The 72,089-nt window shown below is 37.7% G+C and overlaps 2 protein-coding genes and 1 pseudogene across 3 annotated transcripts in view; 1 reads left to right on the top strand and 2 right to left on the bottom strand.

Moving 5' to 3' along the window:
* LOC127452979 (DOMON domain-containing protein FRRS1L-like) overlaps positions 1–4,277 on the bottom strand; it is a 10,418-nt gene extending 6,141 nt beyond the window's left edge. The window contains exons 1-2 of the mRNA XM_051718922.1: positions 3,899–4,277; positions 1,777–1,861 (exon numbers count right to left, since the gene is read on the bottom strand). Of these exons, the coding sequence (XP_051574882.1) occupies positions 1,777–1,861; positions 3,899–4,103 (290 nt within the window). The 5' untranslated portion in view covers positions 4,104–4,277. The remainder of the gene's footprint in view (positions 1–1,776; positions 1,862–3,898) is intronic.
* A 15,286-nt stretch (positions 4,278–19,563) lies between these two features.
* Positions 19,564–23,270, bottom strand: LOC127453423 (alpha-1,3/1,6-mannosyltransferase ALG2-like; annotated as a pseudogene).
* A 366-nt stretch (positions 23,271–23,636) lies between these two features.
* LOC127453012 (protein transport protein Sec61 subunit beta-like) lies at positions 23,637–50,338 on the top strand. 2 transcript variants are annotated; one of them, XM_051718995.1, is made up of 4 exons: positions 23,637–23,777; positions 24,435–24,532; positions 25,701–25,805; positions 50,123–50,338. In XM_051718995.1, the coding sequence occupies exons 1-4, from the start codon at positions 23,775–23,777 to the stop codon at positions 50,181–50,183; spliced, it is 267 nt and encodes an 88-aa protein (XP_051574955.1). In that variant the 5' UTR covers positions 23,637–23,774; the 3' UTR covers positions 50,184–50,338. The 2 variants fall into 2 exon arrangements, with proteins under 2 accessions (XP_051574955.1, XP_051574954.1); XM_051718994.1 differs by lacking the exon at positions 50,123–50,338 and adding an exon at positions 39,605–40,494.
* The last annotated feature ends 21,751 nt before the right edge of the window (positions 50,339–72,089 follow it).

Raw genomic sequence — 72,089 nt, 5'->3', positions numbered from 1 at the left:
ATGATTTTCCCGTATAATTAACAGTAAAAATTTATATTATGTTTAACAAGAGAGTACATGTATTTTTTACGGTAAATTATTGTTAAAAGTACGGTAAAAAACAATAATCGGGCATTCCCAGAATTCCCTGCGTGACACATCACATTTCATTATATTTTATGGGAATAGTTATGTTTCTTCTTATTTTTAATATCAGTTATGCACATTGGGGTGTTCTGTGTTATATTTGATGTAATTTAGTTGTAGTTAAATGATTATTGCATTATTTTAATTTCACGTGTTACCCTGATGGTGTTTAGTGTTTGAGTGACATTGAGCACTGTCTACATGGTTATTGGTCATTGCCCCTGGAAGGGCCTCTATTGATGAATTTCATGTCATCATGTGCCCTTTTGTAAATACTGCGGTGATAAACAAAACATTATAAAGTGAAAAGCAGATGTTTAAAGTTTCAGAAGGTTAATATATCAAGTGTATTATTTAATAATATAAACGACGGTAATGCACCATAAAATATACAGGCATCAAAATTACATCCAGTAATGCCTGAAATGTGGTTACCGTATTTTTTTTATGGTGAATTTCTGGCAAACATAGCTGCCAGTTTTTTTTACCGTAAATTTAACAGGATTTTTTTTTACATTGAACACAAGAATAGCCATAGTCGTAGAATTGTACAAGCCATTAGAGCAGTTAATTCAGCATGAATTCAACCCAAAATATGAAGATCCTTCATGATGTGCATGTATATTTCAGGCTGCAGAATTTTCTGTTAGGTTGACTGGTCTGATTGACATTATAAACACAGAGTGTGCTGGACAGCATGGCAGGCTGCAGCTTGATACCACATTACGCAGAATGCAGAGCAACACTGTAACCACCACATAGTGTATACAGGATTGTGGTGGACCAAATTTAATAGTGTAAGAAAACTATCTTAACTAATCTTAAACGGTTACTGTGAATTCACGTCATGTCGAAATTACAGTAATTATGAGATTCGGACTTGCAAAAAGTGTTCACATCTTCGTAGAACTGGGAATTACAAGTTGTAAACTCTGAATTCTGTGAAAGCTCTGACTTGACAGTCGCGATGTAAAAAAGAACCAATATGGCAGCAGCCAGCAGTTGAAGGTAGTGAACACATATGCCTGTGCATTTTATTATGCCATTGATGCCTGGAGATTTTTTTGGTTGTTGTTGTTCTAAAACATTTTGTAAGAACATATAGAGGTGAATTAATGTAGTGACAAACATTTTGCTATTATCAACAACAAAGCTGTTTTGGCATTATAAGTGTTGCTATAGAAACAAATAACTTATGAGGTCTGAGGACTGAATAGCTCCAAGTAGAATCTACGAGTTGCCATCTCGTAATTACAGTAATTCCGACATGATTTGAACGCACCATTAGTGCAACGGACAAAAAGTTTAATTCTGCCATGTTGTTCAAAAACTGTATGTCTTTCTTATGTGGAGTACAAAAGGAGATGTTAGGCAGAATGACACCATTCACTTTCATTGTATGTAAAAAGATGCAGTAAAAGTGAATGGTGACTGAGATTAACATACTGCCTAACATCTGCTTTGGTGTTCCACAGAACAAAGCAAGTTCTATGGGTTTGGAACAATATGAGGGTGAGTAAATGATGACAGAATGTTCATTTTTGGATGAATTATCCCTTTAATAATGGGGGAACACATCCTCCTAAATGCCAATGGGGGACCCTGATACTGAGCTACACTACTTTTTTTTTTTTTCCTCCATGCGCTCACCTGATGCATCCTTTGGTTATTCCACAGTTGCTAACTTTGATCCGGGTGAATGGGTCCACAGGGGGTGCATTTGGGAAGGGGTAACCTATGAGACATCAGAGAACATTATATCTCACTGACTGATGCTTCTGATGTATTCTTATTTTATAAATCAGTGTCTCCAGAGAGGAAGAGAGAGGGAATATAGCATTTTCATTCACTAAATATATTGACCACACAGTATAGTGTACAACAAGGCTAAAGGCACACCTTAAGGAAAATAAACTTTTTTCTGGTCACAAAATGTATCAAGATTGGAAAAAAAAAAAAACAGACTTCTTTTTATTGAACATTGATAGAGCAACATAATATGTGTGAAAATAAATAATAACAGAAGATTGTTTTAATTAAAACTCAAAAAAAGGGGGCCTTTTACACCTCAATTGTGGTAAAAGGCCTCCAGGGGGTTTATAGTTATATTATGTTGATATAGGAGCAATAGTTATAGCGCAAATTTTGTCAACTAATACAAATAATTGAGACAGCAAGATGATTTTTTAGTAACAAATTAAGATAATTAAGATGTTTTTTCAAAATAACCACTTCACAAAAGGGTTAACCATTGCATTTCCTGTTCATTTCATAAAAGCTCAAGTATTCTATAATAAATGAATCTCCATTGTGATTAGATCAGTCAGTGTGAGCCCACTTTTAACATTTTTAAAAACTTATCTTGTGAAGTAATATGATAGGTGTGGGTGAGAAACAGTTCGATATTTATTAAGTCCTTTTATTTTTCTTGATTTGCATTCTTTGTGCATATCGCCCCCTGCTGGGCAGGGAGGATCATTTTAGGGAAAAATATACCTGGAATAAATATTGACCTGTTTTTGACCCACACCTCTCATATCACTTAAGAAGATATCGATTTAACCACTTGAGTCTGATGGATTACTTTTATGCTGACTTCACGCGCATTTTGGCATTTCAAAATATTGGCACCCATTCACTTGCATGGTATGGACCTGCAGAGCTGTGATATTCTTCTAAATATCTTTGTGTTCTGCAGAAGAAAGAAAGTTAAACACATCTGGGATGGCATGAGGGTGAGTTAATGATGAGAGAATTTTGGGTGAACTATCCCTTTAAGAAAAACGATGTGTTTTATGGGGGCCTTTATCCCCTGCAACAGGCAATACTTATTAGGAAATACTATCCTAATAAAGGTGATAATTTCTGGGACTCTCATTAGCTCAACATTCTCAAATTAGCAACATTTTAAAAATTATTAAATATTAGTTAAAATTACCTGAAAATTTACATTTAGACCCACAATGATCTCATGGATTAGGAAAGTTTTGCAGTGCACTGTGACAACAAAGGTGTTTAGGAAAGTGCTGTGGTAGTTTTTGTTGCTATTTAGTGTTTTTGGGTGAAAATCAAATCAAATGTACCTTTACCACGGGGGACCTTTAGCCCCGTTGTACCTAACTGAAGCATGAATGAGGTACAAACAACAAAATAGTTCTATGGGTTGGGAGGGTCTTGAGGTAACCGGATGCTATTTTCACAGGCTTTTGAGGCGCTGTCAAAAAAAAAAAAAAAAAAAAAAACGCATATCTGCAAAAAAATAAATGATATAACGAGAGAACTAAGACTCTTCCAAAAGTATTGCTGATAATTATTAACAGGGGACCATATACTTATCCTAATTAAGAGGCCTGTGTTCAAGAGGCATCAGACAGGCTAAACATTCCTTCGGTATATTTGCAGTAGTACTAGGGGCCGTTCAGACCGAGCGCTCTTTTCGTCCGTCTGTGCTGTTTTTCATTTGTTTTTCTACATAAACATGCATAATACGGATGTCTTTAACCGCTGCGCAGTATTTCGTTGTTTTTAAACGCCATGTTAAGTTAAAAAGGAACGTCAACTTTTAAAAACGCACCTCATGAAACCTGCGTTTTGTTTTATTCGTAGTGCTGCGTCTATTTCTTTTAGCCCAAAAACTCGTTCGGTCTGAACAGCCCCTAAACCAAGTCGAGCACCTCAGATTTACGTGATGTATGAATGAACATAACAAAACCAGAGCAGCGACGCATTCATTATGGCTTCAAATTAAAGGGCAATAATTTCCCCCTCGTACCTTCGTCTGAGAGGTATCTGGACTCGAGGAATTCAGAGGCGAACGTGCTGTAGGAATCCTTGTGGGGTTCCTCGTGCCCCGGCTCTCCGTGCTCTCCATGGCCGGCCCGCAGAACGTTATCATCAGCAGGGCTGGCTGAGGCTGCCAGCCACAGTGTCGGATCCAACAGCACACTTATCTGCAGCAGCGGATGCAGAAGAAACATGACTGGATGTGTTGGACCAACTGATTCGATTTCGCTTATTGCAACCGTGAAGAGACTGGGTTCTGTTTGACTAGTAGCATTACAATACAGATGCTTAGACTGAAAATCAAAAATAAAACAAAGCTAATTAAATCGCTGTCATGATAAAGCGTTTCTGTTAGTTCGCGGGGGAGGGGGTGCTGAGGCGAGAGGGTCTGATACCACTAATGAATAGGGCCAAACCAATCCGCTCATGGTGAGATTTGGAAATGATAGCGATGTTGTTTGGAACTGCTACTGTTCTCCCGTCAATATTAATCGCATTCATGATTTTGCAATATGTAGTTGTTTGTTTTTACATTTTTACACATTAACTTAATATAGCGGACCGTCATTTAGGGATTTCACACTTGACGTCTCCCCTCTCTGCCCTAGTTTTTCTCGCCTCCCACGTCAATCGATAGAGATTGCCAGTATTGCGTTCCAATAACATCGCACTAGGTGTGATCATGAATTCTGTTCACATCTACTCAATAAATAGCCTGTTTTATTAAGTAAAAATGCATTTAAATTCCAAGTGAATAGGCTATAAACGTCTAACAGCTGACATGCTGTTGGGTTTAAGGGTTTTACTTTTACACAACACCTACCGGGTATCAGAAATGACTATGCCTATTCAAGGAAAAAAAAAAAGAAAGAAAAAAGTTTTCTCAAGAATCAAAACCTTTATACCAGAAAAGGTCCCTCGTCTTCTATAAGCAGTTTAATGGGAAGTATACATTTGTAATAACACATATAAGCGCAAATTAGGCTTCTTTGTTTAATGCATTTAAACCATAGCTTTTGTTTATTTCACAACGAAACTGAATGCAAAAGCAAGTTTTATTCATTCTACAATCACCTGGAAGAGCATGTCAATCGTGCATTCGTCACTAGATGGCAGTGTTTACTTCCCAACAGAAAAAAGAACCTGTGCGTCCCATGTGGCTATACGTTACGAAGTTTTGAAGAGAAATAAATAACGAGAATTCACGATTTTTGGAAATGTATATAGAATGTCAAAAGTATTAATACACTATACTTTTATACAATACAATATCAAGAGTATTTCGTTTTTTAATCAAATTGAAACAGGTTTGCTTGTAGAATTTAGACCTGAATTTTGCCCCATTAATATTTTGTCTTCAATTTTAGCTGAGGAAAACAGTATGTATGGTGTTTTTTTTAGATGTGGACAGGTGAGTAGTTGAACTGTTTCTTCCCAATCTGAACCTTAAAAATGACACTGAAATCCCTAATTAATTGAGTTTACACAATTGATAGAGTAAATGTGTTCCATCAGCTGAATTGAGTAATGGCATCTCCAGACTTTGTGTAATAAAGTTCACTTAACTTGGTGATCATAGGGAATTGATTTAACTGTTTAATTTAAGTTAACTCTATGCAAGTTGACTTATCTCAGATTTGCTATTTAAATGTTGTTGTTTCAACTTAATAATTTTATATGAATGGACTCACATTTATGTCATACAATAACACATCTTAAAAGAAAAGATTATAATTTATTACTGATTCAAGGTCAAAGGTTAAATAAATGTAAATCTCCACAGAAATGCATAGACACCTGTATTTCAGTTGCACATGCACAAGGTGAACTGAAATTTAACGGGATCCAACTTGACCAAATGGCACACAGATCACCCTAATGGTGTCATCACACAAAACAGCTAGTTGCAACAAAACAACATAAATAATACTACAAAAGAGCTGAAACCTCTATGAATTCCTAATAACAACTATTTAAATGCCTCCATATGTTCCCTTTTACCAACCAAACATAAAGTTCAAGGCATTGTGGGTATACCCTATAGACTCAGTTTTGTACTCAATAGTTGAGTTATTAACACTTAAAATATTAAGTCTATTGATTTTTAAGAAAATAAGTACAAGAAACTTAGATATTTTCATTGAGTGGCATGCTTGACATTTCAAGTAATGTTTACTTAAGACAACTTGATTTTTCCAGTAATGCCAACATTAGGGTGTACATTGTACTTTAATCAGTATCATCTAATATATTCTGGTTAATTCAGTCATGTAAAAGAACAGTTTGAATTTAAAGCCTATCAATTATGTTACCAGATTTAGTAAATTTTTAAGTAATCTGACAAAAAGTTTACAATGTAGTTTTGTGCCATGCATATTTTGTTGAATTTGAGCTAAAAAGTTTTTTCTTAATCTGTTCCGGCCACTTAAAAACTAGGTTACTGTAATGGCTTTGTTGTGCCACCCTCACATATAGGCCAGTGTTCTCTAGTGCTCCTGATACGGTTGACTGGTGCACCTTCATTCTGAACTCTTAACTGAACTCTATAGCTTTCTCAAAGTGATCATTGGCCTCTCCGTGGCATCTCTTAAAAGAAGTGGTTTGATGGAACGTAATCCAAGACTATCAGTTGCCACTAATGCCACTAGAATCAGCAAATTACCACCAACATGTGTGTACAAGTACAACCACCACACTTATAGAAAACAATAAACAGATACAGTATATCTCTCAGCTTATCCTTCAGATGCCACAGAGTTCAAAATATAGAGCTATGTATGTGTGTGTGTGTGTGTGTGTGTGTGATATATATATATATTAGTATTATTATTTTCAGGTGTCCACAAACTCTGGCACATCACTTATTTTCTCTGGATACGTACAATTACCTGCTACTAAGAAGGACTATGAAAGTCTGTTTAAACCAACATCAGCCTTAATAGCACTATCCCATAAGCACACATATGCACTTCGACACAGAAATGTACACATACACATGCATTCATATAGTCCATCCTCCCCCATTTATTACACCATCCCCCTTCCTGCCATCATATACACACGCGTGATCACTCTGTGTCTAATAGCCTTACCCAATTACGGCCACAGTGCTAGAGGAGAAAGGATGATGAGATCCCCTAACATGTTAATGAAGAACCTACGGCATACCTGCCTTATCTTAATAACCTAAAACACACATACACACACACTCACAGCAATCTGCCAAATGTCAATTGTGTGTCTCCTGGGTATGAGTGTGTGTGATTGACACAAAGACAATGGCCGCAGGTTCCATTCATAAACGCAGAGGGGAGACAAAAAGAGAGAACGAGAGAGTGGACGAGTGAGACAAATGTATTCAAATACTACAATAGAGACCGTCTGACTATTGAGTTTTTAAAAACAAAACTGTATATTCCATAAACTATTTTAACAAGCAAAAGTGCACTTTTTTTTTTCCAGGCATGTTGTTTGGTTTAACACATTCTAATACATTTGAACATGTAGACCTAGAGCTAATATCAAATAATGGATTTAAGTTGTTCATCAAAAGTGGCCCAAAGTAGAACACATTCAACCACTAAGGTTTCATGTAAAGGGAAAAATTTATATTTCATAAGAACCAGATTCATATCATGTCAAGTTTGAACGGCTATTTATTGTAGTCAGCTCTGTTCAGACAAGCCACAGTTTGGCAAGCCATGTCCAAGGCTATATATGCTACAATGGGGTTCAAAATTCAGAACCCTATGGAAGCCTGTTTCCGCCACATCAAATAAATTTTTTTTTAAAAATCCATTCGTCATTATTTTGAGATCTCATTCTGAGATAATATCTCAATATTTTATGATATCTAATTATTTAGAGATAATATCTTATTATTTTGAAAAACTATCTCGTTATTTAGAGAGAACATTTCGGAATTTTTAAAGGTGCTATATGTAAGATTGACAACAAGCATTTGAAATGGGTACTGCAGTCCAAATTCAAAATATTGGAGAGTTGTCTGCTTGAGTCCCAGACACGAAGCTCCTGTGGGTTGCCAGAATTAGCCAACTCAGCATTTGTTTTAAAGGATTTCTGGGCTTTAAGCTGTCTCCATCTTCCAAAGGCATCTCCAATATTTATCCTTGTTTTACTACGCCTCTGGTCATGGTGGTTTTTAGACAGATGGCAAGGCTTTTTAGGTCGGGTGGAATCTGATATCTCTGATCCAGTTTGTTTGCTGGCTTCCATGACTGCAGCACGCAGTGCTGTTTGCCTGCAAACTTGTTCAAATCTGGCGACCCAGCAGTGTCGAAATACTATTGGTGAGTGGGCAGTGGGCGGGATCACACCGGCCAAAACATAAACAGAAATTCCTGCCCGGATTTGAAACTTCAAAGTAGAATATACTAGCTGTAGCATTGTTATCAGAGAAGCCAGTATTTCAACTTAGCCTGTTTCCTAATTCTCTAATGACATATTATGGTCATTTTATGATTTAGTGAACTAAAAATATTACATATAGCACCTTTAAGTAGTCTATCCAGAACAATCAGCACACAAAGGTAGTCATTGCTCTTGTCACAGCAGCAGTCCCACCATCAGAAGGGAAAAGGTATACTACCCCCTAACTGGAGTTAAAGGTGCAGTTTTGACTAATATAACCAATCTTATAGTATCACCTCTGGATAGACCTCAATTATTGCATCCATTGTCATATTCGTTCTCTATTGTTAGGGACATATACAATATATGTACATATATACAGCACTCAAGGTGTCCACTTCTAAAAAAGCAATACCCCTGAATACTAACTGAATACTTCGAGATATGTAATTATTTTGAAATGGTAATTTTGGAAAAATGCAATATTATCTCAAAATATTGAGATATTTTCTTCATAGTTCATGGTTTTTCAATTTAACAAAAATGTAAAAGATTCTGCAATATTTCTAGGTCACTAATTATTAAGCAAATTTGTAACATTTACCATATGAACTCCTTTGTGCAAAAGGTCAGATTTCCTTGCTTTCATTGAGGAACACAAGATGCTCTTTGGAACATTCTCAAATCATGGAGGGATAGCATGGATCATCAGGTTTCGCCAGTTTGAAAGCATGCTGTCATTAAAGCGAAAGGGGTCATACTACTAAATACCAGGAAGTTTTGAAATTCAGGTAAATGTTTCAATTCCACCCAGTTATGCTAATAATATAATTTATAATTATTACTATATTTTATAAAATGTATTATCATTTATAATAACAAAATATTTTTTATTATATTATAATACAATTATTATTGTACTATAATTTGTAAATGTATTGTATTAAAGGGATAGGTCACCAAAAAAATTATTTCTTCAACGGAACACAAAAGGAAATGTTAGACGGAATGACAGCTTTAGTCACCATTCACATTTATAGTATGAAAATGAGCAACCACACTTGAAAATTCCTCCTCTTGTGTTCCACGGAAGAAAGAAAGCATGGATGTGGAACAACATGAGGGTAAGTAAATGACAACAGAATTTTCATTTTTGGTTGAACTAACAATTTAAATTTGAAAAATAGAAGCATCGTCACTAGTGGTCTCAGACTTTCGGACCCCATTGTATTTTCTACATATATTACATGTAGTAGCATATATATTTATAGCAAGGTATGTTTGATTTGAGTGCACACATGCACTGTACACACACACACACACACACACACACACACACATATATACAATAAAACACTACATGCTTACTGACAGAAAGAAAAAAGGCCCTATTATTCCTGAGAGAGCATGTGTGTGAGGCTTCATCTTAACTTGTCAACAGTCCTTACATAATGACAGCAGAGCAAGCACTAGTGACATACCCATCACTCTCTCCCTCACTTTGAGTCTAGTACACAGAGCAGACACACATATACATACAGTGGGATCGATAGATGTCTGTGTTGCTCACTGAAGACAGGACTTGTTGGCGGGGCCTAATCTCTGCGAGTCTCCGCTGTCCCCTGGAGCACATTATGGGCACGTGTCTGGTGTTAGCCCATTAATCTGGTGATGGTCGAATTTGTTATGTTCCCTCTCCCTTTGTCTCCCATGGGAGAGTGTTGTGTGATAGATTGAGCCCTCTGTGTGTGTGTGTGCCCCAAAAAGAGTGATCTTAATTTCTTTGTTTGAGCAAATAGAGGTAGAGGATGAGCACTTGTGAGCTTTCTGTTTCTCTCTTTTCTCTGTGCCTCTCCATCTCCTGTGCCCATTTGGAGTCTGGTCGCAGATATGTCTCCTTTGTCTGACTGCCGCTTGATTGCTATTTGATCCTGGAGCATTCGCAGCATTCTCCTTCTCATGCAGTAGCTCTGTGAGCAATCTCTCTGTCAATCTGTTTGCTTTGCAGTATTTGTTTCTCTGGTTATACAGGTGTACTTAGCTAATCTGATTGGTTTGACAGAGGCTGTTAGAACACAAACACCAGCATGTTCCAATCAATAGCGTCATTAAACGTGAATTAGCACTAACTCAATCAAACTACCCAGTTTAGCACCAATCTCGGTCATTTACCATGGTAACACGGAGTGGCCATCGCTAACTGACGTGCAGATATTTGTGGACCGCAGCAGGGGCTGTCAATCACTCTGCCCTCAGGATGGATGAAAAGGGGTTGATGGGAGGGGTAAATAAGGAGTCTCCATGGTCTCCTCCAACATATCTAATAACTCTGGGTGAATTGCTAGAATGAAAAGGCAGAGATTTTGTAACACACACTAATGTTTCACGTTTTCATAGGTGAAGTGTGCAATTTTTCTCCATTAGTGTCACCAAACGGGAATTGCAAAAATAACTAGATAGGTAAAGTTTGTCAATACAATCTTTGATGCTGGCTTGACAAAGCCTTGTCAGAAGGTTTGAAATCAGTTTTCAATTAATTTTATGGTGATAGATAATAGATGGATGGATGTGTTTGTTTACATTTATAATTTTCTGACATTTGTTGTTTAAATAGTCTTGGCTCATCTGAACATTCCATCAATGTAAGTCAATAGATTTGTTCTGGGATTCGTCTGCTGTGCGAAAACCACAATTCAGATCAGGGATTCCTAATCCCTAAACCAAGTCTGAAGAATAACAGTATGTTGGCTTTTAACAGGTTTCCCAAAAAATCTCCCCAATCTGCCATTGGTCGGACAAAAAACAGATAGTCGTGCCCCAAACTAATGCAAGTGATTGAGCCATTGTTGTTGTGTTTAACTGTTCAGGATGCTCAAACAAACAAAGAAAGGTTTTGATAATGCCACAGAGCCACAGTTTACACTTTTCGGGGGAATAAACCTACACATTGCTTACTTTAAGTTGTTTTTGTATACTGGGTTTAGGGTGGAAGTGTTGTTTTGATCGACCAATGGTAGACAAGGGGAGTATTTGGGAAAGCTGTTTGAAAACAATTATTATTTTCTCAATTCTGTTTGATTGCGCTAGTGGTGTAGAAATGACACATTTCAGCTATTAGCTTGGATATGAGAAGTATTTTTCTTTCAGAAAGACTCAAGATTGTTGGAATAAATGCAAACGTAAAGATACTTGTATCATTTGGCGTAAGCCCCGTCCTACGGTTCAGCACTACGATGTTGTCGGAGGTGATGACGGCAAGGGAGCAGAGCTTACCCCCGCCCAGGACGGGACCTAAACTGGTGGAGATGGGGTGGGATGGGGGGTGAAAACACAGAAGTATGTGAACAATGAGAGACAGTTGGCAAGCTTATAAAGAGGAGGCTGCATTGTGATTGAATGAGATGGCTCACAGAATGAATCCCGAGATCTTCCTGCTAGAACTACGTTTACTTAAAACTGTGTAATATTTTTTTTTTTTTTTTTTTTTTTTTTTTTTTAAGTCCACTGTATGTTTGCTGAGTGATACATGGCTTATTGTTGTGTTTGCTGAAATGCATGCATTTGTCTGGGGTGATAAGTGTTAACAGGTACACAAAGACACTGATCAATCAACTCTCTCTGTTTATGGATGCCTTTTGTCAAAATTTACATGACAAACATGTCAAATACATTCCATACACATACAACCAGATAACTGGTTCCTCTAAGTTTCCTTCCTGGTGATGGAATCTGCAGGCCTCTTTCTAAACTTGTCAAGAGAAGAAAACAGTTGTTCAAAAACTGAAAGATGTTGACAGATGAATGAAAATCTGTCTAAAGAGGAAAAAGGATAATGACAGATGTCGATAATAGAAGATAATTAAGTGTTGTGCTGAAGTTTTAGGAAAGAGGGGGCATGTCTAAGGCCACATACACACTAAAAATCAATTTTCAGTTTCCTAACATTATCGTTTCCCAAAGTATGCAGTAATGAAGGGCGTTTTTCAAATTCACAATTTTCGGTGTTGGAAAATGTGGGGCGTAGTGAAAATGTATGCGTTTTAACCAAAATATTAGACACAATATGACAAGTTACTTTGTTATTGTTATAATGTTTTTATTTTTGCTCTGGCAATGCAAAAGTTCCAAAGAAGATTAATCAGGATTACCCATTGCGTGTAGCCAAGCAATGCACAGACTACAGTAAGTGTCCACAGCCTGTCTCAAATGCTGTGAACACAGACAAGCGGGATAATACAAACAGTGAAAAGTTCCAGTGCTGTAACTCAAAATATATCAGCACTTTTAGAACACTGCTTGCCCAATCATGTTAGAGGTCCTCATGTTGAAAGTTTGGATCACTAAGCAGCTACTGTACATAAAGCATGTCAATACCATAAGAACTTCATTTTCTGTTACTGTTTCTATTATTGTATACATAACAACTTTTTATTCTAAGGAAAGTTTGCACCTAGCATGTACACAGTAAACTGCATTTGTGTGGCTGTGTGTGGATTTGATGTATTAGGTTTGTAGATACAAGCCCCCCTGCTCTGCCCCATGGACAGATCATCCTAATGAGAGACCACTGAATTTCTGTACTAACATCATTACTGTAATTACAGACACTGATGAGGTTATCATTATCATTATGTTCCTGTACACACACACAAACTATCGTACATGCAGGGATAAATAATCTGCTGTCAGTGTATTTGTTAATGTAATTGATGTAGATATGAAAATAACCTGCAGATCCTGCTGTAATTGGTACATATAAAATGTGATGAATACATAACGTGCTACATAATAACTCTTAATTAATTCATGCACACTGTTCAAAGTTCCACTGCAGATATATGCGTCCTGCAATGCAAAATATCTCCTATACAGCTTTGCACAGATTTATACTGCGGAGTTTCCCATTAAAGTAATAGCTCACCCTAATGAAAATTCTGTCATTATTTACTCATCCTCATGTCAACCCAAGCCCTTTTTTATGGAACACAAAAGGTTAATTTTTGAAGAATATCCTGGCCACTCTTTTCTATATAATGTAAGTGAATGAGGACTAATCATTCAGTCTAAACCCATACAATTGCTTTGAACAATGAAATTTAAGTTGTTATTTACTTAAAATCTTAAAGTTTAGAGATAGTATACGTACATCTAAAAAGAATGCAGGTACACAGCTACAAGTTGAAGTTCATAGGAATGAGTAGAGACGCTGGCACACTGCTAAACGTTCCAGTTTATTGACAACGTTTCGACCCAAAATGGGTCTTTGTCAGGTCAAAACACAACAGTCATCTTTTAAAGAGATAGATAACTGAAGTCATAGATGTAGATGACAGATATCTTGCCCATATACGAAAGAAACCGATAAATTCAGTGAAGAGAATAGAAGAGAAAAATGGAACAATAGGATTATTGGAGGAAATGACACATTGAAGTATCTTTGTCCTGCCTAACCTCTCTCTATTGACCCCCAGTACCTCAGTAGCTCCTCTGTGGATCGTGGTACAAATGTCTGCGGTGCTGCAGAGTGGAGTGATTTCCCATGTGTTCTCCCCTCCCTCCACCTTTCTTTCTCTCCTTTTCTCTGTATGATATAGATTGCTGGCTGGGGTTCAGTTGCTAATTGAATATGTTATGCATCTATTCAGATGACAGGAAATGGGGGGATGATGATTAAGAGAGAGAATTAATTGAGCCCGACATCTGCTGCAGAAAAATATTGTGACCTGTTAGCATGTTAAATGGACAACTTCCATATTGTAATCCTGCCTAGTATAAAACCTCCATTTATTTTCCCCGATCTTTTTACTTCCTGAACCCAAAAGTAACAGAACAGACCAATATCTGTAGAACTGCATAAATAAAATGTTGAATCTCGCAAGATGGGGCTATGTGCTCACCTGAATCAATGTAAGCTGCTTCACACATCCACAGACAGGTTACCCTCCAACAGGCCCCAAAGCTGTGAGTATCTGCACAGGCAGCATATGGATCACTCATAAGCATCCTAACCCCTGCTTGCCAATAATTACCCCCTGTTAATTACAGTCCTACTGCAGGTTAAGCTAGTGAAAATCACCCAGGAGATACCCTCACACATTCAGGTGCACACGCATATGCACGCACACCTCCAGAGGCTGGTTTTATGAGCTCAGTGTCCTGAGCTGTGCCTGATCAACATCAGTATTGAAACTGACAGCTGACAGTATTCCCCACTCAGGTTTCTTGCTATCTCCCTTCTCTCTTTCTCTCACCCCTCCACATACATTTCAGTTCTCCTTCTTTACTTCCAACTGTACTGTGTAATAAATGTTTTTTATTTTGTGCTAGCCAAAATGGCAGTCGTCTTGTATTTATACTGACATCTATCAGAGTGGATGCTGAATCATACAAAAGCAGAGGTTTTCTGTTACCGATGTCTTTGTAGAAATGCACTATTCACAGTTAGCAATGATGATTAATATATTTCACAAATAAAAGGGTCTAATAATAGGGAAGTTATCGGGATAAAGCGAGTATTATTCAGCTTGTCATATTCTCTCATTTTGATTACTTAAAGGGTAAACTTGATGGTAGTAAAACTTAATGCAGAAAAAAAACCTGTACACTGTAAAAAAAATTCCTAAAAAAAGAATGTAAAAATGGTAAAGTAAAAAAAAAAATGTGTTAACTGGTAGTTAGCATATACAGGGAAAAATATATTACATGTAACAAGACAATACATGTAATTTTATTGTAAAATATTTTAAATAATATTTTAAGTGAAAAATTAGGATTTACCTTACAGTTAACAAAGATTTTTTTATATAGAAAATATATTATGTTTAACAAGACAATGCATAAAATGATGGTGAAAAACAATAATCGAGTGTTCCTTGCGAGTTGTGACCCAATACATTTGATTATATTTTATGTTTCTTCTTATTTTCTTATTTTTTATATTAGTTATGTACACCAGGGTCTTTTGTAAATTTCTGACAAGCACAGCTGCCAGATTTTTACTGAAAATGTAACATAATTTGTTTTGTTTTTTACCGTGCACTTTTAACATCTAAAATCCATTATTTATAGGATTGCATTTTAATGTTGAATGGCAAAGAACCAATGAAATGATTGGAAATTGGTGGGAGGGAATCACACACACATTAGCTGTAAACTCTGTTAACTCTGCCGAGTCATTATAATGTTATGACCTTCATCATTCTCATGGGTATCTGAGTGATAGCTGGCCATTCCCAACAACACAATTAACCATTAGAGATCAGTAATTAGCCAATTAGCAATTACAGACTGTTTAAGAGGCACCAGGGTGTGCTTAATTCACACCTCTGGAACTTGTTAAAGCTGTGTTTCATTCCTAGCCCATTATTCTCCTTTACCACTCCCAGTCATAGTGTTGTAAACAGCATTCTTTGGCATTATTTTGTATTTAACCATATATTTATATCCCTGTCAAATCTCCAAAAGCAAATAATATTTAACATCCAGCAAATATTCAATAATCTGACTTGTAGCTAGGAGATCACTCCAGTTCTTACCCCACAATATCAAGTGTTATTTCAATGGAGGCTTCTTCAATAGTCCCCAATGACCTTATTAGCCCGAATTGCACTTCTGTTCCAAAGGAGCACTCCAGTATGCACTATTAACACGCATACAAATACAAACTGCTTTTATCATCCTCAAAAGCTCTGGGGATGGCCAAGGTCAAGTTGCCCTTTACAAATAGTTAGGAAAACAAAGTTGCAAACCCACACGTATCAAAAACTACAAGTTTGGCATATTGTTGATTATGGAGTTTGCTTTATTCAGCTTCTAAAGCATGCTGAATTATTAATAAAAATCAATGGTCTACATTGTCATTATCTCAATATGTGAGTTTCTCCCTCGCAAGCCAGCAGCTCACCCTGTTGACTTAATTAAATCCTTGGTATGCACATTCTTTTACCTTTCCATCGTACATATATTTGCTCACAAACTCACACAATGAAGTGTTGTCTTAGAAGCGGATACCTTTTAAGGGTGGGTGCCATTACTGAGGGACCGTGCATTGAGTTTATCAGAGCGGTCTCTGAATAAATGGCTGGCCCCTTTGCCCTCTCTCTTGGCCGTCTCTGTAATTCCAGCGCTTCCATTAGCTGCTGTATTGATAACGGCCATTAGCATATTTATGGTGATGGCAGGAACGTTATTGTTTGTGTTGGTTATTAATCTTCCCTCTGAGCAACTGCTCTGACAGCTCAATCTATTCTGCCATCACGACACACACTCTCTCGCCCGCGTGACGCTTTCAAGTTGAATGCTGCTTTTGTTTGAGAGTAAATAGGCAGTGTCGGGGGGTGCGAGGGATGTGGCAGGGGAGGGGTGATTGACACGACCCCTCTTCAGGTAAGCGCTGTTCTCCAGCTGGGCCGAGGGCTCGCTGGCATCGCTGTCACTTTGCCAACTGCTGCCAGCCTCACATGATAGGGCTTTCTGATTACAGCAGCCCTCTATATACATAAATGTAAACTGTGCCTACAATTCAACTAAACACTTATTATTCCTTTTGGCTTAAAGCAGAGTGAAGTGGGACAGTTATGGAGTCAATGTGCAAAAATGTGTGTGTGTGATCTGTAATAGGCATTCTAGTTTGCTGGTGTGTGTGGTTGACACTGAGGGGAGCCGTTTTGTGCCAGAGGAGGGCAGATGGGGGGTGGCTAAGTGTCTAATCGGGGGTCCCAGGTGACTGGTGAATATGCGTGGTGTCACTCCCTCTGTTTGAGTGACAGTTAGCTGATTAAAGGCCAAATGAGGGCTGGAAACCAGCCAGGATCACTGAGGGCAATGAGCATCTCCACAACACATCCTCCAACTTAATCCACACACACATGCATATCTCAGTAGGCACATAACACTGGATCAGATCAGAAATCTAGAACAAAAACATCTGGACAGGGAGGTAAAAAGGAGTTGTTTAAAGGTCTGGTGTTCTGGTCTGGGTCAACATACCTGTTGTACAGCTTCCAGTCCAAATTACATCTAAAGCCATGGCATGCAAAGCCATCTAGGCATTATTCTCAATATAAATATACCTAACAGTATTTGATGTAACTGTAACTGTAACAATTATGGTCCATAACCGTAGATATGAAATAACAATAGTCTTTAACTGCATGCTTTTATAGATAGAAATCAAATTATGCAACCAAAAAGTATGCATGTTGCAAGGCAAACTGCGCTTCCTGCTCTCCATTTAAAATTTGACACATAATGTTTCTTTATATTTGGTGATAAATAACGATTTTATTGAAGCTTTCATTTTGCTCATAACTTGCCATGGAGAGATATTATTGATCGCCATCTTTTTTTTTTAAACGAGCAAGAGTTTTATTTGTTTTATACCACACATGTAAATCAAAGCTAACTCCACGCAGTGCACCAATAATCTTGGCCAGATATATGCTAATGTGGTGGAATATTTTATTGAAGCCATAAAATTTGAAATCTATAATTTGCAAGTGTTTAATATAAGAAAACACTAAACGACAGGCTATGAATACAAATTGTCGTGAACTAATATGTCATACAAAATAGTGAAGGGATATTCCTTTGTGTGGATATCAGCATGTATTCATCAGGGGATAAAATATTATTCATAGTTTATGTATGTATGTATGTATGTATTTATTTATTTTACAAAGATATGACCTATACTGTGCTGTTTCTTCAGGGAAAAACAACTTTTGCTGTGATAGATTTACTACTGGTTAGCTAATACTTAAATCGAAATTATATATGCCTTCCTCATTAGACACTTTATTTCCCTCTTAAAGCACACATTTATAACAAACTGGTGTAAATTCTTGAGATTTCCATTCTTTTTCCACTCATTCTTTTCAGTCACATTGTAGAGCTAGTTTGGAGAAAATGTATTCTCAGTGTTTAATTCATTACAGCAAGACTTATGTCCAATATGTCTCCCTCATTCTTCTCTCAAGTGCAAATCTAATATAACTTATGTCTCTTATGTGCATATATCTTATATATATCTATAATAACTTCCAATTGTACTGTCCTGGTGCCACACTGCATTGTTCTTGATGAAATTATTTCTCTTTGCACTTTTCTTGTGTTCACAATCAAAATTGATGCACGTCTGCAGTAGAAAATAAACTGATTCTGATGAAAATGTATTTCAAATTTTTTTAAATAAATAGAGACCATATCCATCAATTTTACGCTGCAAAATTAAAACTTTATTACATTCAACAATTGTATCCGTGGATCTTTAGCACTAAAAGGAGTGTTGGTGAAAAGACTTGCTCCCTTTCACTGTGAAGGTTATGCAGTCTGACCTTGTTATTGTGCCCGGTTGATTTACATGTTCTCTGGCCCCATAACCTCTCTTTTATGTATGATTAAAACCCAATCAGTGCACGGCTAAAATAAGCTCCTCATCTCTAACACATTCCGTGTTAATGAGGAAATGTAACAAAAACTGCTCCCAAACTGCCAACAAAACGGATGTGACACTAGAGAGGCAATACATCTGACCGTATGTGTTGCAAAATTAAAGCCTATTACCCCCCCCCCATTCATTTAGTTTGTGAGATGCAAGAGTACTCACCTTTGAGGTTATCACATATATTCAGAGTTTCAAGCTTGAATAGCTCTGTGCTAGGACAATAACTGATGTGAACTGCTTGAATTTGACCAGATAATGGTTTATATATGTGCTTTTGGAATTTATAGCTAAGGTGTGTAATATTTTCAATGTTAAAATACTTTCTCCAATGACATATTAATATGGGGACAACTATAATAAGCCATTTGTATGTTGATTTTCCAAGTGTAAACACTGTGACTATTTGTTTGAGCATTCCGAACATCCCAACACAGCAACAGTGAACCCGTTTACATGCACAACAATATGCTGAACTCGTTTATTTAAAAAAACCTGACAAAGCTAGAAAATCAAGTTAACATGATATTTGAAATAATCGTGTTATACTCTGCTATTGCCATCAAACTGTAAAGAGACATGTGCACAACACTTGCACACACTGGATATGCTGGTAAGAATGCTGGTAAAGGTGTTTACATGCAACGAGAAATCTGGGTAATGGGCAGTTCTTAAGCTGTTTACAACCTTACACCAATAAAGGAAAGCCATTAAAGCATTTGCACGACCACACACTTTGTCGGCTTAAGTATAATCGCTGTAAAAACATGCATGTAAACGCCCTCGTTGGCTCAACCAATGGTATGTGTTTGGGTCGGGATTGTTTGTTCAACCAGTGTCTGATGGAGGAGTATTCAGGAAAGCTATTTGAAAACGAGCATTAATTTTGCAATTCTGTTTAGTGATGCTAATGGGGCAGAAATTACACACGGCAACTTTATATAATAAGTATCATTTGATTAGTTGTATAAAATGCAAGTATTACTAAAACTTAAATTTTTTTTTAAATGTATTAATGTTAAAACAAAAGATCTGTTTTAATTGAATTCTGGGATGGTAAATTGTCCACTGTTCTGTTGGGTCAGTTTGCAAAACAGCAAAAGAAAGGAGTCCTTATATAATGCATCCAAAAATAAATGATTCAATAGACAATGACAAACAACACAAACACAATATAAAATCTCATTTAATCAGTGCTTTGGTCTTGTATCAATAGAAGTTCCTCTATGAGGACATATAGACAGTAACAACCTCAAACCCAATACAGCATCTGACCTTTAGTGTCCTAGGAAAACTTTCTCTTTAGACTACTCAGACTAACTTGTTATGAGCATCTTTAGTTGAGACTTAAATAACTCTTAACATTCTCCATTGTTAGTACTAAACAAAAGCAGCGAAGCTGCTGAATGGAGCAGGGCACAGAAAACTTCTCTATCGATTTCTGCCCGAGAAACTCTCTAATGGTCCTTTGGCATAACATACACACTCATACAGCTCTCAGGCCTTGCCATGACACACTTCGATCAATGTGGCCAGCACACAGCAAATCATTAACCTCTCAATCAGACTAGTGCTCCACATTCTCGTGCTGCCCTCACAGCTCTTTTCTTTCATTAGAGTGTACATACTTTCATTCGTCCCTCCATGGCAACCAGACTGGCAGAATGCATTTGTGTGCTGATCCACAGCAGATCTGGTCCTTTATGATGTTACAGTGTTATAGGGTAAGGTTGATGATGTGACTGTAGAGCTGCTCAGTAAAGGCCTTCAATGAGAAGTGCTGCTGGACTTGCTCTCGGCCAGCTTGCTCCATGTGCTGTTTAAGTTTAGGGTCTGTAACAAACTCCTGCATGGCCTCAGAGAACAGCTCAGGGGTCGGTTCACATAAGAAGCCTGTTTCTCCATGAGCCACAGACTCCAGTGGTCCACCTGAGTTAACTGCAATAACAGGGGAATGCAAGTACATGGCCTCTATTGGTACGATGCCAAAGTGTTCATTGCTGGGTGTGAATAGTGCACAAGTGCTGTTGTGCAGCAAGGACAATTTCTGTTTGTCTGAGAGAGCGCAGGAAGGTAACATGGTCCTCCAGGCCAAGAGAGGCCACTAGTGAGCGCAGCTCTTCGTAATGCTATACATTTTCAGCCACTCGCTCATCATATCCTCCCGCCATCATGAGGTGCACACGCTCCCATTGATTTTCTGACAGACGCTCTTTCAAAGCCGCTAATGCCTGCAGTGCTAACTCTTCTTGCGTTCCTAGCGGTTGATTGACAGAAAGAGGAAGCTCTGTCCCTCAGGGACCAGCCCACTGAGGCCCTCTACTTCACCATCAAAAGATGCAGAGTTCATAGAGGGATAAAGGACGTCGGTGTGGATCTCAGCTAATTTGGGGAAAGTCTGTTTGAATACTCTAGCAGTGAACTGGCTGTTGACCAAAATGCAGTCTGCCATGCCAGTGGTCAATTCCTCAAACCAGTAGATGGGCACACGATACAAACGCTTCAAAGCAGAGTATCGCTGAGCAGATGGATGCAAAGATTTGTTGTTGGGTGTGAACGCCCCCTTATCACCTTTTTTGGAAATTATGACATTTTGGCAGACATATTTAAGTCTCTGATGTATAGTCCAGGCTAAGACTCAAGTCATTTGTCACATGTCCAAGTCAAGTCTTAAATCCCTTTTGGAAATATTGTTCTATATGCAGCAGATTAGTTTAAATAATATAAATCAATTTCATATATTAAAAAGGTTTTATTTCTAAGGAATTCCAAGGAAAAAGTGTTACTGTGTAATTCAGAAGTGGATGACTGCACATTCTCAGAAGGAAAAAAATAAATAGGTAAAGAGCACACAAGAGACTTACTTTTATCTAAATAATGTTATACAATTCTGGGAAAATATATCTCCTTGTTGAGTTTTTAATTTGAAGACAAGTCTCAAGTCTAGTCTGTACTAGACAAGTCCATCTGTGCATTTTGGGTTAACATTTCTAGATTTCTATATAGAGATGACAACAGTAATGCTAATGCAAAAATAAAAAGGCTGATCACAGAAGACAACATCAAACTCCTCCCCACTGAAGAACACAAGATACAGAGTTACATAGATCATGCGCAGGTATGCACACAGGGCATGGAAATACCCAAACACGCTGGTGGGCAGCCAGTCACCCACACACACCACAGGTAGGTCAGGTGAGAGGGTCTAAGAGAAGCAATGCTGGGGGTCATAGTGTGCTGTCCAGATCTGCACACTGCAGCCACAAGAGCACAGAGCTACAGCTGCATCCACCACCAGACGCTCTGCTCCACCTATACCCAGATCAGGGTGCAGGAACACCATCCGAACCATCCTGATACAAAATCAAATGACAGTTACACCAAAATTCTTATACAAAACAACTAGACTTTTTTGGTTTTTGTTGCGCAAAAATAGTCAGTCAATCTCTCTCTCTCTCTCACACACACACACACACCTGATGAAGTTGCCAGTGTTTTATAAAATAATGATCATTTTGCGGATTGATAAAATCACGCATCATGTCTCTATGCTGTTACCACTGGCCTGACTGTGCTCATGCCTTTGCACGCGTTCAAGTGATCAAGGCTGTGCCTCTTTGGAAGGCTGCGTCCTCCGGAGGTTGCATTTGCCGGCCACATACGTCATCGAGGCTGTCTCCTTTCAGAAAAGCGAGTAGGACACTCCGAATGCAGCCATCGAATGCAACCTTCTTTCACTGGAATTCGGAGGATGCATGAGGTGTATCCTTCATTGGCACTCACAACCCACAATTCTTTGCTTCAATGGAAATGACGAAAAAAAATTTTTTCAAACTCAAGTAATGTTAATTCCCAAGTTGAAGTACCTCTGTAGATGGGTGCAGAGTATATAATAGGTATAATTATGTTAATATATATTAAAAATAAATTATTAGACTAAAAGTATACCTGTAAAATCTATTTTCTTTTCTCTTTACATCATTATAACTCTCCTAAAATGTATCTCATACATTCCCTTCCAGAGGGACTTTGTTCCCTTCTCACTCAAAGCGCTCGCGCTTGTTAAAGAGTGGCGTGCTGTCATAGCAACCATGTTACTTCCGTTTCCGTTTAATCTACGAAGGCCGTCTCGTTTAAACGAGGAGACTCGGTATACTGCAATCTTCAAAGGAAGCATCCTACCTAGCACGCAGCCTTCGAAACGAGCCACAGCCCATGTCACTACTAGCATGTACGGTCACAAGTTGTAATACCTTCCGTTGTACATTGTTACAACTCTACATCATTACGTCAGTTTGTAGATAGTTGGAAACAAGTAAGACACGTCCAATTTTAAGTTGAAAAACATCGAAATTCAGTCTAAATGTCATTTATTTAGTCAAATATGTCTAGAGTGAAATTCGGTCTTTATATTACTACATAGAAGTAACACTAAAACAGCACTGTTCAGAATGTCATGTTTTATATTTGTTTACATAAAACGGTACAGTAATGCCTTCAATACTACTAAACAAAAAGGCAAAGTGTTCAAAATGATCGTAACACTAGAACGAGGAACTGTTTACCTTTCACGGTTAATAACACTACCTCAGCTGCCTATTGTGGTTGGAAGTTCTAACAGAAGACTTAGTGAAACTGGCTTCTTGATTGAGCCAAAATACCCTCCCAAAACTGTCACGTCACCCATCCCACATGACACGTCACTGCTCTCCGTTATCATTCCTTTGAAATTACTTGCAATAAATCCTAAATTTAAAATGTTTAAACTATTTGTATTTTTTGTAATACATTCATTTAAGTTTCTGTATAAAATGCAAACCCCCAAATCATTCGAGAATATGGTAAAAGTAATGCGAAGAATCTCAGTTGAAGTCAGGCACTCTACCAGCTCCTAAGAGGGTCCTTTCTATGGACGTCGTGGCTTTCTCGGTGAAACGTCATCAAGTGGCTCTCTTCTTTAGTGTTCTGGATCAGCTGGAGCTCTGTTACAGACGCAGTCAACAAGATTCAGTCTTCTACCCACAAACTCCTGAAACTTACAATATTAAACAAAATGGTAAGTTTCTCAGTTGGAATTGTATTTGTTGAGGAGGTTCATTTTGTGCATATATGACCGTTACACCTGGGTTGCTAGCTGTCTAGCCAACCATGATCTTGTTATAACTTACCGTTTTTGAAACTTGATTTAGTATATTTAATCGCTTTACAAATACTCGCATTTTAATTCTTATTTACTCACAGAATTAGTTGTTGTATGTTATTCAGTATTGTACAATTAGTTTCTATAAACGCAGCTTTTTTGGATTGTGGGATTGCAATCTTCAGTCTGGGGATCTCTTTGGAAGACGTGGCTGTTTTGGACCACCGGTTTAGCTTATCAGACTTAATCTGATCAGGTTTCACGGCGTAAATCCTGAGTCTATAAACTATTCTCCTACTATTCATTAGGTGTGAACGTCAGTATATTAATCCTAATCTATTTTAAGGGGCTTTTTGCAGGGTTAAAGGGTCAGTGGTTGTATAAAGATAAGAAGATATGCTAGGCTGTATTGATTTATCTGCCTTCTGAGGTATGAACTAAAGCTTTCTTAACATCAGGGGTATTTTATTATGTGTTTTAAGTCTTGAAAATATAAACACACTAGGCTTATTATAGAGTATCACTATACACTTGATTTAACAAATCTTTTATTTGTTCCTCTCTTCTATTCAGCCTGGACCTGCAGCTAGTGTAACAAATGTTGGTGCCTCTAGCCGTTCCCCAAGTAAGACAGTGGCCCCTCGCGCCGCTGGCACCTCAGCCAGACAGAGGTAAGCAACTAGGACAAACAAACTCATACAGGCCTTAAAAACCCCATTCAACACACCTTGACTTATGACTGCTTAAAGAAATATTTCACCCAAAAATTGTAATTCTCTAATCATTTATTCACCCTCATGCCATCCCAGATGTGTATGACTTTCTTTCTTTTGCAGAATACGTTGGAGATTTTTAGTAGAATATCTCAGCACTGTAGCTCCACACAATGCAATTGAATGGTGGCCAGAACTTTGAAGCTTAAAAAAGTACATTTAAGGCAGCATAAAAGTAATCCATACGACTCCAGTGGTTAAACCCGTTTCTTCGGAAGCAATATGATGGGTGTAGGTGAGAAACAGAACAGTATTTGTCCTTTTATTTTTTTTTATTTTTTTTTTTTAACTATAAATCTCCACCTTTGACTAGTCCAGACCATTAGGTGGCAATATGCACAAATGCAAAGATTGCAAATTGCCAAAAAGCAAAAGAAGAATGTGAAAATTGAGATTTATTGTAAAAATAAATAAAAATATTGGTCTGTTTCTCATCCACACCTATTATATCACTTCTGCAGAGATGGATTAAACCACTGGAGCCTTATGGATTGCTTTTATGCTGCCTTTATGTGCCTTTTGGTGCTTCAAAGTACTGGTCACCTTTAACTGTATGGACCTACAAAGCTGAGATATTTTTCTAAAAATTCTGCAGAACAAAGTCACACATCTGAGATGGCATGAGGGTGAGTAAATGATGAAAGATTTTTCATTTTTGGGTGAACTATTCTTTTGACCTCAGCATTAAGTCAACTAATTTTCCACTGGACCTCTTCACTTTTCTCATCCTGTTGAAATCCTTGCTGAATCCAGAGGACTGAAAAGCTTTCCGTTCATGATAGCTGATTTCTTTGTGTGTTTCTCTCTGTTTAGTGTGATTTGATCAGCAAAGCTGAGTGGAATTGTTTATCTGGTCTTCACTACAAGTCACAGTTGACAGTGATTACTTGCAGTGTTTTTTTATGCAGATTTGTCATGATCCGGGTACAGTGTAATGTGATTGTTCACAGCACTGATAGTCTGGGCTTAATCAGTTGGCTGACATTTTATTCACTTCAAATGCTTGAAGATACCTGAGACATTTGTTTTGTGTCACTTCATTTTTGTTTATTTTGCTTTTCCACAGGAAAGCCCCCAGCAGTGGTGCACGCAGTGGAGGCAGATCCACAGCAACAGCTGGCACAGGAGGGATGTGGCGCTTTTACACTGAAGACTCACCAGGACTTAAAGTGTGAGTATACACACTGGATAGAGAGTGACCAGGAATGTACAGTCAGTAAAGTATTTATATGTAATATTCTTAGTCAAATAAGAATACATTTTAAAATGACATTTATTTAGCAGAAGAGTTCTTACCAACTACTGTTACAAATAATGCATGCTGTTGCAGGCAGCAGTTCGTAACAAAAGATAAAAAAATAAAACAAGTTTTTGTTTGTCATCTTTGTCTTAGTGACACCTAGTGGTGTGGATGAAGCATCATTCAAAATCATTAGTTTTCATTTAAAGATGCCATTGTAGAAACTCACTATTCACAATCATCCTTGATTAATTTAATCCAAAAGTGAAAGTGTCCAATAAAAAGATGGTTAATGAGATTGAGTAGTATTCAGCCGGTCATGTAATTCTAAAATGACAGAGTGAATACGAAGTTGTTTGACGCATGCGCACTACGACTGCTTTGCGACGCTCTTTTAGGACAGTCAATGGCAGGCGCATGTGCTGATGATGCGGGCAGACAAGGAATGTCTGCGTGTCGAAAATCTGGGCTGCACAGACAAGCCACGAGGAGTGTGCTGATGATGAAATTTGCATCACATATACTGTGTGCTGAGTGATCAGCAGCGCGGAAAACCAAAGTATACTTTGGCTATTGCGGATGTACAAATTCATCTCATTTAACTCACTGGCCATTACGCAAATATTTTGTCCCATCTCTTTGCATTTTATAATTGTTACATGCCAGATAGCCTTATATTGCATAATGCTATTTAATGAAATTGATGTGAAATTTTGGCATTTAGTACAAAGCCTATGGTGGCCACAGACTACATTCTGTGGAAAAATAATTTGAACCTATGTGATGAGTCTCACTGAATTCACAGAGAGAGGCGCTGACTGTGGATCAGTGAGAAATCAAGTTGGACATCTTTATTGCTTAAGTTCCAGGCGAAATAAGATGAGGTAACGATTAGAGATACTTCATTTGCAAAGAACCAACAGACACTCATTTTTAATTCATAATTTCAGCTCAACAGGAAGTGACACGAAAGGGGTGGGAAGGGGTGTATCTTCTGAGAGGTTTAGCATTTATAAGGATAAACATGAAATTTTAATGACAGGAAATTGGCCTCATGGGCTCAACCTCCTCCTTTATTTGATGTCTCCCCTGCTGTTTTCCCTCCTACAGCTGTGTGTATGTGTACATTTGTGTGCCTTTATTAAGAGGCATACTCTTACTGCAGCATTAACTTTTTTCTGTAAAACGAACAGTGTGTTCCACTGTAGTGATTTTTGTGCCAATCATTCCAAAGGCCTAATTTTGTTATTATACCTTTAGATCAGTGCACACTTCACAGCATTTTTTCTAGACTAGTATTTTAAAATGTTCCCAGTGAGCACATGAGAGAAATTTCATCAGTTATTAGCTGAGAGTGTTAGAATGGATTTGTCAGGGTCTTTACTGTGGGCATATTTACAGTTGAGAGTCTCTTACAGAATAAGAGAGTCTGTGTGGAGTTATGCGTGTGAAGTTTTTCTTAAACTGCTCTTTAGGTTGGTGTGTGTGTGTCTGTGTGTTTTGGAGCTTAATTAAAGTTCCGTTGGAAAAGGTCACATCAATTAAAGCCTGAGGGGTGGGCCTTCAATCAGCTTGGTTACACGGCTGCCTTGCGACCCAGGGGATGGTCAGTTCCTGCTTTAATAAAGCCCCACATTTTCCACCTAGCTCGTTAACAGTATCTTCCTCACCGGCATTTATAATCCTAATTAGCCGTCCTCTGTCACATGATCAAGACAAGCAGCCTGATTGGCCCACTGGGAAGAAGTTGGTACCGAAAGCGTGCTTGATACATCATTCTTTTATTTGTATTACATAATGTTTTGAGTCACCATTGCGCTTTTACCAAAACACTTGTTAAAGTCCTTTTGTGTGTGTGTGTGTGTGTGTCAAGATGCCCCATGGCTTTGGGCAGCAAACTTTTTCTAATTTAATATCAAGACATTAATAGTCATGTAAATTACATGTTTTATTATTATTATTATTTTCAGATAACTGGGTGATTTCTGTAATTACAGGCACTTGACCTGATCATTTAATATATACAGTTATGGCCAGAAATATTGGCATCTGAGCAAAGAAGGCTGTGGAAAAAAATAATTCTGCATTGTTTATCCTTTTGATCTTTCATTCAAAAAATTCACAAAAATCTAACCTTTAATTGAAGTTAAACAATTGAAAGTGGGGAAATATCTCATTATAAAAATAAATATTTTTCTTAAACACATTGGCCACAATTATTGGCACCCCTAGAAATTCTTATAAGTAAAATATATCTGAAGTATATTCCCATTCATATTTTAAATTTTGTAGTGTACCTGGGTGACTAGGAATGCCCATTTCCACCATCAGGGCAATAATTAACAAGTTCCAATCAACTGGAGACCTTAAGAATCGGCCTGGAAAAAGATGTGTGTCCAAATTGTCTCCACGCACAGTGAGGAGGATGGTCGAAGTGGCCAAAGAATCTCCAAGGATCACAGCTGGAGAATTGCAGAAATTAGTTGGGTCTTGGGGTCAGAAAGTCTAAAAAAAAAAGAAATCAGACAATCACCTACATCAAGTTGTTTGGGAGGGTTTCAAGAGAAAAAGCCACTGCTCTCATCCAGCAACAAACTCAAGCGTCCTCAGTTTGCCAGACACTACTGGAATTTCAAATGTGACCGGATTCTATGGACAGATGAAACAAACAAAAAAAAAAGAGCTTTTTGGCAGCAAACACCAGAGATGAATTACCCAATGCCCACGGTTAAATGTGGTGCTGGATCTTTAATGTTGTGGGGCTGTTTTTCTGCCAGAGGTCCTGGACATCTTGTTCAGATTCATGGCATCATGGACTCTATCAAACACCAACAGATAAAAAATAAAAACCTGGCTGCCTCTGCCAGAAGGCCCTGGTTGGAACTTCCAGCAAGACAGTGATCCAAAACAAACATCAAAATCAACACAAAGATGTTTCACTGACCACAAAAACAAGGTTCTGCCATGGCCGTCCCAGTCCCCTGACCTGAACCCCATTGAAAATTTGTGGGGTGAACTGAAGAGGAGAGTCCACCAATATAGACCTCTGAATTTGAAGGATCTGTAGAGATTCTGTATGGAGGAATGATCTCAGATCCTTCATTAGGCATTATAAGAGAAGACTCAGAGCTGTTATCTTGGCAAAGGGAGGTAATTATGGCCAATGCATTTTGGAGAAGGGGTGAATCGATCGGAATCGGCTGATATTCGTCTTAAATCCACGATCGGCCGATCGTACCTAGATTTAGGGCCGATCTTTTTTTTTTTTTTGCAGCATGCAGGAAATCACACACACACTGCTACTCTAATGAATGAGCTCTTGCTCAGCCCTTGATGCATGACTGAATGGCCTCTGCAGGGCATGGTTTTTACTGGTTGCCAGTATGTCACAATGACCTTTTGATATTGACAGCAGAACTATTAATAACTGATTTCAATACAAATAAATGTTAGCAATTCACAATGTAATTTTGGTAACACTTAATAAAAAGGTTTAATTTCTTTAACATTAGGCATCATGAAGCATGAACAATAGATTTTTACAGCATTTATTAATTAATGTTAATAAAAATACAGTTGTTCATTGTTAGTTAGTTAGTTAGTTCATAGTGCATTAATGTTACTAATACAACTTTTGATTTAAAAAAAAATGTGTTAGTATATGTTGTAACTAAATTTATTAGTTCATGTTAACTACAGTAATGTTAATATTAACAAATTGAACCTTTTTGTAAAGTGTTACTGTAATTTACTGTGTGAGCGGGGCTGGATGTAGGCGTGGGCAGGGGTGAGCTGAACCCACCCAAACGTGAGTCTTGCCCACCCAGTCAAACATTTGGGAAACACTGTTTTAAATAAAAAATATATATGTATATTTTTCCAATTTGTGCATTGGTTAAAAGCAATATGGGGGCAGGTTGTGTGTTGCAAACATTGAGGGTGGGCTGTAGACTGCCCAACCAAACACAAAACAGCACCAGAAATGTGTAGTGTTTTTCTATTTTTGTCATTGGCCGAAAGCAACTAGAAGCGGCTGCTGCATCCCAGAGAGTCCAAGATGTTACGTGAGCAAGAACAGTAATAAGAGATATTTTTGTGTAATGTATAGGTTTTTCATGCCCATAAAGAAGCCTGGTGCTGTCATAGGCTCCCTCTTATCAAATATCTCCCTCCACATCAGCTACCCAAAATCACGCTGCAGGTGTTCGTGAAATACTGGACATGAATTATAAAGTAGAGGTCTATGCGGGATGGATTATTCAGACCCACTCCCGAGAGATTCTGTCCCTCTCCCGCAATTAAATTTTTTTTATATATTTTGTCCCGCTCCCGCCTGCAACTTTCACGTTTTGTCCTGCTCCCTCCCACAAAAGCCTGCAGGTAGTGCACACATTTTTCAGTCCCACTCCCGTAAGGTTCTGTCCCGCTCTGGTATCATAGGCTATTTTTTTATTCCAATTCCCAATCTGAAAAAACAAAACAAAACAAAAAACAGGTAGAGTGAGAAAAAAACAGGTTTTGTTATCACTCTAACATTCCCAAATATCTGATTGACCTTTGACTGGTTTCAAAGTTTTGTTTGTACCTTTCTTTAATAAAGCGTTAACTTCCATAGCACTAAGGGACTTTACGCTGCATGGAGCACAAATAACACACTGTACCTTAAATACATGAAAAAATCTATTTTATTTTTTAAATAGATTTATTTTTTGCGGGAGTCACGCGGGTCATTTCTTTCTCCCGTTTCCGCACACACATCATCCCGCCCACACCTGCACTCAGCAATCAAATCATGTCCCACACCGATTTGTTGCGGGATGTGTGCTTCTGTTTTCCCTGTTGTTAATTTGGTGTCAATGAGAGATTCTGTCTCCACCCATCTTACATCTCTTATACATCTTTTTACAGTGCTGTAATAGTTTTTTGTTTATTGTTTGTCATGGCTTTTTAAACTACTCTATTTTTGCCATGAAAATAACCTTTGGTGCTTACATGGCATTACTTTCCATCCAAATTTCCCTAAATTTCACATAGATTCACTAGTAAAAAATATCAATACCCTTTGCTATCCTACAAAGGCCATACTCCTACCCATTGAAATGGAGAAAAATGGCTTGAATTATTTTGATGTGGATTTAGTTATTACTGCATTTTCACACAATGGTTACTCTGAATTTCAGCATATGAGACAAACTCGTCTGTCACGGACAAATCATAAGAGACCTGTTTCAGTCAGAACTCAATTTTGTGTTTTGCCTTTGTAGGGCAGTATCATTGCTTATAACATTTGTCAAACAGAAAGAATTGTCATCATTTAATATTATATATCAAAAGTTTGCATACCCTGGCAGAAATTGTGAAATTTTGGCATAGATTTTGAAAATGACTGATCATGCAAAAAAACTGGATAGTGATCATATGAAGCCATTTATTATCACATAGTTGTTTGGCTCCTTTTTAAATCATAATGATAACAGAACTCACCCAAATGGCCCTGATCAAAAGTTTACATACCCTTGAATGTTTGGCCTTGTTACAGACACACGGTGACACACACAGGTTTAAATGGTAATTAAAGGTTAATTTCCCACACCTGTGGCTTTTTAAATTGCAATTAGTGTCTGTGTATAAATAGTCAATGAGTTTGTTAGGTCTCACGTGGATGCACAGAGCAGGCTAGATACTGAGCCATGGGGAGCAGAAAATAAGTCGGTACTGTTCAATCACTTAAGAAGTGGACAATTCGGGGATCTCTTGATACCAAGTCAAGGTCCAGTAGACCAAGAAAGATTTCAGCCACAACTGCCAGAAGAATTGTTCGGGATACAAAGAAAAACCCACAGGTAACCTCAGGAGAAATACAGGCTGCTGTGGAAAAAGACGGTGTGGTTGTTTCAAGAAGCACAATACGACGATACTTGAACAAAAATGAGCTGCATGGTCGAGTTGCCAGAAAGAAGCCTTTACTGCGCCAATGCCACAAAAAAGCCCAGTTACAATATGCCCGACAACACCTTGACATGCCTCACAGCTTCTGGCACACAGTAATTTGGAGTGATGAGACCAAAATAGAGCTTTATGGTCACAACCATAAGCACTATGTTTGGAGAGGGGTCAACAAGGCCTATAGTGAAAAGAATACCATCCCCACTGTGAGCATGGTGCTGGCTCACTGATGTTTTGAGGGTGTGTGAGCTCTAAAGGCATGGGGAATCTTGTGCAAATTGATGGCAAGATGAATGCAGCATGTTATCAGAAAATACTGGCAGACAATTTGCATTCTTCTGCACGAAAGCTGCGCATGGGACACTCTTGGACTTTCCAGCATGTCAGTGACCCTAAGCACAAGGCCAAGTTGACCCTCCAGTGGTTACAGCAGAAAAAGGTGAAGGTTCTGGAGTGGCCATCACAGTCTCCTGACCTTAATATCATCGAGCCACTCTGGGGAGATCTCGAACGTGCGGTTCATGCAAGACGACCAAAGACTTTGCATGACCTGGAGGCATTTTGCCAAGACGAAAGGGCAGTTTTACCACCTGCAAGAATTTGAGGCCTCATAGACAACTATTACAAAAGACTGCACGCTGTCATTGATGCTAAAGGGGGCAATACACAGTATTAAGAACTAAGGGTATGCAGACTTTTGAACAGGGGTCATTTCATTTTTTTCTTTGTTGCCATGTTTTGTTTTATGATTGTGTCATTCTGTTATAACCTACAGTTGAATATGAATCCCATAAGAAATAAAAGAAATGTGTTTTGCCTGCTCACTCATGTTTTCTTTAAAAATGATACATATATTACCAATTCTCCAAGGGTATGCAAACTTTTGAGCACAACTGTAATTACTTTAAGCAGTTCCCATCTGTCAAATTTTAGGATCTTAATCTTATATGTTGTTGATCTCTCCATCTAATATATTTCCTTTCACTCCATCCTTATTTTCCTCTATTATTTCTCTCCACTCCGTCCTTGCATTTGTGGGGACTCTGTCTTTGTAATTTGCTTTAAGGTTGTAATTCTAATTGATCTAAAAGTGTATTGCTTTATTTTGTTTCTTAGTAATGGAGGTAGTATACTACCTCCATTACTTCAATCTTATGAGTCAAGTCAAATTTATTTGTATAGCGCTTTTCACAACTGCCATTGTTTCAAAGCAGCTGTAAATGAAATTATGCTAAAACAGAAAATGAATCAATATAATGCCAATATTAGTTATCTTTAGAACTATTAGTGGGTGAAATTAGTAAACTAAGTGTATAGGATTATATACAATGTTTATCAGTTTATTTTAATATGGGGAAAAAGTGTCAAATATAGTTATATTGGGTCTTATGATCTTGACAATTATGCCATGTTATGCCAATTAAAGACATTAAATTAGTAGTCTGTGTAACCCCTCGCCCACCCTAGCATAGCTGTCAGAAGCCGGGCCTGTGTGTGAGGCATAAACGTATAACTGCAGCAACATGCATAACATGCAAAAGTGTGGCAAAGGGCACTTTAAAAAAAAAAAAATAAAAAAAAAATCAGCATCAGCTGATCTTAGTGTTAAAAAAAAATTAGGAGATCGTATCGGCCTCAAATGTCATGATTGTTGCACCACTAGTGCTTAATATGCAGTTGTTACTTCTAATTTCACGTACCTACAGATATTTTTTTCATTTAAGGCCAGTTTGGCTTGTAAAAGAGCAAATAAACATCTTTTTGGTTAACTCTTTCATTCTTTCTTGTCTGTTGCTTAAAGGGAAAAAAACGGCAATCGGAAACGGCCATGAAAAATCATGATTTTTGTGAATGTTTTGAATGAAAGATCAAAAGGATAAACAATGCAGATTTTTTTCACATTTTAGAATAATAGTAAAGTCATCAAAACTGTGGAATAACAAATGGAACTATGGGAATTATGTTGTGACTAAACAAAATCCAAAATAAATCAAAACTGTGTTATATTTTAGCATCTTCAAAGTAGTCACCCTTTGCCTAGAATTTGCAGACATGTACTCTTGACATTTTCTCAACCAACTTCTTGAGGTATCACCCTGGGATGCTTTTTAAACAGTATTGAAGGAGTTCCCATCTATGTTGGGCACTTTCTTTATTATTTGGTCCAAGTCATCAATTTCAAAAACGTTTTTTTTATTTGATTAAATTTTAGTTTTATAATGAAATTAATATGGTGGCACAATTATATTTGTCTACAAAACTAATTTCAAACATTTAAGCATACGCCTTCAGATCAAAGGATTAAGATCATGAGAAACATTTCAGTCAAGTGTTTCAAAACTTTTGACTGGTAGTGTATATTTTATTTCTTTTCACTAAAAACAATACAAATTTCCATACATGCAGTCTCCCATATTATTGTTCAGGACAAATTGATATCACATATAACTAATTATTTTCTTTCAAGTACATTTATCAGATGTTTACTATTAATAAAAAAAAACACAAAGTTTTTCTATTGTCGCAACGGCAAAATGTCAGAAGTTATAGAATCACCCTAATGAGGGCTGAAACCATGGTTTTACTACAGTACTATTGTAGTAGTAACCATGGTTAATTGTGTGGTAACTGGTTTAACTAAATACCATGGTTAAACTATAGTTACTGTAGTTTAATTTTTGTAAGGGTAAACAAAACAGAAGTCTAATAATTTTCTGGCTCACAAATGTAAAAAAATAAATACAAAAATAATGGACTTGAATTATGACTAAAAATAATAATTTAAATTACCCATTTTATCCCAAGAAAAAGCGAAAAAATTATTTAAAATAAGTATCGTATTTGTATCGACGATATTGGACTTGAAATTATTGGTATCGGATCGAAAAGAAAATAAGTGGTATCACCCAACTCTACCCTGCATCTTCTGTGTAAGATAACCATCCAATCAGAAGGCGTCGTCAAGCTGGTGACCTATAGACTACTTTCGTCCAATCATTTGACGTCTAATTATATCAATAGCGGGAGTTGCCAGGTAGGGGAAAAAAAAAAATAATGCCCATTTGACAGTGTGCGCATATACAGGCAATTTGTGCATGTGCGCTAAGACTGAACGAGACACTGGACTATTTCTCTTAAGGAGTTTAGACCTATAAAGATGTCTTTATAGTCCTTCAGACTCGAGTTACAGGTATCTCCTGACCTCCTCACACACGTTCTTGATGTACTGTTGACGTTTTTACCTTCGTCTCCTGCTGTTTACCGGTGATTACATGTAGCGCAGTGGTTCTCAAACTGTGGTACGCGGACTGCCCTCAGGTGGTGTGCAACACGACTCAGGATATTTACATTAACAAAATATGAATTTTGTTTTATTTCTAATGTATGATTACAATTGTAATATATCTTTAAGATAGCCCTCCTTTTTTTCTTTTTCTTTTTTTTACATCATCAGTGCAGGATGTGAATGGGTAATATTCTCGTTGCGCAAGGCTACACTGATGTCTCTCTGTGCATATCACAATATTATTCCCATGCAGAAAACAGAACAACGGTGCGGCTATGACTAGAGGGAAGGAAAATACTTAGTTTGACATTTTTAAAGTTAACGACTGGTAAGGGCATGATTCAGAGTAAAATGAACCTCATATAGCTAACTGCAAGTGCTGTTTTCATAGATCACATGCACATTATCACATATTTTTAAGGGTGATGCTAGTTGCATAATTTTAGGGGGGCTGAGATGGAAAAACAGGGTTTAGCAATGCCTAAGCTCCAAATTTCTAAATATATATATATATATATATATAGTAGTTTGTTTGAACTGGATTGCAAAACTTCTAAATGTTAATATTGTATGTTTGATTTTAGAAACACTCTTGCTGATTGTGTAAACTACAGGAATATTGATATTAATTAAATATGGCATTGTGTATGTTGCTCACAATCCTTTAGACTACATAAAAAAAATGTATATCTGCCGAATGCTGAAAAAATATTTGAGGGAACATTGGTGGTGACTAGGTGGTACTTGAATGTTCTGATTTGATCGAAGGTGGTACTTGGCATAAAAAGTTTGAGAGAAATTTTACTAGCGCATGATTGTGAAAACAACGGCTCAAATGTGAGTGTTGCCAGATCCCTTCGAATTGGGGAGCCTACAAGCTTAGACTAAAATAGCATAACGTGGCGCTAACATAAACATTCTATGGACACACACAGTACTGTGCAAACCTCTTGGGCACATAAGATGTTTCACAAAAACATTTGTCTTAAGATGGTTATATATATCTTCAGCTTTAGTGTGTCAATAGGAAATATACATTTTAAACTCCCGAACATTCCTTTTGCGAATAGAATAGAAGAACAGGGAGCCCTGCAACCGATGGCATGCCCCCACTGAACATCGAGTCAGTCTGGGATTACATGAAGAGACAGAAGCAATTGAGACAGCCAAAATAGATAGATAGAACTGTGGCAATTTCTCCAAGAAGCTTGGAACATCCTATCTGCCAACAACCAAGAAAAACTGTGTCCAGGTGACCTAGGAGAATTGGTGCTGTTTTGATGGCAAAGATAGCCACACCAAATATTGATGTAGCTCTTTTTATGTTTACTGGACTTTGTATGATGTTAATTGATAAATGAAAACTATTTATGGCATTATTTTTGAAGACATCCTCACTATGCAACATTTTTCACAAGTACCTAAAACTTTTGCACCGTACTCTGTGTGTGTGTGTGTGTGTGTGTGTGTGTGTGTGTGTGTGTGTGTGTGTGTGTGTGTGTGTGTGTGTGTGTGTGTGTGTGTGTGTGTGTTGCCATCTACCTTTTTCCTGAACACGGAAGTATTCCATGTTTTGATTGTTTTCAATATCTGGTCTCCAGTATTTTCACTCGCATCGGCGTATTTTTTTTAATTTATTTTTTTAGCTGGTAATGTAATGTTTAAGGTATTACATTTGTAAAAATTGTAAAGAAAAAAACACGTGGCTGTATATTGCCGATACTTCACAGAGTCTAGATGAATGTTTTTTTTATTGACAGTGCCTCAAATGACATTATACGACTTGACATGAAGTGATGGTCCGAGGTTAGTTGTTATGTTATGTCAACTAACAACAGCACAAGTTGAGCATGAAATTCATTTTTACTCCAAAAAAGGTGAATGTTTTGTTAGTTTTTGCATTGCGTCTCGAGACCAGAAACCGAAAACAGGCAATTAGAATCATCATGGCGCCACCCAGTGGTTGCTCAGGAAAACTGTGGTGCAAATAAATCCTGGCGCATGGGCATTCTGCGCATTCAAAGATGTGCAGTTAGGAAAAATTGGGCTGCACGTGTTCGGTGCTCAAGCACTTTGCTGATGAAGAGAATTGCATCACAGGTCCTATACTCGAACGCCAAGCGTCATAGGATGTAGAATAGTGATGGGAAGTCCGATATTTATTTATTTATTTATTTATTTATTATTTTTTTTTTTTTTCCGTGAACGGTCCAGGATTTTATTTTGTCTTCATATTGATGTGCTTTCTACAGTTAGTACTATCATACATTCTGTGTATTTGATACTGTGCATCAGTTTTCACACGTATATGTCCTTTATGTGTGATTATTCTGGCTGAGAGTAGCAGTGCGCACTTTCAAAGTACTTTTTTCAGCTCTCGCGCCCGCGTGTCCCTGCTGTACGTGTGTGCGTGAAAGAGATTGGCAGACGTGCTCTGCCACACTTATCCAGAAATATCAATAATGTAAGTACACTTTAAAAAGTATGTTCCCCAACTCTATATATCGAGACAAAATCAAATTTACTATGTATCAGGGACTTTTAAACCAATATGACGGATGAAATAGACAATGATGGAAATTTAACAACTCAGTCCATTACATATTTGTAGTGCAACCTTTGTGTGTTACCTGTAAAGCTGGCACTTGCGTTTCAATGGCAAAAAAGTCAGAAAATGCAACGAAGAACACAAGTGAGAGGAGACATCTCTATTCATCTATTATCCATACTAAATATAATGTGAAAAGAACAAAACATCAGCCCAAGGAGAGTTTTAACTTTAGCGAAATATGCTACACCTGGACACAGCAGGAGGACTGAAGAGTGTGAAGTGTAGTACTGTAGTATATACATATTTTTTTTTTAATGGTATCTGATCTCTTCTGTTTTTATTATGTTGCATTGAATTTTATGGCATTATTAAATGTTTTAATTTCCATTTATTAAATATATTAAACGCATTAAATGTATTTACATTAAATGTATTACACCCATAATTTTAGATAAAAATAAACTAAATTGAATGGACAAATAGAAAATGAAGTAGAAATAAAACTAAATTAAAATTAGAAATAATAGTAACTCTGGTTGTAATGACTAACGCAGCTTTCACTTTCTTTATTCTATGTTTGAGTGGAGGGGAGAAATCAACAAATAATTGAAAAAGTCAACAGAACAGAAGTGTGTTGAAAGAGTTTTGTCTTACACCTAAAGTATATGCTTTCATTCTGAAACCACTTTGAAATTTGTTCAGCAGGATACTAATCATTTGTATTTTGCATTTATATTGACAAATTGTTTTTCTTAGTTTTGAAGGTTAAAATAAGCATAAAATATTGATGTTGAGTTTACGGTTAAAATTTGAATCCAAATTCTTGAACAGATTAATTCGGACTCGGCCCCTTTTGGACTCGATTGTTTAAAGACTCGGACTTGACTAAGGTGGACTTGAACCCAACACTAGTATCAGCAGTTCATCAGTTCTCAGTGTGTCAGACACCTCTGAAAGATGCGATTCTTATTTCAGTGTACTGTTGACTCGAGAATTGTTGCGGGCGGAGCTTTCAGTCTGATTTGTGAACTAGCTGGGAGCGGTTCGTTGCAAAGAAGAGTTAGGAAAAGCAGATATCACCAGTTGTAGGAGCATTTTACTCCTGGTTATCGGCTCATTTCGAGTCGGAGTGTCGGGCACGTCCAAGAGACAATTTAAGAGAGTAAATTGTGGATCAGTGTTGACTCATGACGCAAACTGTTTCAAACGATTCCGTCCGATTTGGTGAACTGGTTCAACTCGTTCGCTAAAAAGAACCGGTTCAAAAGAACGATTCACTCATGAACTGGACATCTCTAATGTAGGATGTAGCCCAACAACACAACGAAAATAATTCAACATTTCTTGGAGTACACTGTAAACTATACCCATTTATACTCTCCAATGTAAAATATTGACTGTCCCTAAAGTTTGCATATATGTGTTCATACATTGGGGGAATCCTGGAGTTTTAAGTATGAGAAACCGCATTATTGCAGCGCAATTCTCCTGCAGGTTGCATTGGAAAGTTAAGGAAACAAACATGCGGCAACAACTCAAGAATATCTCCGAATAAAATAGCGACGTCTTTTCAATTAATGAACTCTGATGCCATGTTTGTTATTTACACAAGTGTCAAGGGGAAATCAGTTACTTTGGAGAAAGCCACTTACTGACCGAGCTGCGTGTGTACGGGAGTAAAGAGTACGCCGCTTATACAGTGCATGTAAACATGGACGCCACTTTCTCACAGTCTGCTTTCTCGCAAAAAGCCACCTTCTGGTGTCCTTGTAAACTTAGTCATTGACTATTTACAGTTTTGGGGGAAAATATTCCTTGATGAGAATTATATAACTCTTCTGAACTTTCTGAATTTGAAAGAATCCTTCATTAGGAGACCCTCTATCTTACTGTTTGTTAATGACTGTAATGAGAGCTGATGCCAATTTCTTTTATCTTACCTTGCAGTGGCCCAGTACCAGTTTTGGTGATGAGTCTTCTCTTTATCGCATCTGTATTCATGTTGCACATCTGGGGAAAGTACACCCGCTCCTAAGCCTGAATGACCTCTGAACTACAACCCCTAAAACCTGACACAGAATCTTAAGCCATTGGACTTGGACCAAATTCTGACCATCTACACCCCCATCCCCTTCCTTTATGACCTCCATTTCAAGGGGTTTCACCCCCCAAAAGAGTTTACCCTGCCTCTACAACCATTTAACTTCTTTTTTTTTTTTTTTTCACCAGTTCAGGACATCCATTTTTTCTTTTTCTTTTTGTTCAAACTAATATTTAAAATTGTACAATACATTTCTAAAACATGTTATTTGTCTGTTTTTTTTTTTCTTCAGTGTACTTGGAAAAACAAAGAAAATCACAGGGTATGAATTGCATAAGGTGTCAATATCTTTAGTCTATGGCATAACAAGGGGTTCTATGCAAATGTACATTCCAGGCATGCCATTAACATGTAAGCTGGTTAGGCTCCACCCATGTCTGAACATGATAATGTGCTATTGCCCAAATTCCAATGAGCCTGCAGCTACATCCCATCAATGTTAAGTCAAACCTCACCTTACTCAAGCATGCTAGTACAAATAAAAAATAAAATAAAAAAAGCTCAGAGTAGCACTCATAGAAGTTGTGAAGAAGAATGCATAAAAGTTCAAAGAATGTAGCACAAAAAAAAAGGGAATTTTAACTTCCATGTGATGGTAGAAAAACAAGGGGGATTTCTTTCAATGATAAATGTTAATTTTATGTTTTAGAACTGAATAATAGTACTACAAACTAATGTGGGCTTTGCTTTGAGTAGTTCAACCAAATATTAAAATTCTGTCATTTACTCACCCGAATGTTGTCCAAACCTGTACAGCTTTCTTCTGCACACCACAAAAGAATAAAATATCCTGGCCACTATTTTCCATCTAATGGAAATCGAATTGTCAAGCTCCAAAACATACTAAAATGGTCAAAACTAGTCCAATATTTAAGTCGTCTTAAGTAAAACCATTGCATTGTGTGTGAGAAAAATTTAAAAAGACAAATTTCAGTTGTTATTCACTGATAATTTTGCCCTCAAAGGAGCTGTTAACCACTGTGAACGGAGCACTCTGAGTCAGTATTGAGTATTGAATATGTTGAACTCGAGAAACGGATCAGAATGATTCTTGAACGAATCATTTAGATAGATTTTGTTAACTGGATCAGCCAATGAATTAAAAAAAAAAATCCCACTCAAATAATTTGTAAAACGGACGTTGCAACTTTTCTAATTAACTCCCAAAAGAAAACTAGGGCCTATGTCAAAGTTTTCAGCGAATAACAAAATGTTTAGTCTGTTCCTCTCACAAAGCTATCTTATGTCTTCAGAAGACTTGAGATGTAATGAGCAAATCACAAGGACCACTTGTGTATAGCCCTACTTATGTAGCTTTTTTTTTTTTTTTTTGGAGCTTGATTGCCCTAGTTCTCATTCACTTTCATATTTAAAATAGTAGCAAGGATATTGTTCAAAATTCACCTTCAAGCTGTTTAAAAATGAGACCCAACAATTATTAACAGAAAACATTTTTATTTGAAGGATAAAGATTCTTCACATTTATGCACCACTGATATATTTGGTCAAAAATGTATTATATAAACTCAGCAAAAAAAAAAAAAAAGAAACATCCTCCACTTTCAACTGCTTTTATTTTCAGCAAACTTAAGTGTAAATATTTGTATGAACATAAGATTCAACAACTGAGACATAAACTGAACAAGTTTCACAGACATGTGACAAACAGAAATGGAATAATGTGTCCCTGAACAAAGGGGGGTCAAAATCAAAAGTAACAGTCAGTATCTGGTGTGGCCACCAGCTGCATAAAGTACTGCAGTGCATCTCCTCCTCATGGACTGCACCAGATTTGCCAGTTCTTGCTGTGAGATGTTACCCCACTCTTCCACCAAGGCACTTGCAAGTTCCTGGACATTTCTGGGGGGAATGGACCTAACCCTCACCCTCTGATCCAACAGGTCCCAGATGTGCTCAATGGGATTGAGATCCGGGCTCTTCACTGGCCATAGCAGAACACTGACAGTCCTGTCTTGCAGGAAATCATGCACAGAACGAGCAGTATGGCTGGTGGCATTGTCATGGTGGAGGGTCGTGTCAGGATGAGCCTGCAGGAAGGGTAGCACCTGAGGGAGGAGGATGTCTTCCCTGTAACTCACAGCTTTGAGATTGCCTGCAATGACAACAAGCTCAGTCTGATGATGCTGTGACACTCTGCCACAGACCATGACGGACCCTCCACCTCCAAATCGATCCCGCTCCAGAGTACAGGTCTTGGTGTAATGCTCATTCTTTTGACCCTACAAGCCCTCAGTCCAGCCTCTCTCAGCCTATTGCGGACAGTCTGAGGACTGATGGAGGGATTGTGCATTGCTGGTGTAACTCAGGCAGTTGTTGTTGCCATCCTGTACCTGTCCTGCAGGTGTGATATTCGGATGTACCGATCCTGTACAGGTGTTGTTACATGTGGTATACCACTGCGAAGACGATCAGCTGTCCTTCCTGTCTCCCTGTAACGCTGTCTTAGGCGTCTCACAGAACGGACATTACAATTTATTGCCCTGGCCACATCTGCAGTCCTCATACCTCCATGCAGCATGCCTAAGCACATTCACGCAGATGAGCAGGGAACCCGGGTCATCTTTCTTTTAATGTTCTTCAGAGTCAGTAGAAAGTTCTCTTTAGTGTCCTAAGTTTTTATAACTGTGACCTTAATTGTCTACCGTCTGTAAGCTGTTAGTGTCTTAACGACCGTTCCACAGGTGCATGTTCATTAATTGATTATGGTTCATTGATCAAGCATGGAAAACATTGTTTAAACCCTTTACAATAAAGATCTGTAAAGTTATTTGGATTTTTACAAAATTATCTTTAAAACAGTGTCCTGAAAAAGGGACGTTTCTTTTTTGCTGAGTTTATATATACACTGGCGGCCAGAAGTTTGGAATAATGTACAGATTTTGCTCTTATGGAAAGAAATTGGTACTTTTATTCACCAAAGTGGCATTCAACTGATCACAATGTATAGTCAGGACATTAATAACGTGAAAAATTACTATTACAGTTTGAAAAACTGTTCGGAACTTCTTAAACTGCTTCAAAGAGTTCTCTTCAGAAAATCCTCCATGTGCAGCAATGACAGCTGTGCAGATCCTTGGTATTCCTGCTGTCAGTTTGTGCATAAACTCAGGTGACATTTCACCCCACGCTTCCTGTAGCACAGGAAGTAGTCTTGTCGGGCATTTCTCACGCACCTTTCAGTCTAGCTGATCCCACAAAAACTCAATGGGGTTAAGATCCATAATACTCTTTTCCAATTATCTGTTGTCCAGTGTCTGTGTTTCTTTGACCACTCTAACCTTTTTTTTTTCTCTCAAAAGTGGCTTTTTCTTATGCACCCCTGAGTCTTCTCTTTACTGTTGTACATGAAACTGGTGTTGAGTGGGTAGAATTCAATGAAGCTGTCAGCTGAGGACATGAGAGGTGTCTATTTCTCAAACTAGAGGCTCTGATGTATTTCTCTTGTTCAGTTGTACATCTGGCCTTCCACATCTCTTTCTGTCCTTGTTAGAGCCAGTTGTCCTTTGTCTTTGAAGACTGTAGTGTACACCTTTGTATGAAATCTTCAGTTTTTTGGCAATTTCAAGCATTGTATAGCCTTCATTCTTCAAAACAATGATTGACTAATGAGTTTCTAGAGAAAGCTGTTTCTTTTTTGCCATTTTTGACCTAATATTGACCTTACGACATGCCAGTCTATTGCATACTGTGGCAACTCAAAAACAAACACAAAGACAATGTTAAACTTTATTTAATGAACCAAACAGCTTTCAGCTGTGTTTGATATAAGTGACTTTCTAGTACCAAATGAGCAATTTAGCATGATTACTCAAGGATAAGGTGTTGGAGTGATGGCTGCTGGATTTTTTATTATATATATATATATATATATATATATATATATATATATATATATATATATATATATATACACACACATATATATATACATATACATACATATACACACACACACATATATATATATATATATATATATATATATATATATATATATATATATATATATATATATATATATATATATATATATATATATGTATGCATGACTCATTTTGGGTATGTTTAGAATCAAAATAAGACCTCATTTACCTCAGTGAAAATGAACCTCATGATCTTTGTTACATTCTTCTTTATTAATCACTCAAATTTAATGTTCTGGATTGTTCTCAATTGTTTTCGTCAATAACAGCCACAAACATATTTCAAATTGAAGGTGCGTTTTTTTATTAACACATCCATAAAACGTCAATCATAGTTTCCCTTAGCCTGTAGGAGGCGCTATGGCCCACTCTTAAGTTCAACAACATCTCAGCCCGGGCACTGTCAAATGTGTGTGTTTGACTCGGTGACTCACTTTGTGTTTGTGTCTGTGTTCTTTATTATTTATGTTCTAACTGAGTGTAAGGTTTCCCTCGTGCTCACTCTAATCCCAACAGCTAAAAACACAGTCAGAATTAATCAGTATCATCTTAAATATGGATCCATATGGACAAGGAGTGATGCATTTGTGTGTGACAAAGATTGCAAGGACTGTTGAATTTGTTGTCTTCTGGGGTCTTTGTGCTACTTTAGGATTTAGGATCCATATTAATTATTATTTATTATTTTATAAACCTCATACAATAAATATTATAAAGCACTTACTACATATTTCTGTTGGAACTGTTATTCTTTCAATGTAACAAATTATTTATTTATTTATTTTACATTGATTTGTGCACATAGTAGCAAATGCAGGAAGACACATTAAAAGTTTTTAAAATTTCTTGGAAATTTAAAAAATGTGTTTGGATGAGCCTTCAAGATTCACAGTTTTTTTCTGTTCATATATATATATATATATATATATATATATTTTTTTTTTAACTATTTCCTGAGCTCTAACCACTGTGTATAGGGACAGCCCCAGAGAACACACACTCTCAGATATCACCACTAAGCTGCATGCACAACTTACCTAGTACTTTCATATACACAGTTACAAATAGCAGCATGGCTCATTTTCAATGCAAATACCTCTCTCTCTCTCTCTCTCTCTCTCTCTCACACACACACACACACACACACACACACACACACGTACACGTATTAACAGTCTCCCTCAGAGGGTCACACACGGATAAAATCTTAAATAGGTCAAGTCTTCAACACTGTCCTCCAGCGATGTCACTTTTGACGCATTATTTACCTGGATACACTTAAAATGACTATTAAAACACACATTCTCTTACTTTTCCTAAAAAGACTGATAGTGAGCAAGAGTGGGGTTTGATGTGGTGGAAACCAAAAGTGAAGCGGGTCTGTGTGGAAAACCCAGGTTGGCAGGTCGAGGTGGAAATGCAGGTTTTGCTAATATTGAAAGGATGTGGTCCAGGAAAGAGTGCAGCTTGTCCCCACCCTCAAAAGCTGGTGAGGTGGACCCTTCCACGTGGGGAAATTCTGTATAATTTTGGAACAAGTAAGAGGGCCAGGGGCTGCTCTAAAGTACACACTATTGTGTCGGCTTGCCACAAGGTCTGGTTGTACTTTGTTGTGTCTAATCAGTGGTCACAAAAGATTCTTCTTCATTCTACGTGTTTCCTTCACTATACCACCATACTCACTCACTTAGTGCCATGATAAGACATGACCAAAGAGGAACATTTTTTTTTGGAAAGCCCAATTCCCAATGCCCTCTGAGTCCTTGTGGTGGCATAGTGACTCGCCTCAATCCGGGTGGCAGAGGATGAATCTCAGTTGCCTCCACGTCTGAGACCGTCAAACCGTCCAATCTTATCATGTGGCTTGTTGAACGCGTTACCACGGAGACCTAGCGCGTGTGGAGGCTTCACGCTATTCTCCGCGGCATCCATGCACAACTCACCACGCGCCCCACCGAGAGTGAGAACCACATTATAGCGACCACGAGGAGGTTACCCCATGTGACTCTACCCTCCCTAGCAACCAGGCCAATTGGTTGCTTAGGAAGTCTGAGCTTCCATAAAAAACCTTTTAAATAACTTTGTAGTTTATAAGATGATGTAGTCTAGCAATACAGTTTTTGTTTAGTGCACAAGGATATCCTGGTTCAAACCCCATTCCCAAGCATGAGTGAAAACTATCAACATGCATTTTTGTAGTATGGAAAAGAGCAGCTATGACATTTTGTGTTCCATGGGAACAAATTGTGTGACATGAGGGTGGGTACATGATGAGAGAATTTTCAGTTTGTTCCACAAATGATTTGTGGAAGGTTCAGCTAAATTGGACTGACCAGATTTAGACGTAAATAGGTGATTTCTGCCACAGAGATTGTGGCATTTTGTTTTTTTTTTCAAAGTGCAGTAGACCTTATTTAGTGTAGCACCATATTTAATATTGACAGGATAGACTTACAGTCTGTACAATGTTTTATTTAAAGCTGTATAAATGTCTAAAACCACATTTAATTTTCACATCACATGTTTTCTGGAGGTTTATTTTTTGATATTTTTTGTCTACTGAATTTTTTTTGGAAGATATTTTCAGGGTTTTGTCAGCTGAACGATCAACAAAAAATTAAACAGCATTACAACCCATTGATGAGACTGTGAGCCTCATTATTATTCCCATCAAAAATCGAACATGGCACCACTCTGAATAAGGTTCATACTTTTTTTCTTCTGCAGAACACAAACGAAGAATATCACAGCTCTGTAGGTTCATACAATACAAGAGAATGGTGGCCAAAAATTTGAAGCTCTAAAAAGCACATAAAGGCAGCATAAAAGTAATCCATTCGACTCCAGTGGTTAAATCCATGTCTTTTAATGCGATCCAATCAGTTTTGGGTAATAACAAACCAAAATATAACTCCTTTTTCACTGTACATCTTGCCATTATAGGCATGATCATGATTTCAAGCTCGATTACACTTCCTAGTGCTTGTCGCATGCACAGAGATCTAGATGGTGCTATAGGAAGTGTAATCAAACTTGAAATCATGATCGCCAAGGAGACTGCTGAAGTCAAGATTTATAGTGGAATAGGAGTTATATTTTGGTCTGTTCTCACCAAAAACCGATTGGATCACTTCAGAAGAAATGGATTAAACTACTGGAGTCATGGATTACGTTTGTTGCCTTTATATGCTTTTTGAAGCTTCAACGTTTTGGTCACCATTCACTTGCATTGTTTGGACATACAAAGCTGAGATATTCTTCTAAAAATCTGTATTTGTGCTGAGCAGACCAAGAAAGTCATACACTCAGGGATGGCATGAGGGTGAGTAAATGATGAGAGGATTTCCATTTTGGGGTGAAATATCCCTTTAATTATCAAAGATGCAAAAAAAAAAAAAAAAAAAAAAAACTTTTTTTTGAAAGTTGCATTTAAAATCCTTTTGTTTTCTGTCATTCTGGCATCATTTATTTCAGTAGTTTTATACCCATAAATGTACAACAATCCAGATGTGTCATCTGCTAATATGTACAGCAGGGAAACTGGTGACAACAGTCAAACTATAACATGAAGCAAAATAAACCCTGACAAGTATGGTTTGCCTTTTTGACAGAGAAAAAAATTGTAAAGGTGTGAGACGATATTGTAATAGCCTGAAGGTGATGATACAATGACATTTGCATAAGCAGAGCAAGAGATAAAGCAGTGGCAAGCCACTCCTTGTCTGTGGGAAGTTGGCCTCCTGCATTCTTTCATCTTATAGACTTACACAACATAAACTGCATGAAGCTCCGTGCCAAAAAAGATTCACTCTTCTTAGGCAATGCATCACTAAAACCATACTGTGCCAAGAATTACCCCAACTCTAAATGTGTATGCTCACATAAAACTTGTATTTGAATTATTACTTGTCTGCTCTTGACTGAACACATACATATATATACACAAATGTACAGCTTGTGGTTATGACACCTTCACCAATTTATGGTTCAGGCTATGATAAAGTCAAAATGAAAGCTCATTTCTGTCCTCCATTTTAATCTGTGTCTTTGATCTATACGTTTCTGATGTTTGGGTGTATTTCTGTTTCGGTCTCTGTCTCTATCCATTTGTGCCTTGTGTACTCGCTGTGTGTTTGTCTGGTAGTGTAGCTGGAGTGTATGGCTCAGTGAGTTCGTATTGGAATCGCCTACTCTCCTCAGGGAATATGAGCGGGCAACTGGTGTGGAACAGCGGGGAAAGAGCAAAATCATGATGGCAGTTTGTGTGTGTGTAGGGAAGCGTGCTGGTAGAGAGTGCCTGGTTTTAATGGATCATATGGTTGATAAAGCGTAGAATGGAGAGACAGCTGCTATTGATCCTACTCTATGGCCAGTGCTACAGGGGTCCTTTGGGAAACACATTCATACACAGAAGCCACCCTCAGTGCAGTTCTACAATATTACAGTTAAAACATAAGATGACACACTTAGACATACAGTGGCCCCAAAAAGTATTTGGACACTTAAAGGAATGTACAGTTTGTACAGAATAAATACAGTTAAGCTCAAGCAACAGCATTTATGGCATATTGTTGATTACAGCAAAAATTAATTTCAACTCATCCTTCCTTAACTTAATATTTTTATAAAAGCTTCTATTAAAATGTGTGTATTATTTGAGATTTTTGTTTAAATTGTTGTTTTTACAGTCATTTTAGTGTTCATGGCATTGCATCACCATGGCAACAAAGTAAAAAATTATAACTACACAGAAAAGATTATTAAGCAATTTTATTTCTTCACATTAAAATAATGTTAACACACATTTTGTTTATATCTTGTGACTATACTTTTGAAACAGTGAGTATTTTAATGTTAATGGCTCCCATTCACTTCCAATGTAAGTGCCTGACTGGAAACCAGATTTATTTTATTTTATTTTTTTCTAAGAAAAAAAGGGATGAGTCAAAATATATTTTTGTAGTAAACATAATTATGCCACAAATGCTGTCGATTGAGCTTGAATTGTATTGAACCCGGAATATTAGTATTAAAGCACTTACAATGGAAGTGGATGGGGACAGTCCATAAACATTAAAATACTCACTGTTTCAAAAGTATAGCCACATGGTGTAAACATTATATATGTTAACAGGATTATAGTGTAACAAAATCACTTACTAACCTTACCTGGGTAAAGTTATATCCAATATTACAATTTTGTTGTCATGACGATGTATCGCCAGTAAACCCTGTAATCTGGTAAATGTTGGAACACTAAAATCATTTTAACACATATAATGTTTACATCTTGTGGCTATAATTTTGAAACCATGTGTATTTTAACTTTTATGGACTGCCCCCATTCACATACATTGTAAGTGTCTCAATATTTTTTAAACAATGGACAGATCAATTATTCTTTGAGAAAATCAACATCACACCACAAACGTTGTTAACTGAGCTTAGCCATACTTTTGAAATGTTTATGAATGTCTTTGCATGACATAAAAATCAAACAAAGTGACGTATTCTAAAGAAACATAACACAGACACACTTGTCAAGCTGTTGTTGTTTATTTTAGATTATAAAACAATAGACATAGGCTACTATTCAAAATAAAGGTAAAACATATTTGAACACTTTCTGTTTGTCACATTGTGGAATATGTCCATAGTTAATGTAATGACCTACAGTACACCTTTGGTTACTCTGCTTGGACACCTGTGTGAACTTGAGAGGATCTGATTTCATGCACACACAAAATCACCTGAGACCAGTTGGTTAAAAGTAAAAGCAAAAATGGCTAAGAAAAGTTAAGTTAGTTTAGAGAAATGATCTATCTAGCATCATTTGCTTGGAGATGAAACTTCAGATTTTTTGTATCTTATGCAATGACAGTTATACATTTTTAAGTCTGATTTAAATGTCCAAAAGTGTCCAATTATCTTTTGGGTCAAATATGTTCGAAGACATAAATATGCAGTCACATTCTCTAAAAGCAGACATAACGGAACAAAAAGAGAAGGTGACAGTTTAACTGTGCCAGGCTGAGTTAAACCTGGTTAACATCCAGAACTCAGTTTAATGAAAGCCACTTTTGATCAGTCAAAATCATTAATAAGACCTCCAAACATGTGGACACTAGAGGCCAAGCATACAAACTGTCAGAAGACAAGCAAATGATCGCAAGCCAAAGAGCTCAATATCATCATCTGATGTGAAGTGATAATGGTGTCATCACTTCTTCATTCGAACGAAGGGGCCAAACATCAGCTGGCATGATGCTGGTTTAAACCAAACCCAACCGATCATCTGAAACTATTGTAACACTGGATCCCTGACAGACAGTGTGTTGGCCTAATGTGATCCTGTTAGGCAGAGAGGACCGAATACCCCCCACCTTCATAACATCTTTCTCTCCTGTCCCCTTTTTCCAGGTCCAGACAGACAGAAATAGCCATGAACAGAGCGCTGAGGAGGCAGCACAGCCAGCAGTGATGATTCAGCGCATGTGACTGCTGCTGGAATGTGGGAAAGTGTGTGTGTATATATATGTATGTGTGTGTGACCTGCCGTGGAATGCGCTACATTTGTGTGACGTGGAGGGGCACGAGGAGATCCCAAGTCACAGATTAAAATGGGCTGGCAAAGCGGTTGGCCTCCTTACTCCTCTTACTGTATGTGCTTTCTAGTATTACCCCCCACCCATAGACATGTTCTGTCCCATCTGCGAGGTGGGTGAGTGCATGAGAGTTATTTTTAGGGCCTGCTTTTTCCACTACTGCATCAGTACACTCAAGGAGCTTGGTCAGGTGGTGAGATGTGAGAGGGGCTTGCCTAATGAGAGAGGGCCAATGCCGAGGCTATGCAACATACACTCTGTACCACTATTACACACACCCACACCCACTGACACTCTATAAATCACCAAAGACCTCTGGAATTGTTACACATGGTTTTATGTAGGGCCATGATTACCTCTCACAAGACAACGCACAATCTCAGTTTCAGCTGATAGAGCGAGACAGAGCATGTGTGAGGTATATAATTTGCTTTTTGAAGTTGCAACATAGTCTAGGTGCAATAGAACTTTTTCACACTCCAGGTTTTGGAATGCGGAAGTAAATGTTTGCAGGGTAAACTTCAACAGCGGTGAATGGGAGTGAATGGGAGATCACAGCAAATATTATTTTCACTTACCCATTTGCTCCAACAGCGAAAGAAAAAAATCCACTATTACATTTGAATGACTTTCCAGAAGAGGAAAAAATAGAGAGCAGTGGATTAAGACATTCACATCGGAGAGGATGCCAAATGTACTGTCACTCTTTCAGCAGCTGTAATAGAAACCACCTCGCAGCTGTGGTAATTCATTTTTTAAAACTAATTCCAGGACAATATAACACAAAGCATAATGTTATACATTTACACTCAATATTTAAAAAAATTTATAATATAAACAAATGGCAAGATTTACGGTTATAAATAAGGCGGAAACGCATCATCACAGTCTGTGAAAAAGGTCTATAGCTGTCACTATCCATGAATATATTTTAATCAGCTGTATTTTATTGATCTAATTTTCTTAAAAGCTACTTTATTATTTACTGACACTTATGTTTTTTCAAAACCGTACAATCTTATTGGTTCACACAAAAGGAGATATTTAACAGATTGCCCTTTTGCATACAATGAAGGCAGACAGTGACCACTGACTATCAAGTTCCAAAAAAAAAAAAAGCCCAATAAAAGTAGTCCATATGACTCATGTGCTATATTTCAAGTCTTCTGAAGCCATATGATAACTTTGTGCATTGAACAGACTGAAATTTCACAGTTGCTATTCACTGATATACTTAACCTCTGCTGTAGCACTCAAATCTCATTCATGCTACTGAATATTTAGACTGATCTCACAGTGAATTCAGAAACAGTAGGCTGACTTTTCTTGAACTAAACTCTGTCTGTGCTTACCTAAATTCAAAGCACTGCCCCCAGTGGCCAAAGCAGGAAGTATAAGAACATAAGGACATGCCTGGCGTAGAGGGATTCCAAAAGCTTGTAAAGTGAGTTGTCTTTAGTTGTAAAGGATGTAATACAGTCAACAGGAATGCATATTTTATTAACTCTACCCCCAAACCCCAACCCTAAACTTTACCGTCAGTGGAGGAAATTTTTCGCTGTCCCCTTCAGCATATCGTGGGCCCTCTTTATCATATTGCGGCCCCATTTCGCGGCTGGCCCTGCTTTCCCGTTTCTCAAGATGGTCAGTCTGCCTCTGCTTTCGGGCCTCCATCTCTTCCCGGGCCCCAGTACGGCTGCACGCCCAGTACTGCCTGTAGTTGCGCCACTGCATTGGAATATTCAAATATGCCGCTTCAAGACACATCACATCAGATCTGACGGCATGTTTGAATGTGCATATGTGAAAATGAGATTTAAGAGCTATGGCACTTAAATTTTTTTCTTTTCTCACACAAAACTTACTGTATGGCTTCAGAATACTTATAGAGTGCATATAAGGGCTGCTCGATTATAACAAAAATGATAATTGTCAATTATTTCCCTTGATATTGTAATTGCAATTAATTTCGATTAATAGAATTTACATTACAATTTGTGTGGGGCATGTTCATTCCATATTCTTTATAAAAGTACAAATCCAAAACAATACAAATGACAAATTCTACAAAGAAAACAAGCAAATTGTTGGATACAATGTTCAATTACAGCAAAACAATAAAAAATAAATAAACTTTTCAAATTTAGGGAGTAGACCTCAATGGAATGCTGCAGTTGATACTTAGCCTAGTTGATATTTTTTATTTAGAATAATCGTTCAATAAATTGTGCAGCCCTAGGGCAAAAGTTATATGGACCATTTTTCTGGTGTTTTATTTTTTATTTTTTTATTTTTTTTGTGGTCCTTTTGGAGCTTGAGAGGCTTTTGGTCATTGTCTGCTTTAATCGTATGATAAATCATGAGGAGTAAATGATGACAGAATTGTTATTTTTGGGTGAACAATTCCTTCAACAATGATTTGAACTGCCTAAAAAGTATGAGGTTTAAAGAAGTAGGTGCTAACTCTGTGGAAACGGCTCAGCTGAATGAAGTGTTCTCTCTCTCACTGTCTCAATTTTCATGTGTCCAGGCAGACGTGACCATGGTAATGCTTTGGGGACTGCCAGGAGATTATGTTGTTATGGGGTCATGAGTGTGTGTGTGCATGTGTTTCATTGTAATGCCAGCCATCATTTCCCTGTGAAGTAACAGTGCAGGGGGTGGACGTATGACCAGGATGTCCCTGTCACGTCTCACACACACATCACCAACACACTGTGCCCTGCTGTCTGTCCTTCCTCTCTCCTTGTCCACTACAGCAGAGCACATCTCTCTCCCTTATTACTTAACCCCCATTTGTTTGCTTTTTACATTCTGTTAAGCTTACCCAGTAAGTAAGAGAACTTTTTAAACTCCCTGCCAAGAAACAGACTGAGGTAATTTACACATTTTACAACATGAGTGAGGTGTGTGACAGGAACAAGCTTGTGACAGGAACCAAGTCTTGTGTGTGAATGTGTTGTGAGTGTTTAGGTTGTCAGTTGCTCACAAGAGCAGATGAAAGAACACTTTTAGTTTAGCATGCAATGGAAAATCGGTTTGATTTAACTACAGTCAGCAGAGTCAAAGCGTAGCTCAGGTTATTAGATATGGTCTCGGGAGAATTCTTACAGAATTAACAATATTTCAATTAATATTGCTCTCATCAACTTAGAACATTGATTTAATCAGCATAGATTGATTTGATCAGTACATAAAATTCTGACTTTTAAATGTTGTACAAAAAATGTATAGGAATTTACACATCTAACTAAGATCAAGAAAGTTACTCATTAACAACTGTCTTGAACACTTCCAATCTTCTCCTTACATGTTGGTTAAAACCCATATTAAAATATTGGAGGATTCAATTTACATCAAGTGCAAATAGTCTTAGATGATATTAGCACCCCGGTGCAAATATTGTCAGATACTATTTACACTCCTAATTAAATACTAACACACTGTATCACTTTATTTTTGTGTGAGTCCCACAGACACCCTACCCCCAAATCAACAAAATATTAACCATGGTTTTACTACAGTAACCATAGTATCACCATGGTATTTTGTAGTAAAATCATACCCACAAAATTAAACATGCGCTGTAAACATTTTTGCTGTGAGTTTACAGTAAATTCCTGGCTACTAATTGCATGACTTTCACAGTATATTTTACAGTAGTATTTCTACAATTTATTAAAATTAAAACAACCTTATACTGTGACTTCACAGTGAATAGGACCAGTAAATTACTATAATTTAGCAGTGCTGTGTTATAGAATCACAATAATCATCTGTATTTTTTTTTTATCAACATTGTTCGTTAATTGTCACCATCGTTGAGTTTTGTATGCTGAGTGTTGATATCTATGTGCGCTTGGTTGGCATTTTTCTAAAAGTTCATGAGAAATAAAACCAATCATATCATAGACTAGCACTGTAAACATATCTCCCTCATTGTTAATTTACAATGATGCATCTCAACTGCACATCATGGTCCAACATAAAGTCAACCACTTATTTGACAAATTTTCTCCATATATCACAGTACAATAACTTTTGCACAATTGCATCAGCTGGGAAAAAATTAATGAAAGATAAATAAGATAAGATCCATCAAAAGGGAACACTAAACACCGTAATGGTGACTTCAAATGAAACATCATTTTCCCATAATGCAGTGCTGTTTTGTGATTTCTTTTCTCACAGTAATTTGTTGGTTGTGACAGAAAATGACCTAGGCTGCCTTGATTTTACAGTAAAATTCTGAAAGCAGGATTTTATTGCAAGAAATTACTGTTAAATCTTGTAAAATCCCGGCAATTTTTTTACAGTGTGGTTACTAAATTAACACCATAATACTGTATTAACTGCATTAAAACTACAGCTTCTGCCAAAAAAACATACTGTAGTAACTACAATATTACTATAGTAAAACCATGGTTAATTTTACCCGGATCAAACCTTTCTATCAACTCCCCAACTTTCATGTGACACAATCACTGTGAGCATTTTTAAAAATGTTTTATTATAAGTAGTATTAAAGGAAATATTAAGAGAGGAGACAGGAAACAGGATGGGAAAAAGTGGAATAAAAGGCAGGTTGAACCCGTGTCGTCCGCACAAAAAAAGCAGATCCACACCAACATTACACCCCACACTGCTACAACAACACTAGGGGCACGGTTTGTCTTCAATTTCTGTTTCTACGAGACTTTTGGAGTGCAAATAGCTATGCTGTGTGACAGGTGCTATTTACACCAAGTGCAAATAGTCACTCTGTAATTTACCCAATGTTACAGAAGGACTGACCGAACTAAATGGATCTACCGCCTGCAGTTGCAATCCTCCTCCTCAAACAAGGAGACCGTCCAGTTGAGGATCACGTGCATGAGTTTCTCCATCTTGTGAATTTGGTGCACTATGATGACCATGCCCTGGTGAGTTTCTTCAGGGCTGGCCTGAATAGTGCATTGAAGGAGCTGATGCCTCCGTCGGGTCCTCACTGGACGATCACCGACTACGTGGAAGTGGCTCTGCAGCTCTGCGGCTCACCTTTCACTGTGGGTAAGGAGGATGAGGACTTAGAATCTCCTCCCACAGTGGACACCCTCGAAGCCTGCCACAGCTCCTCCCTCGAAGCCTGCCACGGTCAACGAGCCAGCGCCCACGCCTGCCACGGTCAACGAGCCAGTGCCCACGCCTGCCATGGTCAACAAGCCAGTGCCCACGCCAGCCTCAACCATCCCAGAGCCAAAGCCTGTGGCCCCATCTGTCCCAGAGCTTGCTTTCACGGAGATTATTGTCCTAGATTCCATTCCCACCCGTATGCCCACCCAGTGTACTCCTCCTCTGTTGACTATACCCAACATCATGGACACACTTGTTCCGTCCAGTACCCTGGTCCTTCCTGCTCCGCTGGCTCCACTCAGGACACTTCCTCTTCCTCCTCCTGGTCAGCCGGCTCCTCCCACGTCACCGGCTCGACATTCACTCTCTGCGAAACCATGGCCAAGGGGAACCTAAAACCCTCTGACACCACCTAGACCCTCCGAGCCCTGGACTCCGCTTTGGCGCTTCGTTCCCTCTGTCACAGTCTGTCTCCCTCATGTCTTCCTAGGACTCTTATTTTGAAATCTTCCCCCAGACTACATCTCCCATAGTTCACTGCCCTCATCACTTCCATCTGTTCTTTATCATCCTCACCTGTCTTCCATTCCCTCATTATCTCCTTTTGTATAAATATCCTCTAGTTTTGCCCATTCCTTTGTCAGTCCTTTAAGTGTTACATTGTGTTAGTTTGTGATGTATAGCTTTATTGTTTGTTCCACTCCAGTGACTGTTATTAAAGGATTTAAAGTATTTACTCCTGTGTCTCCTCTCCACTCCAAGAACCCAGCGTTACACACAGCTAATCCAGGTACAAGGAAAACATTGTTAAAGGTAAAAATGACATTTTTCAGTTGTTTCCAAGTCTTCATTGAATTGTTAGATATGATGCATTAATACAGATTTGATGCTGCCAGGTTTTGACTCAGAAGCAGATCTGTAAATAAAATTATACTTCACTGTTAATTAACTGCTTTTTATGATTTCTTTGCCGATAAATCCACCACACAGAAAATTTTTGCTTATTTTCACTTATTTTGGTGAGGCAAGTGGCTTATTTTGGGCTTGTTATTCCAGACCATGTTGCTTGTTTCTCTTGCAAGATCTGGCAACACTGCAATTGGTATTTTACCCACCCTTTGGCGCAGAGTACTGTCATTTTCAAAAGAATGTTATTAACTGTTCTTTTCTTTTGTTCTAACTGGTAAACTTTTGGAAAGGATGCTGCTGATCTTCTGAACCAGAATGAAAAAATAAAGTTTCTGCTCCTTTTCCGAAAGGAAACAATTTAGTTTTTAGACCCTGCTTTCTACCATGGTACACATCAGTGATTTTTCTAATAAAATCATAGTTGGGTATAAGATTTGGGTAAAGGGTTAAACTCAGGAAAAATCACAATAACATAGTTGTTGGTTCTTTATTTTTCTCTTTGAGAGTAAAAGGTTAATGTATTTGATCAAACTTTTATCATCATTTGTACGATTTCACCATCTTGTACTATTATTACGACTCGTCATGAGACTGGCTTGAGATGTCTAGTCCCTGCCTAAGTAATAAAGCCCAAAGAATTATGCTACTGCAACCATAATCCACTATAGCAACTGGTGATTTTTCACATGTCAACACTGTTAGATTTGCGTCACACATACTGCTTTGAATTTTGAATAAAATGCCCTTGATCTTGTCTGACCACAAAATCCTTTCCCACATTGTAACTGGGCCGCTATTATGCCTTTTGGCAAACTCCAGACTTGCTTTCACATGGTTCTTTTTGAGTATTTGTTTGTTTCATGCAACCCTCCTATACAAGTCAATGTTCTGCAGAGCTCTTGACATGGTTCACTGTTGCACCTTAACTTTGTTCTCAGCTACTGAACTCTACAACACTGTCAAAGTAATTGTTGGTCTCACTGTGGCTTGTCCCAAAAATCTTCTCATTCGTTCAGAGAGATTTGAGGGATGACCTTTTCAAGGCAGTTTCTGGCTAGTTTGAAGTAGCTTCTACTTTCTGGTAACTGAACCAACAGAACCCTCTGGGCCACCCAAACATCAAACTTAAGGTTTAAGTGGTTTACAAGGACTTTATTTTAGGTTACAAACTGGTAATTACAAGGGTATTATGCTATAAATGTGGTTTATGAGGACATTTCTAGTGTCCCCATAATTTAAATCGCTTAAAAAACATACTAAACAATGTTTAATGTTTACATTGTAATGAAAATGTAAAAATGCAGAAAGTTTTCTGTGAGGGTTAGGTTTAGGGGTATGGTTAGGGGATAGAATCTATAGTTCATACAGTATAAAAATCATTATGTCTATGGCAAGTCCTCATAATGATAGCTGCACCAACGTGTGTGTGTGTGTGTGTGTGTGTGTGTGTGTGTGTGTGTGTGTGTGTTTTTTCTCCCCAATTTGGAATGCCCAATTCCCAAAGCACTCTATATCCTCGTGGTGGCATAGTGACTCGCCTCAATCCAGGTGGTTACCGCGGAAACATAGCACATGTGGAGGCTTCACGCTATTCTCCACGGGATCCATGCACAACTCACCATGTGCCCCACCGAGAGCGAGAACCACATTATAGCGACCACGAGAAGGTTACCCCATGTGACTCTACCCTCCCTAGCAACCGGGCCAATTTGGTTGCTTAGGAGACCTGGCTGGAGTCACTCAGCACGCCTTGGATTTGAACTCGTGACTCCAGGGGTGGTAGTCAGCATCTTTACTCGCTGAGCTACCCAGGCCCCAAGTTATGCATGCAGTTTTACATTAAAGCTACACTATGTAACTTTTGGTCTTCTAGCTGTTGAAGCATAAAACTGCAAGTTACTTGAGGAGGAACATTTTTTTTGTAATGCAGTCAGTCAGACTTTGGCTCTGCACCTCTGCGCGGATGAATCTGATGGTTTGAGGAGTACTGGTGTAACCATGTTTACAGGTGATAGTTTTATCAGCGCAACTGACACTAATGACAAAACTTCCCCTCAATAAATAAATAAATACTAATCGAAAGGAAGAAAAATACGGATATCTGAAAAATATGTCTTGGTAAGCACATCTTCCTCTGTTGTTTTGACTTATTGAAAACAATTGTTTTACAAAAGTTAGGCAATGATGACATAGAAATAACGATTGCTAGTCATATCAGACAAAGTCAAATGGTGGAAACTATTATAACTTGGCTAGCAGGCAAATAGACCAAGGTTGTAACTGGTTTAGAGATTGGCATTGCAACCAGCATAAAGTTAATATTTTTTCCCCATCGTCCTTCCTCAAATGAAATCAAGCACTGCAGTATCACAATCCATAATATAATGCCCCATTAGTGTGGCTAACGCTATCTAACGAACTACCACGCTAAGCGAGCTACCTGGCTAACCATCAGTCCAATAAAATATCTTCCCTGTCGAGTGAGAAAAACTCCATCTCTGGATCGGTTTTAAATCCTTTAAGATCTCGGAGTTGTCGTCACCTCTGAAAAAGCCAAGGCGATGTTGTTTCGTGTTTTATTATTACGGGTTCTGTCACTTTCCCTTTATGTTTGCAAAGTCTTTTCGGTTCAAGGTTTCTTTATTTTGAAAACGGGAAATTCCCCAGATGGTTGCCTTTTTGAATGATCCATGGTCAATGTCACTCATTTGTTGTGGCTACAAGATTTCAGCTTCAAACAACCACCACACCTTTCACTGCACATATACACGTGCTATAGCTCCGGACCTTCTTTTCTTTATTTACGGACATGACGTATACAAGTATGGACGAATGACGAAAGTAATGACGAAATTTCCCACCAAATCCGTCCTGACAGCTCTAAAATATAAATAATTATTATAGGCTTACCATAGTGAAACAGGGTAAGGCAAAAACATGATTTGGAAGATAGATTGTTGGTGTACTTGCTCATTAATTAAATGTTGTTCAATTCTAACAAAAATATCTTACAGAGTGTAGCTTTAATAGAGAGCCTACATGTAATAGAATCAGAATCAGAATTGACTTTATTGCAAGTAAGTTTTCACATACAAGGAATTTGCTTTGGCGTTGATGCATACAATAACAATAAACATAGTAAGATAAATAATAAACTATATTTAAGATATAATATATAGAGAAAAAGCAAAGTTACATGATTTGAAAATGAGATATAAGCCCCAACCAGCAGCTGATCAGCTTCATACAACTCTACCTTAGCTAGCATAATGCTAGTTAGCTTGAAACAAAAAAACTTCAAACTTGTGTCTGTCTTTATATGCAGCACCTACTGGGTAAGGTTTTGAAAATGCATTCATAACCTTTGAAGATCCATTGATAAACATATTACTGTATAGTTGCGTTGTCATAATATAGTGTAACTGATCTACCATCACCATTTTATGGATTAGCCTTTGATATTGACATTTCAAAAAAGCAAACTTTGTTCAGTTCTAACCTCTAATGATGGCAAAGCCTCATCAAAAGCTAATCAAAAGACAGGTAATTTGCTGCAATTAACCTTGATCTTTGAATTAGGCCCATTATTATATTCCCAGGACAGAATGTTGCTTTCAGGGCTAAAATAAAATGGTGCTACCCTGTTTAGCTGAGAGTTGTGGTTGATCAGGTGAGGTTGATCACTTTGATGTCTTGGCTGTAGGCAGCCGTGGAGGCTCTGAGGCGAGGGAAGGGAGGGGTACACCGTGCGACCATCTAGCCACAGCTGCACACAATGCTTCTGAATGATTCATGGGCAAAAAAAAATGCAAACTTGCGATTTACCGCACAGATATTTGTTCTTTTAAAAGATTGATGGCCTTGAGCGCACAGAGAATGGGGTGAATAAGTGACGTGTGGGTTTGTTTCTTGTGAATGTGCACATTAGAGAGGCAGTTGGTAATATATGATTTTGAATATGCTAGTGAGCATGCTTAACTGGCTAAGGAGTTGTGTGAGTGTATGTTTGAATGGGTGTGTGTTGGTCCCTGATGCATAATTGAGATATTCAGAGAACATGTTGCAGTGGAGATTATTACATATTAATATATCTTTTTTTAGTTTAGAGATGTTTCGTTATTTGTTTCTCCATGGACAAAAAAGTGTCTCAACTAAAGCAGAATAATGAGCAGTCTCTCTCTGCCAACAAAACAGACTGATTTATTCCCACACCGATATCAGAACAAACACTTCACTGCCTCAATCAGAAGAAAATAAACTGGTCCAGCCTGTTCATCAATTTAATTTAAATTAGTGGTTCTTAACTAGTGTTGTGACCCAAAAATGGGTTGCAGGTCAGTTCTGAAAGGGTCAAAGACACCTGAGAAAAACAATGGTAAATTTTCAAGCGGGATCTGAAAATGCTTACCTTATCATCTGTGGTGTTTTGGCGCAAATCCATTTGTCACTTGGTAGAAGCTAGTCACCATAGTCAGGTTGTGTGACTTCCTCTCATCATCAAAATCTAGGAATAAAACTATGCAAGGTAAAATATGACCAAGGCTACAAAAACAGTGGAGATGATAGTGGACTTCAGGAAAAATCCCCCCGCACCAGAGTGAGGAAACGTACAGGTAGAATCACTCTGGACCCCACACACCCTGCCCACTCCCTTTTTGAATTGTTGCCCTCTGGATGGCACTACAGAGCACTCAACGCCAGGAGAACCAGGCACGAGAACAGTTTTTACCCTCAGGTCATTTACCACATGTACAAGTAAACTGCCTTCAGGACTCCCCATAGTGCAATAATGTAAATAAATATCTCATGTACATATGTAAATTCACTCATATTTAATTCAATAACTGTACATACTCCTACCTTGCACATACATTACCACTTACACATGTACATACGCCATTCTATGTTATACGTCCTATTTTGTGTATGTATAATTATACTCTTACCTTGTTTTATGTTCTGTATCTCACTGGAATGTTCTTTGTGCACTTGTTTCTCCTATCACAAAAAAAAACCAAAACATTTCCTTGTGTTCGTGAGCACACTTGGCAATAAATCTCATTCTGATTCTGATTAAATACTGGTTAACTTGCAGTAAGGATAAGTATGGTTTGTGCCAACCGTACAACCACAATGTGTCATGTGTAATGAGTTCATATCGCTTTTTTAATTATTTAATTATTATAATTATTTAATACTATAGTACTGTATATTACTGATATTAATGATTTTAAGTACATTTTGTGTACTTGTGTACAGTAAACAGTTTGGTACTGTGTTGGGTTACCACTTGATATACAATATAAAATCTGGATCCTGAAGCAAAACCAGTTAAGAAACACTGCTCTAAATAAATAATTTTATTAGGGCAAGTAATTACATAATTAAACTAATTAATTGAAATATATTGCATTAATGTGGCAGACAAATAAAGAATTAATAGACCAAGAAGTGGCTTTAGAAGTCAATATATTGTTTGTTTTCTTCCAGTATCATCGAACATAAGCCTACAGTCGACAGCAATCTATTTAGCAATTGAGCATGTCAATCTGTTCTGTTCTCATAAGATGTGTCTTATGTTCCATCTGTGCTATTTTTAATGATATTGTCAGTCTATGTATTCTGTATATAAGTCTTACAGATGCTTGTGGAGCATCTCACTGGTTTTCAGTGTCATAAATACTGCGTTTTTAGGATGCTGTGTCAAGTTAAAAGTAGTTCAAACAATTAAAATGTATATTCCTGCATTCTATTGTTCTTCGTCCAACTATAAAGAATGCATCTGGCCCCCATTCTGTGGCTGCTCTGCTTATGAGGTTTGTTGAGGCGTGCTGACTGCCCCCTGATGATGCACCACGTAAAAATACGAGGGATCATGTACTTCAAGCTTACATTGCTTAGATGGAAAATACATACTTTTATTACAGAATTTACGTACGGGTCAGCAGGCATGATTTTTTTGCATGATTTTTTATATAATTAATCACACTTAATTTACACATTTAATAAACAGCACTACATTTTATATGGAACCCGTGTGTCAGGTTTTTTTAATTAAATGTCATCCATTTTATTGTACCAGTGACAAGAATTTTGTCATTTTGTCAGCTCTTGATGTTTAATGTCAACACTATAGCTGTGTGTGCAGGTACATTCACCTGATGTTGCACTCTTCAAACCTCTGCAAACCTCTTTTTTTTTTTTTTTACATTTTAATGATTGCTTGGGAAGATTAAATTGAATACATTTTAATCTAATTTAATTATGTTCAGGCCTGCTGAGGGATTATATAATCAAGCGTGCACTGATCCTCAGCCCTGACTATTACTGAAACCCCCCACCCCTCACATTCATACACAAGCGCCTGGGCATGAAGAGTCTTGGATGTAAAACATTAAGAAACAGAGACAACATGCCTGACCTGTTTGACTGCAGCTACACATTCTCTCACCCTTTCACCCTGTTTGGAACTCCCAAACAACACTAACACACACACATGTGCACAAATGTGGCACGAATACACTTTCCAAGCAAAACATTTCACATAAGTTTGTTTCATTTAGGCGGAATATATATTCCTTAAAAAAGGTCAAGAATCATTTGTTTGCAGATGCCACTTGGTTTGATATTTTGTATCTAATTCAATTAAATTAACACATTTTAATTTGTGACTTAAATGTCCATAACTTTTTAGGGCCACTTTATATACAGTACAGCATCTGTGTCTGTGGTTGTTTCTGTGTATCTCGTACTGTGTTTTGTGAGTGATTCTAAGTTGATGCTTGTGTGGAAAGCTGGCGGTTGTCCTGAGTTTATCAGTGCATGCATCCGGAACGTGTCACCTCATGCTGGGGTCTCCCCACATATAAAATATGCATTACATACAGGATAACATGGAAAGAGCAAAGCAGCACAACAGACACACACACAATCAGACCGGGACATCAATTGGGCTTTGCATCGTTGAGTTTAAACCCAGCAAACACACACTCACACACACACATGTTGGTGCGGCTATCCTTATGAGGACTCTCCATAGACATAATGATTTTTATACTGTATGAACTATAGATTCTATCCCATAACACTACCCCTAACCCTCACAAAAACATTCTGCAGTTTTACATTTTCAAAAAAACATCTATTAGTATGTGTTTTTTAAAAAAATTTTTTTAAGCAATTTGAATTATGGGGACACTAGAAATGTCCTCATAAACCACATTCATAGCATAATACCCTTGTAATTACCAGTTCGTAACCTATAAAAAAAATGTCCTCGTAAACCACCCAAACCTGCCCACACACACACACAGCAATGAGACTAACTATAAAGGGTTTGTGAGAAGGTATATCCTCACTATCTTGATTTGCAGTATCTGTTACATTTTAGTAAACAAATATGGTGGGATCATACAATAGCGGTAACATAAGACACAACAGCACTTTAATTTGGTGATGAATGTGTGCGCAGTCAGTGCGTGTGTATTTGATAAGGTGGATTAGCAAACCTGTGTTGTCATCAGGTTTCAGAAGGTTCCACAAATATTTGCATGTCCAGCAAACTAGAAGCATGTAAGTAAACATACAGTACATCCTCATTATTTAAGAGAAAATCTGTGTGGACCTCTGTCTGATTAGGGGAGCAAAAGTTATTTTGTGACTTTTAGTCCATGTCTGTTAGCTTTGAAGTTATTAATACATACTAGTGTACACCTAAAAGTTGATAAATTTATCTTAAAGCAAATACATTTACAGTCTTTCTCTTCCAAGACAATGGACCACAAGTACTGACAACAATTCTTGCATTTAGAACGTTTTTGCTCAATCAGTTGCTCTCTATAGAATAAAAATGTCCCCTCTCCCTAACACCACCTGTTTCTAACTAGCAATAGCAAGTATCAAATCTTGGTACACAACAGTTACGTAAACTAAATGCTATAGGCTATATTAAGAAAGGACAAGCCCTTTGATATGATTTGATTTCATGGGGTCTTTTAAAGTTCTGTAAAATTATGCTTGTAAAAACTAGCATGCTAACCAATATTTCCGCCAGGCTTGCCAACTTTTAACAAGCCAAATATGGGACAGGGGTACAACCCAACCATCACCCCCAAAACACTTAACATAACAACAATGTCAAGGAAGAGCCAAGATTTTCTCTCAATCTTTACTTTATATAAACACTGCTTTTGCCAAAAGAAATCCATGGAAAAATACACTATTCTTCCCAACAAGCATATTCTTCACAATAATTAAGCACGTTAAGTTTCCGTTTTTTAAAACTCAACAAAACGTGCTTTGTATTTTGATTGGGCTCATCAGTTTGTCTGTAGACAGTATATGACTAATATTGTGCCAAAAAAAAAAAGAAAAAAAGACAAAGATACAGTTGTGCTCAAAAGTTTGCATACCCTTGGAGAATTGGAAATATATGTACCATTTTTAAAGAAAATATGAGTGAGCAGGCAAAACACATATATTTTATTTCTTATGGGATTCATATTCAACTGTAGGTTATAACAGAATGGCACAATCATAAAACAAAACATGGCAACAAAGAAAAAAATGACCCCTGTTCAAAAGTCTGCATACCCTTAGTTCTTAATACTGTGTATTGCCCCCTTTAGCATCAATGACAGCATGCAGTCTTTTGTAATAGTTGTCTATGAGGCCCCAAATTCTTGCAGGCGGTATAGCTGCCCATTCGTCTTGGCAAAATCCAGGTCATGCAAAGTCTTTGGTCGTCTTGCATGAACCGCACGTTTGAGATCTCCCCAGAGTGGCTTGATGATATTAAAGTCAGGAGACTGCGATGGCCTCTCCAGAATCTTCACCTTTTTCTGCTGTAACCACTGGAGGGTCAACTTGGCCTTGTGCTTTGGGTCACTGTCATGCTGGAAAGTCCAAGAGTGTCCCATGCGCAGCTTTCGTGCAGAAGAATGCAAATTGTCTGTCAGTATTTTCTGATAACATGCTGCATTCATCTTGCCATCAATTTTCACAAGATGCCCCATGCCTTTAGAGCTCACACACCCTCAAAACATCAGTGAGCCAGCACCATGCTTCACAGTGGGGATGGTATTCTTTTCACTATAGGCCTTGTTGACCCCTCTCCAAACATAGCGCTTATGGTTGTGACCATAAAGCTCTATTTTGGTCTCGTCACTACAAATTACAGTGTGGCAGAAGCTGTGAGGCGTGTCAAGGTGTTGTCAGGCATATTGTAACCGCGCTTTTTTGTGGCATTGGCGCAGTAAAGGCTTCTTTCTGGCAACTTGACCATGCAGCTCATTTTTGTTCAAGTATCGTCGTATTGTGCTCCTTGAAACAACCACACCGTATTTTTCCAGAGCAGCCTGTATTTCTCCTGAGGTTACCTGTGGATTTTTCTTTGTATCCTGAACAATTTTTCTGGCAGTTGTGGCTGAAATCTTTCTTGGTCTACCTGACTTTGGCTTGGTATCAAGAGATCCCCGAATTTTCCACTTCTTAAGTGATTGAACAGTACTGACTGGCATTTTCAAGGCTTTGGATATCTTTTTATATCCTTTTCCATCTTTATAAAGTTCCATTACCTTGTTACGCAGGTCTTTTGACAGTTCTTTTCTGCTCCCCATGTCTCAGTATCTAGCCTGCTCAGTGCATCCACGTGAGAGCTAACAAACTCATTGACTATTTATACACAGACAATAATTGCCATTTAAAAAGCCACAGGTGTGGAAATTAACCTTTTAATTACCATTTAAACTTGTGTGTTTCACCATTTACTCACCCTCATGATATCTCAGGTGTGTATGACTTTCTTTCTTCAGAAGAACATATTTGAAGAAAAATAGAGAAATATCTTAGCGCAGTAGGTCCTTAAAATGCAAAAATCAGACAACTCTGTCTTCATACTTCAACTTCAACTCTACCTTAGCTAGCGCAATGTTGGTTAACTTCCACATGATCCATACGACTCCAGCGGTTAAATTAATATCTTCCGAAGTGACACGATCGCTTCTGGCGCGAAAAAGATCAGTTTTTAAGTACTTTTTAACCATAAACAATTGCTTCCGGTCAGCAGCGTTATGCACATGTGACGTAATTGTGTTGGCACGTTCACGTGAGAACTGACACACGTGCGAAACACCTGAAAAACAGCGCTGTTTAGAACTGAGTAGGAGGAATTATGTACAGGATCTTCATTGGTTTTGGTTTAGATCTGTATTTGTATCTGTTTGTTTACTCACAATGGTGTGTTTGTGTACTTATCCTGGATGTCTCAATCGTGAACGTGAGATTACATCCATAACATGCCAACTTGAATATATTACACGAGAAACCACGTGAACTCAGCGCTCAGAGCTCAGAAGCAATGGTTTATAATTTAAAAGCACATAATTATTGATTTTTTTTTTCACACCAAAAGCAACCGTATCGCTTTAGAAGACATTTCTATGGACGACATTTATGCTGACTGTCTGTGATTTTTGGAGCTTCAAGGTCTGATCACCATCCACTTGCATTTTAAGGACCTACTGAGCTAAGATATTTTTCTATTTTTCTTCAAATGTGTTCTGCTGAAGAAAGAAAGTCATACACACCTAGGATATCGAGAGGGTGAGTAAATGACGAGAGAATTTTCATTTTGGTGAAAATACAGAACAAACCTTATAGATTTCAGAGGCAATTCTGTTCAACAAGGCAACCCTAGTTTCTGGCATAATATCATAGAAACAAAAGTTAGTTTCATCTGTAAAAGCATAACACATTAATACAGGATCTCCTTCAAGTAGTGCAGTTTACTTTAGGAACGATAAATGTAGTAACTTCTGTAATAATGATTATTTCATAAGAACATGCATGTTTTTCACACACTGAAACTTCTAACCTCCTCTAACATAAGACAGTTCTTGGAACAGCATTTCTTTCCAGCTGTGGGAGAGCAATATGATGTACATTACATAATTTAGTTATTTACATAGCATCCCATAATGCAGCACTCCTGAGAGTTGCATTGGACTGCAGCGCAGGTTACACACGTCATTATGTCATCCATGCAACAAAGTCCAGCCTGAATGACATCAGAGCAACTTTCACGGCTGACCACACCTCCACAGACACATAACCCTTGACCCAGACAAAGCTTGACCACTGCACATCAGGGACTAATAGAATGTGGTGACTTGCTGCCAAGTTCTCCAATGTGTGTGCCTTAATGTCCACTTGCGTCACTTTCTGTGAGACGACGCTGGGCTATGAGGTCACAGCTGTGCTGGTCAACAAGCTCTGCCCACAGCAGCTGGATCAGATCCCCAAGAGACAAATGGGAAAGTCAGACTCTCCCTCAAAAATCAACACAGTCCAATACACACTCACTCAAACAGACACACGTGCGCACAAACGTACACACTTATGCTTACCACAGCACGTAGATAGCGCTGAGAAGGCAGTTGAATAATAAATGTTTCTGACGTTTATCGTCTTTCATGATGATTTTACTCCGTCATCACCCTTCTTCAGACCAGAAAGGAGCATGTCATAACAATATGACACATACAGCTCACGTTCAGCAGGCTGCTGCTGTGACGCCCTGTAGACCACAGTCTGGGCAGTTGTTCATGTGACAACAGAAAGCCTCCATGGCCCTTAGAATTTTCTCGTTGTTATTTTTTGGGTTTCTCTTGATGATCATTACAGATGACGTCAGCCTGTGTGAAACCTATGAAATGTATCCTTAATCAAAACATGTACACCTACATATGTAGGCTACATGTGTTACATGTGTGTATTTTGCCAAAGTATGCTGTACTTAGAAGTCAAGTGTAATTTTTTTTAATGTTAAAATAATTTCTCCATCCCAACTTAATATGCAGAGTCAACTGTAAGTAAACAATTTGTCGCAACACCGTGGCTCTGTAGGGCATCCTGACCAAGGAAGTCTACAATACATGGAAAGCCGTTAGCATTCCCATTCATCTCAATGGCAGTTGCTTGGCTGGTGCAGGACTGTTTTGCATGACTTGTTGTAATCATCGTAGTTTCCTGGTGAAGTAAACACTAGTGGCACTACAACAATAATGACTTTTATTGCCTTTCACACAAACAACGAGTAAAACGACAGATTATCAGTTCATAAATACTTACTTTTCCCTCAGTTCCTCACACAATGCTTTCTTATAACATCAAAACACTTTTACTATTGTTCATGACTTGTAAGGCAATCTATTTTAATGGCATTACATAACCAACTACATTTACAAGCTTATTCTTATGTCATCAAGTTGAAAAAATAATATCAAAAAGAGATCTTGCGCCTTAGTCAAAAAACATGTGACCTGATGCAAATGCTTCAATCTCAATATAGTCCAAATGGAAAAACACTGCAACTCACTTTTATTTATCTACAAAAAGGAATCCGCAAGGAATTGCCAGGGGGTTCTCTTTCGCACTTGATCTTGCCATATTGATAATGGGCTTTTTGGAGAATAAATCTGTGTTTTCTAATAACCCATTTCAATCAAATGTACTATTTTATCAGAGGTATATTGATAACATTGTTGTAATTTTCTGGGGTTCAGAAGAACTACATGCATTTTATGAGTATGAATAGCTTTGTAGTTCCAATAAATTCAATATGGAACATAACACTGAACTTCCATTTTTAGACACCAGAGACCGAAAAATGAATTAATCTTTATTTACAACACTGTATCGTAAACCCATGGACAAAAATAGCTTACTTTATGCCTCTAGTAGTCATGTACAGTCACTAAAAAGAGGGCTGCCATAAAGCCAATTCTTAAGAATTAGATGTATTTGCTCAGTGATGACTTAAAAATACAAGTAATGAAATTATATAATCAATTTGTATCACGTGAATATTTAAAAGAATGCTGGATTTGGCCATGAGAAAAGTGTGCATGACAGATAAGCAAACTACTAAGAAGTTCAAAAAAAGAAAATCATCTTTGTTTTGTTGTACTATATACACCCCTTTTAGTAAAGAAATCAAGAATATTATAAAAAAAAAAAAAAAAACTGGCATGTATTAAATACAGATGTTCAATGTCAAGAATTGTTTAATGAGTTGCCTATGTTTGTTCATTATAGGGTGAGAAATTTGCGGGATCAGTTGGTATATGCCGACACAGCCACATCAGATGGGAGTTCCAAGCAATTAAAAGGTCCAGTTGGATTCTTTCTAAGTTGACATTGTTTAGTGAATGTAAAGAAGGTCAATACATTTGTGTCATTCAACAAGGAAAGAATTTGAAATTAGACAATTTATTTCATGTCGTTCAGTCAATGTTAGGCTATACTGTATATTTACTATCCTGTCCCTGTGGTTTTCAATATGTTGGAAAAACGAATCGTGAACTCAGATTTTGTATTAATGAACACAGAAGCGCTATTAATAGAGCTGAAAGTAAATCACCTGTTGCGTGACATTTTGAAGAGCTATGTCATTTAGTTGATCAGCTGTCATTTTGTGGGATTGATATAGTGCATCCTATGCACCCATGTACCAATCTAGATCAAAAATTGTTACAATTTGAGTGTAAGTAGATTTTCCAATTGGATATAGTTCAACCACAGGGCCTAAATGATGAATTTAACTTATCATTTTTCCTATAATCCAATTTTGCTTTTGCCCTACAAATAATGGTGGCATGCGCCAACACATGATATATGGATCATTTGATTGCAGTGTTTGTATTAGACTAATTGATTACATATGTGTTGGATAATTGGAGTGTATAAGTGTGTTAATTGTATGTAGATGTAGTAAGACAAACACTGAAGAAGCTCCAGTGGGACTGAAACGTTTGTGTCTTTTTTAATATGCACGGGGCACTTTATTTGCACATTTTTGTACTGATGAACAAATAAAAGGAGAATACTGGATATCTCGGCTCCCTCTTTTTGTGGATAAATAAAAATTTGTTCCAATTTTTTTCCATTTGGACTGTACTGAGATCAAGTAGAAAAAGACAGAAAAAAAAGTAGTGCTCAGGTGTACTGCCCTAAATAATTCAATTTTGTAATTTTTTTTTTTTTAAGACAAACTCTGCTGACGTTTTGTGCTTGTCACATGATATTTAGATAGTATGTGAATAGAGATGCATGGCTTGTTTCTCCCCTCACATGGCCTGTTCATTGTATTTTCTGACATTTTTTGCCACTGACACATACGTAAGTGCCAGCTTTACAGGTCACATACAGAGGTGGCACTACAATTATCTGATGGACTGAGTTGTAAAAGTCTGATCATGGTCTATTTTTATCCGTCATCAGGGTATGAAATTAACTTTTTTGTCCATCAGCCACAGTGGCTGATGAATGCTCAATTTTATTAGCCAATTTTACTTGCAAATTTTATATATATATATACATTATAGTAATTCATCTAAATCAGAGAATTGACCATAGAAGACAACATTTTATGCTAATACCTGCTATAGAGCCCCTTGCGGCAACACTGAGAATACAACGCAAACTAGTGTTGTCTTCTGAATTGTGGTGTAACACATTTCAGAACACAATGAGGCATGAAATTGAGCTTCCATTGCAAGTGTTTGCTTTCACATACTTCCATTGGGTATGTTTTAGGCCTTAAGGACAAGGTATGTTTCTGTTTTCCGCATGTTGCTATGTCTTGTGCACAGTGTGCCGCAAATTTCGTCATCGGCACAGTACGCCAGACTCTCCGCGCGCAGCTCAGTTTTCCCGACATCAGGAGGCAATCGTATAGTTTTCATTTGTGAAAAGTGCCTGTGCTCTCTATAACTACTAGTTTGATCAGCCAGTGTGAGTTAGAAGCAGAAAACACAAGTTCATAACCCCAAAAATATTGTACAACTGTTGTGTTAACCCAGTGGGCATTTACGTCTGTATAATTTTGTGAGAAAGAAAGAGAGAGTGAGACAGAGAGAAAAGGAGTGAGAAATGGTGATAGTATAAGAGAGTCATGTGGTGCTGGATATTGTTTTGCTCATTGCTCTGGTAATGTTCTCATCAATTATAGATCAGAATCTGAGATTCTTTGTCTTAACAAATCCTCTCAAATGTGCTTTTCATGTTTGGCTGTCTCCTGTAACACCTGTAATAGAGACATATCCTGTTACATTATACACACACAGACCCAGACAGAAACACAGCCGTTCTAGAATGTGTTAGATCAGGGGTTCTCAACTGGTGGGTCATGACCCAATAATGGGTAGCAGGTCTGTTCTTATGGGGTCACGAAATGTTAAATGCAATCCATACAATGAAGCTGTTCAGGTTTAAGTCCAAAAACCCAAGAAGACAATTAGCATATTTGAGCTTTGGGTTCCGGCTGGAATTTCCTGTGGGTTTTTATAATGGCAGTTTTCACATTTTAGGCTGTGACATGCCCTAAATCTCAGTTTTTTATTTTTTGAGGGAGCTTTTGTTTACTTTTGTATAATTAGCTATTTTAATACTAGGTGTTTGCATGCAACTTTGTGCTTTGTAAAATCTGGGTCCTGAGGAAAACTGCTTCAGAACCATTGTGATAAATAAAAATTTTGATTCAAAAACATTGTTTTACCATACACAAAACGTTATTTTCCATTATTTCTTTGCAGTACTCAATGGCAGGAACATGTCACGACATGAAGTTCTGGAGTTACGACAATGAAAAAAAACTATATGTTTAGCAAAACTTTTACACTGAATATATTAAATAAGGCACGTGGCATTCATTAATATTCTTTTATTTTTCTCAGTTGTACTGTATATACTTGCAAAACGTA

The sequence above is a fragment of the Myxocyprinus asiaticus genome, chromosome 15 (assembly GCF_019703515.2).
Source record: "Myxocyprinus asiaticus isolate MX2 ecotype Aquarium Trade chromosome 15, UBuf_Myxa_2, whole genome shotgun sequence".
In the NCBI taxonomy this organism is placed as follows: domain Eukaryota; kingdom Metazoa; phylum Chordata; class Actinopteri; order Cypriniformes; family Catostomidae; genus Myxocyprinus; species Myxocyprinus asiaticus.
This window is presented reverse-complemented; position numbering and strand designations above follow the sequence as displayed.

Coding starts and splice junctions, on each gene's coding strand:
- LOC127453012 (XM_051718994.1), top strand. Junction 24,533..25,700: donor GGCACCTCAGCCAGACAGAG/GTAAGCAACTAG, acceptor GCTTTTCCACAG/GAAAGCCCCCAGCAGTGGTG. Junction 25,806..39,604: donor GACTCACCAGGACTTAAAGT/GTGAGTATACAC, acceptor CTTACCTTGCAG/TGGCCCAGTACCAGTTTTGG.